Source organism: Strigops habroptila, chromosome 9, assembly GCF_004027225.2.
Source record: "Strigops habroptila isolate Jane chromosome 9, bStrHab1.2.pri, whole genome shotgun sequence".
NCBI lineage: Eukaryota > Metazoa > Chordata > Aves > Psittaciformes > Psittacidae > Strigops > Strigops habroptila.
The window spans coordinates 23,919,406-23,980,353 of NC_044285.2; the positions used below are offsets into that span (position 1 = coordinate 23,919,406).

The following is a 60,948-nucleotide window of genomic DNA, read 5'->3' on the forward strand; positions in this document are numbered from 1 at the left end:
GTTAGCTTTAAATGTTTCTTCTTTTGAGCTGCAGCTGCTTCAGAGTTTAAAGGATTAGAAGCCTGAAATGCTGGAAATCCCACAGGAAAACCTCTTAAAATCTCCAGCCCTGACCTGGCTGAGCATCTGACCCCTTGGGCTCGTATTATTTTCTGTTGGATTTTCCTGCAGTGGGCATTTCCTAGCTAAATCTAAAAGCCTGCTATCAGAGGCTTGGCATTTATAGCTGAGCTGAAGTCAAGTCACTGAGAAGCATGATGACAGCTCGAATCATGCTTCATAAGCTTAACTCGAGGTCTGCGCAGGCATTTGGGTTCATCAGAGCACGGTCAGGAATAAGCCCTGACAGGGTGTCTATTAGGCTGTGCAATAGCGATTTCATTGGTATTTCTGTGTGTGTATCACCCAACTGTCAGTCAAGGAAACTGTGCAAGGGGCTCTGCAATATCATGCAGAAACAGTTTCTGCCCTAAGCCCATAACAGTCATCATGTGAAGCATCCTGACCGAGGAGATGTACCCAGCACCAGGGATCAGCAGCGAGGTCAGCTCACCTGCGAGCTGCACCGGATGCACTGCGCAGCAGAGCGTGCCTGTGAGGAGGAGCTCTGCGAGTAGTTAGTTCCAAGAACCTTCTCTCAACCAGTGCAATGGGAAGTGCAAAAACCCCACAGGCGTTTCAGTGGTGTTTTAACAAGCTGGAGGCTTTCTGTGGGCTAACAGGGAATTGGACTGAATGTTTGCATAGGAATTGAGAGGTGGTAGAAGAGGTGAAGAGTAGTCATGAAGATTCTGGAAGCTGGTGGAGGAAAAAGCTGTGAAAATGCTGAAAATAAAGAAAAGAAACTTATGCTTGATAGGCAGGAGGATAAGGAGTCAGCAGGGAAGGCTCTGAGAGGAGTAAGCAGACAGAATAGGGTTATATTTATCAAGGTGATAACCATAACAATATGTTGAAAGTCTGGCAGTGCTGCTCCTAAGAACGCTTGAAACATTGAAAATAAAGACAAGAAAATTACTAGATAATTTCAGGCAGGAACAGAACCTTCACAGTTACATAAAGGAAAGAAGATGGGATGAGGTAGATGCCTTTATAAATCACTTTCCTTTTTGCATTTCTATAGGAGAAGGTGGTGTAGTAAATGGAGGTTTGGAACCCAAAAGCTGCAAGTTCCAGATCTGAGTCAGTGCCAGAGAAGGACAGACAGACACACAGAGACATGCCAGGCAGCAAAGAGACAATGCTTTCAAACCCCTGGGTCACTTCAGTCCCAGCACTGTACTTACCTGCAGGCACTGCATGGGGATTCAATTCAGCAGTGATTTAGATGTCCATTGCAAGACTCCTTCTTCTATTCCTTGGTACAAGTCTTCCAAGTGCTTTCTGCTTCCTGCTTGTTTCTTTCTTGAAATTGCTTTGATGTCTCTGGGGATCGTCTCTCTTGACACTTCCTTACATTGTGCAGACACAAGTTGTGATGTGCTTGGCAGTGCTGCAATTGCTCTGACACTTGAGAGGAGCCTCATATGCCATCAGTCACTTACCTCTGCTTTGAATCTGCTGGCAGACCCTGTGCCGCTCGTACATGCACTGTGGAATTAGCTTTAATATCACTGGCTTGTGGTTTGGGGCCACATGTCACAATCCTTCAGTTTAATCCCTTTTTCTTTGTGATTCCACTGGCATTCACCAGAGAAAGTGCTAGAGAAAGAGCAGCTTATGCTAGTGATGGAGGACTGAGTGCATGAAGGTTGGACAGAGCCTTGGGTGACATGGTCTAGTGTGAGGTGTCCCTGCCCGTGACAGGGGGTTGGAACTGGGTGATCTTAAGGTCCTTTCCAACCCAAACCATTCTGTGATTCTATGATGGTATCCTACAAAAAGAAGAGGCCCCCACTGTTAAAGGGGAGGGCTCCCATGCAGAGATGAGGGGAGCAAACCTGTCTGCGGGGTTCCATGTGAACCCAGCATTGTCACACTGCTTCCCTGCACCAGCTCTCTTCTTTCCCGGAAGCTTCTTTCCTGCTGAGGCTCCTCAGGTCAAGGTGAATTTGGCTTTACAGTTTCATTGGCAAATGGAGAAATCCAGCACCGAGACATTTCAAAAAGCCACCAGAGAGCTTCAGGTCTCTTTTCCATGTTAAATAAACTGATTTGTCACCTGAGAGAAACATTTCACTTTGGCTCAAAGTAGTTGCACTCGGAAAGTGCTGATGCAAAGCCTTTGTCTTCCTGAGCTTCATCCTCCCTCCTTCCCTGCATGTGCACACGCAGCCTAGTGTCATTCTGCATTAGTGAATAGCTGCCATTGTCCCTCAGCAGCTCTTAAGAAAGAGAGAGGAAAAACCTAATCCTAGACAGAGTTTTTGTGTTTCTGCCCATTCTATATTTTATTCTATTGCTGGCAGCATAAAATGGATGATTTCTACTAATAGGAATATATATATCTGTATTTTTTCTGTGTCCTGAATAAAGTGTGCAGGAAATGAAGGTATATGGTAAAGAAAAGAGCAGGCTGTGGATAATGCTCCACGCTCAGGTCGGCTGAGCACTTGGACTCTCCTTTGTGCTGAAGCTGCCAGTCTTTCTCCCTTGTGGCATCATTTGGAAGTAGATGATCTTTAAGGTCCTTCCAACCCCAACCATTCTGTTTGTCTGGGTTTCTGATGTGTGAGCAAGCCCTGTGAAGCTCAGTGTTGTTTGTTGCTTCAGTTTCAAACTGCAGCCGCAATCCACAGACTGTAATGAAAGCAGAACTCAGCAGGGCACAAACCCTGTGATACAACAGGGATCACATCCGTTTGTGATGCCATTCTCTCCACTTGGCCATAGGGGTCTCCAGTGTCCCACAACACCCATGTGAACACACAGCGGGGAGTTCTGCATGGCACAGGTAGGTCCGGGAGGGAAGCAGTGGATGGAGAACAGAACTCATCACCTGGAATTGAGGCAGGGGGAAATACTTGAACAAGACGAGGAGTAAAGCAAGCTGCTGCCCTCACAGAGCCCAGGCTTCTCTAGAAATTCACTCAGTACTTCTACTGTTTGACATTTCTGCTCCATGACCATTAAAATAAGAGCCTTTCTGGATGATTTCTGAGCACAAGAGGAAGGGAAGTGGCCACATTTCTCTGTCCTCCTGTGCCCAGAAACTGCTGGAGAAACAGGGTGTCCTCCCTGCCCCATCCATGCCAAGAGTTTCAGATCATTTGAAGAAGCATTGGTATTTCTGGATACTTAATCAAAGCCAAACCTCAAGGTGAACCTCTGCCCCTCCTTCAGCTCGACCATCACTTCTTATAAGTGATGTTTTAATTTTCATCTAATACCAAGAGAAGTCTTTGATTCTCCCCAGCTGGCATTAGAGATAAGGGACTAAATCCCCCAGACATTAAAACATCCAACAGTTCTGTCATGTGTTACTTTAGTCTCCTGCTCAAAGTCTTTCTCTTCTTCCCGACTGATCTCAGATATAATGCAAAATCATCAGTGAGCAAAAAGAAGGGCAGCAATTTAAAGTGTGGCTTTGAAGTTCTGCCTGGATTCTGGGCTGCTGCCCTTCGTTTTCCAGCCATCTGAGATGTATGTCCTCAGGCTGTTGGACCGGATCTGCAACGGCTCCTGTATTACATCAGGGAATACTCTTAGGATGCGCTAGGAATTGGTTGTGTGTTACAGAACTGCACTTCCACTAAGATTGCTGATGCTTTTGCCCCAAAATGAACTAACACACACCAGGAGATGTTCATTCACATCATAGTTTTGATGGCACACGAGGCGTCAGTCACAGTCCTGGCTATAGCCACCATGTCAGCAAAGGTTTGTCATTTTGTCAGGCAAGTGCCACACTTCAAGTGTGAGGCTCACTAAGCCAGAGCTCACCTTATCTGTCCCTTTGACTTGAGCTGGTGACATACTTGGCTGGTATCTCTGCAGTGCCTTCTACTGTTAACTTCCAGTTGCCCCCCAGCTCTGAAAACTACTTGACATCAAACCTCACAGGATGCTCCTACAGTGCTTTTACAGGGCCATGCCCTGTCCCTGCTCCCAACTCCCAGTTGCCCACAACATGCTCCACAAACAACAATGTCATCAGTGGAGTTTCACCCCGAACAGAGAAAGAAGGGAAACAGAGGGACCTGCACAGAGCTCTCTTCTTGCTGTTAGGGATGATGACAACTGAAGCACTGCCAGGGGGGAAGGAACGCAGTGAGCAGTCCTTCCTGATGGAAATGAAGGGCCCTGTAGGGACAGGACAAGGGGAATGGCTTTAACCTGCCAGAGGGGAGACTGAGATGAGCTCTGAGGCAGAAGCTCTTCCCTGTGAGGGTGCTGAGGCGCTGGCACAGGGTGCCCAGAGAAGCTGTGGCTGCCCCATCCCTGGCAGTGTTCAAGGCCAGGTTGGACACAGGGGCTTGCAACCTGCTCTAGTGGAAGGTGTCCCTGCCCGTGGCAGGGGTTGGGACTGGAGGAGCTTTAAGGTCCCTTCAACCCAAACCAGGCTGGGATTCTATGAAACCTTCCCCAGGAGCCAGCAGCCGAAGCTGGAGGTTGGTGTCGCTTTCTTGAAGATCAAACCTCGCAGAAGACCTCTCTTTAGCACTATCTGTTTTCACCCTGAATGAGTTTGCATTGACTTGCCAAGATACACCTCTTCCTTGAAGAATACAGCTCTGATCTTGTGTCCAAGCAATAAAATCCTCCTGGATTCATTTCCGCCAGAGGGTGCCAGTGACTGAGAAACCACCGGCCCTGGCAGCGAGAGATGCCAGTGCTGCCCGGGTGTCCTAATGACACAGTGCAACACACAGAGCTGAGAAACCAGGCTTTTACTTTTAATTCCCTTCTTGGAAGGGGAGATGTTGCCTGTTGGAGCAGAGCTGGCCCCGAGCCCCAGCACAGGCACAGAGGTGGTGCAGAGGAACAGCCAGGTCCAGCCCTGTCTCCTGTTCCACCCGTGCTGTGAGGTGGTGAGAAGGACAGTGGTTCAGGATGCACTGCTTGCTTACAGCTCTTGGTAAAGCATCTCTTGTTATTCTTAACCAACATTAAGAGTCTTCTAAGGCCTTTTCAAGATGCCCCATTCCAACCAAGGGAAGAATTAAAAGGGTCAGTTCCTCACCTGAAATGAAACTTTTCACTTGATTAATCATCAGCTGAAGGTTTGGCCTAAAATCTTTGATTTCTTTGACACAGAAGGTATGTATTCGCCTGCCCATCAGCAGCAACAGCAAATGTGACTACCTTTATCTCCTGTCTGCCATCTAGAAGGACCAAAGGTAGGCAGCACCAAGCTGGAGCCTGTTTTGAATTGCATGAGATCAGCATACATGAGCTTCGGTTGCAAAACCAGCAGTGCAGTTCCCTGTTTTCAGATCAAACCATAGATCACACTCCCAGAGTCCCACTGACAGTAACAGGGCTGCAGGTTTGAGATGAAGGGCACTATTTGCTCTGTGTATCTTCATTAACTATTAATACCTGGGCCAAGAAGTAGCCATGGGGTGAGTGCAGCCCTTGACTTGTTACTCAGGCAGGTGTGATCTGGGCTCACTGACTCGTAATGAAGATAGAATCCTGGATGAGGTTTGATTTGGCTGTTTATTTACAGTCTCTCTCCACAGCAGAGTTCCACTTTGGGATTGTAACAAATGCAGGAGATCTGCTGGAACATTAGGCAGAAATAACCCCCTGCATAGACAGGCTGGTGGGGCAGGAACAGACAGGGCAGAGACAAGCAGAAGTGTAAGACTGCAGGAGCAGCCCTCATCTGCTGGAGGGAGGCATATGCTAGGTAGGAATTAACTTTGTCATCTCAGCTGGGTGACATTTTCCCAAATGCAGAAGTGTCACCGAATGGAACAACCCATTGGGGTTGGCACTTTCCCCAGAAGAGGATCTCACCAGTGAGGGCTGATGACATGTTAGGTCAGGACTGCCATAAGGGCTGTTGCGAGTCAGGGTTCAGTCTGCAGAGCTGGGGGGGAGCCCCTGACACAGGGCACGTTCTGACACAGCACCAAAACCCACATCACCAAAAACCCACATCACCAAACCCCACTGATGGCATCTCTGACACACACAGCACATGTGTAAATCCTCCACTTGGAGAGTTTCTCTTTTGATTCAGGCAGTTAAATTGAATTTGAGTATCAGAATCATTTAGGTTGGAAAAGACCTTTAAGCTCATTGAGTCCAACATGCACCCAGCACTGCCAAGCCCACCACTAAACCTTGTCCCTCACTGCGACATCTACACATCATTTAAATACCCAAGAGCAAAAAACCCCAAAGCTTGAGGCTTTTAGTTTTACTAATTGAAACATACAGCTGATAAATTATCTCACAACAGAAGCTCAGGGTGGACCTCAGTAATTTGCTTTATTCTCTCCGTGTGACCCTGAAGGCAGAGGAGCAAGAAGCAGAAAGACATCCCTTCGTTTTCAAGCTGATAGAGCAGCTCCTGCTCTACCTCCAGCTGTGTGTGTGTGGCTGGCACTTCCCTGGGGGCTGGCACCCTTGCACGTACCTGACATAAGATGGAGATGGGGCTGTCCCAGGATCAGGAAGCTGATCCTCTGGGCACATCCCTCCTTTGCATTAGCAGAGGAGAGCAAATCGTAATAAAATCCTACTAACTTCAAACAGAAGCGATGTGGTAGAACATCCTTCTGGCACACGATTGTTTCCTATGGCATGTTGCCTAGTGCTCTGCTGGTAATCCCAAGGATGATAAATGAAGTTCGATACACACAGTGACTCAGAAAAATTGCTGGTTGTCAGAACATCATCAGCCAAGACAACAGCTCTGTTTATTGAATTGCAGCCTGCAATACAATCTTAGTTATTGGTAAACCCAGTGCTGTCCAACCTGATAGTCTCCGTGGAAGCATAGCTTATGGCCTTAGAGAAAGGATGGCAGCTCTCTTCTCCCTGATCATGCATATTAAACTGTCACTGTCACACACTGATGTATTGCTGTAACATTATTTTAAGTGATGTTCTTCCTCTGTCTTTAAATTGCTCTGGTTTGAGGTCTGTAGCCAAAAGCAATCAGCAGATAACATCCACAAATGTGCACATTAGAAAACAAAGCTGTAACAGCAGAGCAAGAAATTATTCACACTAATGGAAATAATAGAATTGCTGAAGAGAACATCAGCTTTAGGATTCCGAGGCTCAGCAGCAAGGCTAACCTTATGTAAACTCCCCTTCTTGCACCTCTCCAGAGGTTCTAATGTAGGTAATTATTATAGTTACCTCAACTGAAGTCAGTCTTCCCTTGAGCACAAGGTGGGACGAGATGACCTCCAGAGGTGCCTTCCAACCTTTTATTTCCATTCTTTTTTCCTATTACTCTGTTTTAAAAGCAGAATAACTGGTACAGATACTGAGTGCCTTACACACACAGTGAATTAACAGGAAACACAGAACAGAATGCAGAAGACAGGATGCTGACACTGTGATGATTTGGAAAATGGATGGAAAGAACATAGGACAGTCACCCTGAGCCTGCAGAGAGCCTGGAAGTTGAGGAGCTTGGAGTTCCCACCTCTGTGAGGTGCCACAGACAGTGAATTGCCATCAGTGCCACCAGCTTTGTGCGTGGGATTAGGATTCATCCAGGCCCAGTGTGCCCGGGTGCTCATTTCTGTGCTCCCAGTGCTCCCAGTGGCATCTCTTCTCCTGGAAGCTGCATCCATGGCATCCAGCACCCAAGATGTACTGAGCATTGGAGAATTTATGAGGGAGGTAGTTGTGTTTTGTGAATACAGTGTAGAAAGGTGAGAAAGGTTCCAATGAGTGTGGGGAGCACAAGAATAAAACCAGCCACTCCATCCACACAGGGCTGGGGCTATTGGAACAGGACTGGCCAGACCACAGGAAACTGATGGGGTGGGAACTGGGATAGATGGATGTGAGTGTTCCTCCAGTGCTGGACCACCCTACGTGGGCTGGTACTGGTGTGTGCAAGTCCTCAGGTGGATCTAGGCAAAGGACAGCAGAGAGTGGAAGGAGAATGGAGCCACTGTCATGCCCAGCCCTGGGAAACTGCTGTTGCTCAGATCGTTAGTTCCCTTCCTATCCCTTTATCCTTCTCCAATATTTTTCCAGCTTATTTCTAGAATCCATTTTGACCCTGTCAGCAGTGAACAGAGATGGCACTAAAGTTCTGGGATGATATTCCTTGGAAATGTAACCTGACAAAGCAACTTGGAACCAGTGCACACTGGAACAAGCCACATTACTCATGGACAACTGACTTTGGAAGGATCAGGGAGCCCCACTGGAAGAAGGTATGTCCTTAGAGACAGCACGAAAAGCATATACCTGCAGTTTGCCCTTCCTGGAAGTCTGTGCATAAGACCACCAAAGTCTATATTGGATTTTGAATGTATAAACACAAAGTCATCTTGCTGTCAGTGCTATCACTCAGGGAGTTGAAGGCCTCCACACGCTGCTGGTGACAAATAACCTGCAATTGTTCATCTTTGTTCCCTCGGGTGCTTTCCCTGACAATGGGATGACTCAAGTCAGCAACGGTGACTCCATGAGCACGATTTCACAATAAAATAATCAGTCACTTTGTAAAAAAGGGCAAATTTATGCAGCCACTTGGAAGGAAAAAGCAAAGTGCAGCCTAAAATTCCTTTTATTTACAGTGGGGAATGAAGCATGAGTAAGGTGATTACAACTGTAATTAAACAAGAGTCAAATCCACAGATCTGCACCACATACAAACGGAAGGCTCTGGCAGAGACAGCAGAGAAGAATCCTTTTTCCACTGCAATCCCTAGGGACATCCCTCCTTGACTTGATCTCTAAGAAGCTATGTCCAAAAGCCCCTCTGATTACCTTTGAATAAAAGCTGGGCCTCAGGAAAAGGTCTGACTGATTTTCTCACTATGTGAGACATACACATCCATAGTGCAAGCACAGACACTGAAATCTTGAGCTTCATTACAAATGGGGAAAAACAATTTTCTAAGTGTGGCAGGAGAAAACCCCAGAGGAGGTTCTGTCTGCAGCCAAGTAACGCTTGAGTTTGGCTCCAGTCCTCAATTATATCCCTTTCTGTCATTTGCCAAACACCATCTCCATTCTCCAGATGCTGCTAACATCGTAACACCACACTGCAGGCAAGTACCATCCCTGCTCTCCTTCCCTGTATTATACACTTCTTGGCATGTTTTCAATAGCTTTCCTAAACCCACATCCAAATTCACTCTGCTAGGTTTCAATCTCTTGCTGAGAGGCAGATAATCCACCCTTTGTCACGATGGATTGAGTCCTGTCTCCCAAAAAAGAACAACTTCATTTCATCAGAGAAAAATAGTTAGGAATGAATTTGCCCCTGCTAACAAGCTTGGCTGGGTCAGAGCTTTGTGTGCTGGGACAAAGAGTTTAAGCCCCTGAAACGTGTTAGTATTGTAGAGAATATTCTATTCAGTCCCTCTGCCATTCATATTTTAAAGCACTAGATCACTTGTATTTTGTTAGATGGTGTCTTACCTGTCAGATCCGTACAAAGCACTGCTCTGCTCTGCATCTAATTCAATATGATCTCTTTCTGTTTCTATAATATAAGAAGTCTCAGTGCTTGTACCTGTTTCCAGATGTACCAAGAGGGCAGCCCAGTTCAGCCCCCAGCTAACCCAGTGCAGTGCCCAGGGGCAGACAGCATTCCTGGCTCTCAGTCCTGGATTCAGCCGTTTGTGCAGCGCTTTAATCCAACGGGGAGCTCAGTGTGCAATGGAAGCTGCTAAAAAAAGTCCAGGAAACAACTTTCCCATTTGCCAGGGCGAGGGAGAACAGCTCCATGTCCTCAGGGAAGCCCAGGATCTGTGGTGTTTGAAGGCTGAGGTTTGAAGTCTTATACAGCACAGAACAGTATGCGCAGAGATTGTTTGAATCTAAACACACCTGCTTTGGCCTTGCTCAGGCTTATCTCAGGGTCCCATTCCATGAATGTTCATGCAAGTGAGTTCTCAGTAACCTGGCTCTTTTCAGAAGTCAGATTTACCTCTGTTTTCCCAAGTTCAGGCAGCAAGGACAGTTTATAGGAGCATGCCTTGTGATGCTTAGGGAGACAGTTCCTATTTAGAGGGGGAGAAACAATTCCACGTCATGCTAAGACCATTAAAACCCAAGAAGTGCAGCTCAGATTGCAAGGCAATGAGCAAGAAGGCTGTGATGCTTCTCAGATTCATGCTTCTTCTCTGGGAAGATAGTTCAGAATCTGTTTGTGACAGTCAGGATTCTAAAATACAGGCAAAACCCGTGCTGCCCAAGGCTATTTCTTGAGCAGCTATTTCCTGAGTGTCATTATAGTGAGAAAAACAACCTCTGAAGGCCAAATTCATGCTCGGTGTCATTCGGGTGACCTCGGCATCAGCACACCTTGGCCATGCACATACATCATGTTGTCTGCTTCCAAAAGGACAGAACACCCAGCACCTGGGCAGGACTGGAACCGTTACTGGATCGTACCTAACCCATCATCACAAGGTATTTTTGGCACCTTTGTAACACTTGTAAAGGAGGCTCCTTTCCAACAGCCCCCCCGGCACTCCTGTTGTAGGAGCGAGGCAGTGTGAGTGTCGAGTAATCCTTCACTGAGGAACAATCACGTTTTCCTCAGACAAACTGTGCTTTTTCACTCACATTACACAGGATTTCAGTGTTCTGTTGATGGGGATTTATGGTGGATACAGTGACAAGTGGTGTTCCTCAGGGGTCAGCATTGGGACCGGTGCTCTTCAGCATCTTTGTCGGTGACACTAACAGTGGGATCAAGCACCCTCAGCAAGTTTGATGGCATGTGATGCTGTCAACACGCTGGAGGGAAGGGATGGGATCCAGAGGGACCTGGACACACTGGTGAGGTGGGACTGCATGAACCTCATGGAGTTCAACAAGGCTAAAGACAAGGTCCTGCACATGGCTGATACAGGCTGGGGAAGCTGGATTGCGACCAGCCCTGAGGAGAAAGACTTGGGGTGTTGCTCCATGAGAAGCTCCCCACAACAGCAACGTCGATGCAAGGAACTCCTGAGGAAATGAAAGGAGCCCCAGGTCCGCCATGACTCGCCCTGATACCAATCCTCAGACCGCTCCCGCCCTCACCCAGCGGCGGCTCTCGCGAGGTTTGCGGCGGGGCGGGCCGGGCGCTGCCCCCTGCGAATGGCGGCGCGGGGGCCGGGCCGCGCGGGCGCGGTGAGGTGAGGCGGGGCGGCGGGCGGCGGGCCGCGCCGCCATGGAGCACATCACCACGCCGAAGGTAAGCGGCCCCGCCGCCCCGGGAGCTCGGTCGCCGGCCTCCGCCCGCCGTGCCTGCGGGCTGCCGGGTGCGGGGTGTCCGAGGTGGAGCCCCTCGGGGGGCGAGCGGGCCTCGGCCGCGGCTCTTTTTAAAGGCTGTTTTGGTTGTAAAGTCGTGTTTTCAATCAGCGCGGGGTCTCTGCTTTCCTTCGAGGCATAGTTATCTGTGAACATCACTTGCGCTGCTCGAGCGGGTTACGGAGAAGTCTGTAAGGCTTAAAGCTGCTTGGTATAGAGGTATTTCTTACTGTATCGCCTTGTTGGAAAGGAAACATTTAGTAAGGATACTGACCAAAAGGTGTTCTGGGTGCGATTCGTGTAAACTTCGGTTATATCAAAGTGTGGAGACTCCCTCAGTCTAAAGAAGTGAATCAAAATGTGCTTTTCCAGTTGTATAAAGTGAAACGGGAGCTCTGGGAATGCTGTGCTCATGACAGCTGGAAGGATTGTATTTATCTCCGCCAGTTGCCTGTCCACAGCTGGTTTTGTAATCATTATTCTTTTTTAAAGATGCTGGTGGTGTTTAGTCACTATGATGCTCGTTTGGGCATGCTTCCTACCCACGTTGCCTAAAGGGCTTTGCTGGACCTGCTTGTCTCTGGTGGCTTGTAAAGGGCAATATTAGATACAATTATTATGTGTGCTGGAAAACGGGATGTACCAGGAAGACACTCAGCCCAGACCTCTGCTCTTCCAGTTTATCTGTTTGTTTTCCATGCTTTATCTCTACTAGTGACCCTCCAAGGAAGCTTATATATTCAAAACCCAGAACTAATGCATTGTGTGCCGCTAAACTGTTTTCATGCATCTAGTTGGCGTTTTTTGTTTGGTTTCCATTATTTTTGCTTAATGATGATTAATGATGAATAAGAAATTCCATCTACGTTCCTTAAGAAGCAAGTAGGCCTGGAGAAAATCAATCAAAGAATGTGCAGTGCTTTAAACTTTACATTCTATTATGTTTGCGCTGATGTTCTTATAAACTGTTTCTGTTAATTAACTTAGTGTGGTTTATGAAATGCACCTACATGCCTAAGAAGTGTGTTAGGAGAAGTAGCTACTAATACTTGTTTATAGTGACTGAGCAGTAGGAAGTCAGACTGGAGAGGGCTGTTTCTTTTGGAGGAGTACTTTGATTATACTGAACATGGACAGTCTTTTCTTTCAGAGCTCTTTGACTTACTATTTCTGTAGCCTTGCACAGTAATAAACTGTGATTGTCTTGGCTACAGATCCAGCAATCCTGTTGCTCACACCGGTGTTAAACCCTGGCTCTTTTCTTAAGCTTTTTGGCTTTAACTGCTGAAGAAATAATTTGAGTTTATAGTGTAAAGCTGAGTTAGTGTTGTAGGTGAGACGTTAATTCCTGTATTTTTCTGTCTTACTTCCCAAGTTGTATATTAGGACTTAAATGATTGTGGTTCAACAGGTGCTTAGATATTTCCTCACTCAGTTAAATTCATTTTCTCATACTCTTTCTATGTTGCAGGTTGAAAATGTGAAGTTACTAGATCGCTACACAAATAGGAAGGCAGCAAATGGGACGTTATACCTGACAGCCACCCACCTTATCTATGTAGATGCCTCTACTGAAGTCAGGAAAGAAACATGGGTATGTTGTGGTATCTGGACTCTGTTAAGACAAATGTATAAAAATCACTTTATATCTCATATCCCAAACAAACAGCTTTGTGAATTCCAGTGTTGTAGTGGTCTTTTGTAGCATTTTGACACCAAATGCTTAACAGAAACAGCTGGTGTTGAAGCTAGAACAGTAATGTGAGTTGATGTAGGTCGCTCACTGAATTAGTGCTAGTTCCAGGAACATAAAAAACTTGTCTAGTTTCCTGTCTCAAACTCAAGCCACCGAACTTGAATGTACAGCTTTTAGAAGTGCAAAATCAGAACTGAAATTACCATTTTTTAATTAATTCTAAATTAAAATGGGAATGACAAAATATGTTGCATGTGAGGGTGGAGGGAAGGCAAAGTGAACCAGGTAAACCGAGCTGCACATCACTCTCAGTTTATATACATCTCTACTCTTTCAGTCTTGCTCTTAGTTACCAGCCTTTGGGTGCAGAGTCTGGGTGTTAAGTTTGTTTGGTAAATATCACAAATAAACTAGTTAGATGCAGCAAGCTTAAATAGCTGATAGTATTACAAAAACTTCCTGTCTGCATGTACTGCTCCTGACCTTATCAGCGCCTTCTGAAAAACACTGTTCATTTCCTGTGTTTCAGATCCTGCACCACCACATTGCAACTGTAGAAAAGCTGCCTCTGACCACAGCTGGATACCCACTCCTCATTCACTGCAAGAACTTCCTTGTGGCTCACTTTGTTATTGGGCAGGAACGTGACTGTCACGAAGTGTATACCTCATTGCTTAAACTCTCACAACCAGGTATTTAGGCCTTGCTAATCATTGAAGTTTAAGCTGGAAGCCATAGAGAGAGCTTTACCTGCCAGACCTTTGGGTTTGTGCTGTCAGTACAGAAAGGGAAGGATGTGAAGGCAGAATCTGTTCCCACCACCCGAGATGATTGGTGTAGGTTGGCTCAGTAAGTAGAGTGCTGCTCTGTGGACCAGGGTGTTTGCTTCCGCATGGAATGCACGTCTCTTGTGGCAGTGGGAACGAGGCAGTGCCCATTGTCACTCATTTCTGTGACTTGGCTGTTGGCTGTGTGCAGTTCTGCCCTTTCCAGTTGATCTGGATGCTGACAGAATTCTGGAATCCCACAAATAAAGCTATAAACGTTGGCATTGTTCATTTGTTTCCCAGCAGCCTCTTTAGGCTACTCTTCAGTGTTTGTCTTCCTTCAGTTGTGAGACCCTCTGCTTCACCCTGGCTGCCCTTACTTGGAATCACTCTTAAAGAGTGTAAGCAAAACATCTTTAAAAGCCTGTGGTCTCTTCTGGCTTCAGCTTTTTAGTCCATTATGGATGAATCTTCAGACTCCTTGCTCATCTTGCAGGACAGCATTCCACCGAGTTTCCTACCTGGCTTCTGTCTATGGTAGCTTCTGGTTTTGGGGTACTCCTTCTATGAACCAGTATTTGGAGCTTGGCATTATTACAAGGATGCCATTTGTAGTTGCATTTTGTAATGATGTCACTATGCTAAGGGAAGGAAATTGATAGCACAAGTCTGCTTCATGCTGGCCATCACATCAACAGAAATGCTGTAGTAGGAATGTTTTTTGCTGAGTTTGGGTTTTTTAATGATATTTAGGCTTGTGTCTATTCCCAGCATCTTCCTTGTGCTCTGAGCTTTGGAGTTTCGCTAGGTCTGAAGCCTGGCAAGTTCAAAAGCTGTCAGTATTCTTTCAGTTTTGAAAATCAGAGACTTAATGCAGCATCTCGAGGTGTAGGAGCTGTCGCTGCTGAGGCTTCCAGCAGTTTCTTTTGTCTTGTGGCTGTCTGTGTAGAGTGCTGTGGGTTTTTCTTTCGTTCTTTTTCTAGATTTTAAGTTCTCTTTTGTTGCTTTGGAACTCCTGTATGTATGCTTCCTTCATGGCTTTTGTCAGAGCATATAGTGATTTGATTTGCACACGTATGATTGACAGCTATGGGTTACCTGTCTGGTAACCTGGCTACTTCATCAGACTCTGACAGGTTTCACTCTGGAGCACTTGCTACCTTGGGAATCAACTGGATGAGTTATTGGTTGGATTTGCATTTTATGAAGAGAGGGAAGAAAATTGGGATGGTGGAGATGGAGAGAGGAAGAAATTAGCGTTTGTCAGACACATCCTGAAGCTTTTGTTGGGTGACAGGAATATTCAAGCCATCTGTCAAGTTTTCCATGCGGCTCCGAACTCGCTGTTGAGCGATGAACTTGCAGGTGTGCAAGAGCTGGTGTATGAACTCTTCACAGAAAATACATCTTTTAATAGATGTTTTCATTTATGGATTAATCCTTAAGATATAAATCTCATCTAATATGCCTATTGCAGTGAATTCAGGAGGAAATAATTTGATCAGGAAAAATTACTACTTTGAGGTTTCAATTAATTCTAACAAAATATTTCAGTCATCTGCCTGCATGTGGGAACTGAGTATTGGAAATGCCTGAGGATTTCAATATGAATTGTTGGTATTACCCTGAATGAAAACCTGCAAATTTGAGGTTTAGATACTTAAAATTGCTCTACTCTTCTCTGTGGTGCTCAGTCGTTTTATTTTAAGGAGTGAGAGTCAGTCTGAGTTTGCTTGGAGTAGAGAATTACGCAAAGTAAAGAAAGAAAACTTCTAACTAGTTAACCTTTTTCTTTCTTCTTCCCAGCAAAACCTGAAGAACTTTATGCTTTCTCCTATAATCCTAAAGTGTCTAAAGAGAGCCGGGAGATTGGATGGAAGCTGATTGATTTAAAAGTAGATTACCAGCGTATGGGAATTCCAAACGACTACTGGGAACTAACGGATGTTAATAAAGACTATGAGGTAATTTTTGCCTGAAGTAGTCATTTAATGTGATATCTCTCCTTTGTTATTAAGGACATGCAGCAGTCCTGCTGCTTGCATAAGTGATCCCCCAGGGGAGGAATGAGCTCAGTTGGCTCTGATTGAAGCAGCATTCTTAATGTGAACTTGAGCATAACGATTGTACGGAAGAACAGAACAGAGCAGCAGAGTCACCTTGGCTTGCTTTGATCCCCCTGGCAAAGTACCAGATACTTGTTTTTCTAGAGAAATGTCAAACCATCTGTTACAAAACAAACTTGCAGTACCCTTTGCTGCTTTTGGCATTTCCAAGCCCCCTCCCACCAGGCTGGTGGCAGATGTGTAGAAGGAGAAATAAATGGCAGTGGTTTGGCTTGGTGGGGAATGAGGCAGAGTGGAAAGGGACTAGGTAGGGAAGGAAAGAACAGTAGCAGAAATCGGACAGTTTTTTTCTTGCTTGGTTGGATCTTCTGCTAACTCAGGGTGCTCAGACATTTCAGTCCTAAGTAGCTGCTGCTGCTGTTGGTTTCTTTTTTCTCCCCTATAAGGCCAGACTGGATCTAAACCACGTAAAATGAAAGCATTTTTCAGTGAGCTTACTCAAACTCCTACTTCATTTTATTTCCCTTTTTTTCTTCTGATGTTGTGTACAGTCAGAGCTTTCTGTCTAAAAGACAAAACAAAGAGCTCTGAGGAAGATACCAGTATATTAAGTCCTGAATCACTTCCCCCTGCTCTCTCTTCCCTTCCCCCACAGGCTTTCTTTGCTTTTGCGGTTTGGGTTGAAGAAATACAAGCCTGTGCTGTTAGAAGTGACTGGTGATTTTAAATGACTCTTGTCTTTGGATGCCTGAATTGAGACACAATGTGAGAAGTGCTTTTTCCATTAGCTGATTAGGGCATCTGAATGTGAGCATCTGAGGTATTAATCACTTTGAAGCTATACTTGCTAGTATGTAACTCTTGAGTGCCAGAGCTTTCGAATTTCCTCAGGGTTTCCAACTTAAAGATGTCAAGCCTAAAGTAAAGCCAGACTTGGAGGACAGCTTATCTGTGAAGTACCTGCTGCAAAGACTGTACTTGTTTGAGGAAAAAGGACAAAGCTGGTGTCTGAGGATGCTGGAAGCTCATTTCAAGTTGAATAAGAGGGAGCTTTTTAAACATAGTTGTTCTTAATATAGCTTTTTGTGACAAAAAAAGCTTAGCTTTCGTAAGATTTATGGACATAAAGAACTTCCTTTTAATACATATCGTGCACTGTGCAGTCCATTTTTTAAAGTTCAAATGCAGCATTGATTGTTTCCTTCACCACATTGCTTTGTTTTGCACCTATTCCTGTGTTGCTTTTCTAAATGCTTCTAATGGCTTGAAACTTTAGATGCAGACAGCGGTAGATACGCTACAGCAAACAATCTGTTCCTGTTGTTCATAAATGCTACATCAGAAGCTACAGATGAATTTTTCATGCATTTTGGATTGCTAAGCAGTAATACCTGGATTTTTCCTTTCTTCTCACTTAGGTTTGCAACACATATCCTCCAGAAATAGTGGTGCCTCGAGCTGCTAGTAAGGCAGTGGTGATCGGGAGCTCACGGTTCAGAAGCAGAGGGCGGATTCCGGTGCTTTCTTACTTATACAAAGAAAACAATGTTAGTTGTTCACTGTCTGCTGTCTTTGTGGGGAGTGAGGGTTCCCCTTCTTGTCCATCCCCTTTTAGTGAAAGGAAAAACTGAGGTAATTATTAGAGCATATTAACTTCACGTTTGAGAACTGTGCTTCTCTTAATGCCTTTGATACTGGCTTGTTCTGAGTCACAGAATAAGCTGGTTAAAGGCAAACACTTGGGACACATCCAAAGCTGTGCAAAAACCATAAACTTCCTAAGCTTCCTGTCTGGATTTTTTTTAATCAGCTTTCAGCAATGCCTTCTTATGTAGGTTTTTTAATCTACTGTTTAGCTATATTGTGTAATGTTTTAACAAGATACATGTTTACTCAGTGTTGAAGAGCAGGTACCACCCTGAAATAAATCCCCACCAGCTCAGAATAAGTGAAGGTTTCCACTGAAGATCAGAATGTAAATTTTTAACTTTGCTGTCTCAGCATGTTTTAGATGCAGATGTTAGGAAAATGCTGTCACAGTCAAATGATTGTTTTCCTGAGGAAGTGTGCTTTGACCTGGGCAACTGTCTGGAGTTGTGCTGGCAACTGTTGGAATTTCCCTAAAACGTACTCAGTGCAGTTCTGAGCATGGCACGGTAGCAACTGATAAGCAAAGTTGTGGAAATAAATGGTTTGGATAATAGAAACCAGGTAGAAAACATGAGAAGTGCTAACATTTGGGGTACTGATCATAAGGTGGAGCATAGTGGCTTTGAGAGCACAGCAGTGAGGTTGCAGCAGAGCTCACTACTTTCTTAAGATTCCCAAACATCAAGCTTGGAGAAATGCTCCAGTAATATTTCTGTATGTCCATGGAAGTAGGAGACTTTTAGTGAAACAGGGAATGGGACACTTAAACCCAACAAACTGTATTCTTTGGGGCAGTCCAGTAGAGACCATGTGGAAGCAGGCAAAGGTGAGGTGTTGTGTGTTGCAGGCTGCCATCTGCCGCTGTAGCCAGCCCCTGTCCGGGTTCAGCGCACGCTGTCTGGAGGATGAACAGATGCTGCAGGCCATCAGAGAAGCCAACCCTGGGAGCCCCTTCATGTATGTTGTAGACACAAGGCCAAAGGTATCTTCATGGGGTTTGTGGCTACTTCTAAAGCTTGTGCTTGAAGTAGTAATGCTGTTTCCAGTTCATTCTTTCACAACTCTTTTACACTGCATTAGGTTAAATTGTGGCAGTCCTGAATCAGGAATTCAGTATCAGGCTCCTGGTTCAGTCCCTTAATGTAATGGATGCTTGTGCATAATAAACCAGCAATGTTAAGTGCTGTTAAGAATGTTGGAGTATTCTGGGCTGAGGTTTGTGTGAAGCAACTGGCAGCTTTGAACAGCTGAGACAGTGAAGCATTTTCCTGCAGAGAGCTGGTCCTTAACACATTGAGTTGGAGAGAAGCCTTTAGGATTCAGTTCCGCCAGACAGAAGTGCTTTTGTCAGCAGACCTGCGAAGGAGTGGGGCTGCCCGGAGTTTGATGACAATGGAGAAAAGCAATTCCTTCTTTTTTTTGCCTTTGTGGAAACACTTGTGTTCTCATGATGTGCAGTTCGGAGTTCAATGCAGTTCAGCTTTTCTGACCCACAGCCACTATCTGGGGCTAGAACTTCATTGCCGAGGTGTCTATGTAAGAGGATATTGAAGAAAGATTAAATGTGTAGTGACTGTCTTGAGGAACTGAATTCAGAAACCAACTCAAATGATTCCTGTAAGCATGTTGGTTGGGAGGCAAATTAGAACAGGAGGATTTTCATAGTACACAGTTATTTAAATACGAAGATTTAAAAGTGTTCTGATTATTTTAAAATTGAGCTTTCTGAGAACCTGCTTCACTGTTCAGACGCTGCAGTTATTTTAGAGAAACTACAGATTTAGTTAAACTATGGCAAGGGCAAGAAGGGAAGAAATCTTTTTGGGGAAAATGGGGAATGTTTCACCTGATGTTCCAAGAGGTATTTTGGCTTTTTGTAGTGTGACATTTCCTAGAGAGAACCTATTCGGTAATTATATGGATGTTCATAGCAATCACTGCATGTTCTTTTGGTTCAGACAGCTTCCAGTATCATAGATGTTCCACTGACATCTATCATTGATGGCAATTTTGTTCTAAACTATTTGAAAAAGGGAGAAATTATTATAGGTCACATTTCTCATTCTAACATGATGTGTCTTGGGTGATGGAACTGAACCACGACGGTTGTTCGGTTATTCTGGAGATGTTTACACCATATCTGACTCTTCCTTCCCTCTGGATTCAAATCACTCCTTCCCAAATTAATATTTGGGGGGTTGAAGTGCTCTTTTGGGTTCTTTTTGGTCCCCAATAAAGATTTCCTGTTAGCTCTTGAACTGGCTTGGGTGGCTGTTGGGGCAGCTGGCTTCTTTTCTGCTTCTTTTCTGCAGTTCCAGTTGGTTGCTGTATTCTTTCTGCTCAACTTGAATATTTCTATGTTTCCCTCAGGTGGCTTTATTTCATCTGTGCATGTATGTCTGTGAAAAGCTTTGGAATTCTCTTACTATTTCTATACCACCATGTATGTATGTTACTCGTACAAATGGCTTTCCTAGTTTTACTTTCATATGCTTCTGTCTGAATCTTTTACGTAGCTTCACACTTAAGGCAGGCACAATGTCTCTCTCTGCCTGTGTTGATGACAGCAGTATTGTGAATCTGGGCATGGTTTTCATGCTGCCCACGCTAAGAAATCCTGTCCAGGGTCTTACTGAGTCTCTCCATATGAATAATGGACTGGAGACAGTGGCATAGTATTAGTGAAACAGCTGGAAATGGTGTCTGGGAGGTGGGAAGTGCAGCTGAGGAATGACTTTGTGCAGTGTATCTTCTGGGAGACTTAAAAAGAAGGACTTGCAAAACAGACTCATTTATTTCTGCATATTGTTTGCTATAATTTTCTCTTTCTTTCCTTTCCTGTTCCCTTGCCTGTGCCAGTTAAATGCCATGGCCAACCGAGCTGCAGGGAAGGGCTATGAGAATGAAGATAACTATGATAACATTCGCTTTAAGTTTATCGGCATAGAGAACATCCATGTGATGAGGAGCAGCTTGCAGAAACTGCTGGAAGGTGGGTGCAGGCCATGCAAGTGGCCACTCTTCATTACCCCAGGTCCAGCAAATGTCAATTTCTTATGTGTGCCAAATTAAAAGGCTGCAGAAATACTGCATTGTACAGTTACTGTGTGAGCTATCGAAAGAAAACTGACCTAAGACATTGAGGAAATGTTTTCCTGGGGTTTGCTGTGTTTATTTTGGAGTCGTTCAGTGTTAAACAGTATTTCTGATTTGAAATTAATTTTGGCATGATGTTCCAAAGACTCTAATCTCAAACATAGTGCTTATTTTTTATTTATTTCTGATTACTTTAACTGAACAATACACTTTAATGTCTTAAAGACATGTTTTAGTACATTAAAATAGATACTAAAATGCCGAGTTGTTCAGGATATTAAGCTGCCCTGTGAGACTGTAAACGTAGGGAAAAACGTGAAGCAGCACAGAAGAAATGCTGATCTGAGCTGTTGCAGATCAAGAGGTGAATCAGGCCTCTATTGTCACTAATGTAGTTTTGGAGAGGTTCCATCAAAGGTGATGGCACAGCTCGGATCACACCAGTGTGCTCTGCTCCCTGCATTCCAGCACTGCTGCTGTCCTTGTGCAGAGGAGATGCTGCAAATCATTCTGCTTGTCCCTGTGCTTAGTTTTAATACAAGTGCTGTCATTCAGAGTACAAGTGTAATATTTTAGTAAGCAGCATAATGGTCATCTCGCCTCACAGTAGTAGAATAATTGATGCTACCAATTGCCAGGTGGCACTGCAGGACCCGTGGTGACCTTGGAAAAAAATGAGGCTATTCACACAACCAAGAGATTGTCCTGATGACAAGTACAAGTCCTCAATTGCCTGTTCTGGCAGATTTATTTGTGGTGGAAGAAGAGCAGAATAAATACTTGTTTACTCCCATATTCTTCTCAGACAGTGATAAAAAGCTTACTCACTGGTGCTTACAGGCTATCGAGCTGCATTACTAGAAGTATTTTCTGTTCTGGGTTTCAATATAGCATCTGATTTGCCTTCAAGGTTTAATGTGTTATTTCTCTCCTTAAATTAAAACTCTTTCTTCAGGTCTTTGGTCACTGCATGTTAGTGGTGGTTTGATGTATGTGTGAAGGTGACTTAGAGTGAAGGAACAGCACTAAACTCTTTTGTTGGAAAAACCTCAGCTGAAAAAATAATGAGTTGCCATTTAAAAAGAGGAGGAGGAGGATGATATTTTCAGATCCTCAAGTTCTCTCATAGCTAAAAATTGCTGGTTTGTGTATTTAAGCGTGGAGCCAGTGGTTTCTGTGTCCTTCAGACAGGATGTTGCTGCTGACAGTGTGGAAATGTGAGCTTTTGGGATCTCCCAAGCTCTGGTGCTGTGAAGAGATAATGAGGAGGTGGGGAAAAAGAAAAAGATGTTGTTAATGGCATGTCTGCTAATTCCTTTGTTTGTGTTCTCAGTGTGTGAGATGAAGTCCCCCTCCATGAGTGATTTCCTCACTGGCCTGGAGAACTCCGGTTGGTTACGGCACATTAAGGCTGTGATGGATGCAGGTGTCTTTCTTGCCAAGGTAAAACTGTACTCCAACCCGAGGTGAATTAAGTATGTATTTGTCTGTTAGGGACTGCTCCCAGGCTGGAAGATGTCTCTGGAGAGAAGGTGGGAACACATTGCTGGTCAGGTTGGCCTGAGTTCTCAAAACCAAGCCTGCAGTTGGAGAATGTCAGCAGGTCACCCAGCTGGCTCTCTTCTGGCTACTTCCTCTGGCTAAACTAAGTGCCACAGGGGCTGGGACATTGTCCTGTGCACTGTGTTGCCACTGCTTGTTCCACTTATCTGGGCTTTATTAGAACTCCTTTGAAACAAATAAAGTCACAATGTCAATAAGTGAGCTTTCTAAACGTCTCTAACATGGAATTACCAGTGCAAACAACTCATAACCTTGTGCTCATTAGTTACTGAACTGCTCTGGAGCGCTTTAAATGAGAGATTGTTTAGAGCAGTTCATTTTCTCCTGGTTCTATGCAATGTGGGCACTGCTAATTTTGCTTGTTCAACAGAGTCCTCATTTCTGCAGAGCTCGTGGCTTTGCAGGTCAGGCAGAAGGAGAAAAGTCCCCAAGGCACGTGGCTCCTCAGCGATAGTAGAGGGTGTGCAGGCAGCACGTGGCGAGAATAGAGACCTTCTGTACATGTTGTCTTTTCTCTCCAAGTTTTCCTCTGTAGCCAGTAAGAAGCTATTTAGTGTTTCCTTCTGCCATCAGCACAAGGTGATCCATAGGGGAGGAAGTTGGGATAAGCTCTTATAATTTTTCTTGAAGTCTCTTGTCCCTGTGTATCCAGTTATTATTCTTTACTTGTCCATCAAATTTTTTCCTCAGAGGAAGGAACTGACAATTCTTGGCCTTGCAGAAGACCAAGCATTTAAAGATCAGAGGGTTTTTGTTTCTTGACAGCCTCTGTTGACTACAAGGGGCACACCATGGCATTTTATTGTGGTTGGGGTTTCCTGTGCATTGATGGTGATGTGACCAGAACCGGTGCACTTCCATGGCCTGGATGGGAAATGACAAATATTCCTCTTGGGTTTCAGGCCAGTCAGGTAAAATGCAGCTGAAGGGACAGCATTTAATTTCAGTAACACACTGAGAAAGCTGCTCAACTCTTGTGTGTGGTGTCTCTTGACAGGCTGTGAAGGATGAGAAAGCCAGTGTGCTGGTGCACTGCTCGGACGGGTGGGACCGCACGGCGCAGGTCTGCTCCCTGGCCAGCCTCCTCTTGGATCCCTTTTACAGGACTTTTAAAGGCTTCATGGTAAGAACACAAACATTGGAATTTCAAAACCAAGAAGTGCTTCTTGGGTTTGTAAACAAGCCCTAATTGAATGTCTTGGGCCATTTCCTGGAACAAACAGTAGGTGACCTATATAAAAGCAGCTTTGATTCTATAAACAAGCTTTAATTGCCCTGAACAGCATGGGCACAAAACACACTTGATTTCCAGTTCCCAAATCTTTGTTTCCTTGAAAGTCCATGTCAGAGCCACTAATGAGATTTCAGCAAGGGATAAGTGAGCAAAGGATGCAACTCTGGCAGCAGTCCACGAAAAAAGCAGTGAAGCAGCTTGTCATTTAAGGCTGTCTGAGTGAATGGTCTCTTATCTGCTGGGATTTAAAGTTGGCTGAGCTCATGCTTTCTGCACAGGGCAGCACATAACCTGTATGTCAGATAAAACTCTGCATTGTTGAAGACCTTTTTTAAATCCAGTACACATAAATTTGATCATTTGCTTCTACTGCAGGCTTCTTATTTGAAGCTGGCACACTGTATACAGAGCAATATGTGACATTACACTTCCATTCTTCTTTCATTAAACACCTGAAAGGCTGCTGCTCTCTCTCAAAAGAGTTCCTTAAAGGAAACCCTGAAATCAGAACAGTGCAAGTTCTGCCTCCTCCCTGTGTGTTGCACTATTGGGATTGTTTCCTTGCATTCCATGCTGATTTCATTACTAGTTATTATTTTGGCTCTGGATTATCCTGCTGTCTTTTAACAGTTAAAATGACATCAGAGTGTGAAACATCTGCCTGGGCTTTGGCTGCACTCTGGACAATTCTGTATGAACTAAGAAACGTGCTTTTGATTAGGAGCAGGAGCAGTAACTAAAACAAACAAATGCTTGTCTGTCCTCTGAGCAAGTGGTTTATATGCACAAATCCCAGGAGAGTGCTTATTCCTCAGTAAATACAGCAAAAGTGTAAGGTATGGGAAAAATTGAAAAGCACTATAACTTCAAAGACCTCTGTTGGGAATTTCTGCCTTTTTGTTCTTTAAGTCTCTGGATAATGGTATCAGGAATTGATCTTTAAATATGACCCTGCAAGGCAAGTAATGATGGATTCAGCATCAGGCATTTGGTTTCTTGAGAGACATGTGTTTAAAGAAAATGGTGCTTCCTTGTTGTTTTCTTACATATAGCAGAGGCATTTTGTTTAAAATAGAAATAACCATATTCTGATTTCATCCTGAGCTCCCCAGTACACAGCTGTACTTCTCAGATTCCTATTTGTGTGTTGAACATCTGTTGCATTCCAGTTGCTGATTGATTTTGCTGAATATCACAATACTCTTCTCCGAATCAAATAGTACACAGTGTAATATTAAGCTGTTAATTCTTTTAGCTCAGTGTATTTGTATATTATGATTATAACAACGTAGAAACTCCCTCAAAATAGTACTGGACTTGCTTGAAACAACTTGTGATTCTACAGTGATATTGTGCTGGTAACTGTGGATAACTCTAATCTATAAATCACTATTACTGTTTCTATTGACTCCTCATACCAGGAGGTCAGCAGGTAGCTGACTTTAGCATCAAAGGCTTCCTTTTGCTTTTTCTAAGCAAAGTAATGCTCTTTTTCTCATCTCTGTTTTGAAACTGAAGGTTCTGATAGAGAAGGAATGGATTGCAATGGGCCACAAGTTCTCACACAGGTAAGAGCAGCACGTTATGGGTGCAGTGACTGGGTGAAGGCTTGCAGGGAAACTAATGCAGTGTTTTCAGGTTCATGAAAAGTGTAAATGAATATAGAGGGCAGAGGAGAGAAGATGTGGAAAATACTGGAGTTGGTAACATAAAGGCAGTATCTGCTGGGGTTGTTGTTTCATCAGTGCTTTTTTTATTATATTACTTTATAGAATCAAAGAGTTTTGAACAAATTGTTTGAGTTCTGAGTGGTTTCCTACCTGGAAAGTCACATTCACGTTAGATGAGAAGTGCTGATGTTCTGGCAAGACATGTTGATTCTTCTGCAGTCACCTCCTGAAAGAAAATGCTCAGCTAATGCTTTTCAGGACTTCCAAGTTCAAAGCGTAAACCTGAGCCCAATATAGTGCTAAAACCCCATTTGCCTGCATTCTCTAGGGAGATTACAAAGGCTGTCATTCCTGTAATTGCCTGCATCTAGTAGGGATATTACCTTCAATTACTTCATGTTATATTTATCACATCATATGCTGACATCATGGCATAGGCTCGAGGATTCCTGGTTCACAGATACTTCTTGTGATGCTTGCAGCTCTGTTACATGGGCTCTTCCATGGCTAATTTGACTTTAGAGAAAGGGACATGGCACAATTCTCATCACTCCTAACTGATATCCTTGAAGAACAAGTAATGAGGGCAGCACTCCCCAATGTGCACTTGCTGTAGGATAAACCACATGGGGTTTTTTGTGTCTCTGCAGATAGTTTCTTATTCTAGTAGGGAAGAAAACTTCGTAGTGGTTTAATGGTGAGGGGATTGGTTTTGTTGGGTGACACAGGATTTACCCCTGGTTTATTTACATCTCTCTAGATGTGGCCATTTGGATGGTGACCCCAAAGAAGTCTCCCCTGTCTTCACCCAGTTCATTGAATGCGTGTGGCAGCTCATGCAGCAGTTCCCATGCACCTTTGAGTTCAATGAACGTTTCCTTCTTGAAATCCATGACCATGTCTACTCCTGCCAGTTTGGCAACTTCCTTGGGACCTGCCATAAGGAGCGTGAGGATCTGAAGTGAGTTGGCAAGTTAGCAGTTTAGAGAGCAAACAGTCTAGAAGTCACTTTGAAAGTCAGGAAAAGGGCAGGTTTGTGTGTTTGTGCTTTTAATGTGATTGTAGATTGGTTAAGGGTAACCTTGTCTGGAAGGACACTTCTGTTCTGCAGTATGAAAACAATTTATAGATGAATTATATCCCTGAAGACGGAGGTTTTAATTTGGACCAAGGTAATAACTTGCAGATACCCCTTTTGGACTGGATAGAGTCCATTTTAAGTGATTATGTATTCCTCAAGTGATGTATCTTGTGCTTATGAAATTAATCAGATTCTATGCAAAAATAATTCTTAACTCCTTTAATCAGATTCTGCTCAGCTCAGCCAGAGTTATTAATCCCTTTAACTTGATTCCTTCCTTTATTGATGAGCTGTTATTTGTAATTGACAGAATCTTTGAGAAGACCCATTCTCTGTGGCCTTTCCTCTTACAGAAGAAGCAAGAATTGAGAAATCCCTTGTACAAAGGCTTTACAGCTTACAAAGAGCTTCAACCAAACACACTACCTTTCAGTTTCCAGTAAGTGCCTTATGTAAGGAGGGAGGAAGGGCATTTCTTCCATTGCAATGTAGATTGGCAATTCAGGTTTGATAAATTCATTGATGAGCATTTGTTCTACCTTTCCCCTCCATTCCCCATCCATAAACTGGGAGCAGTGGTGCACAGGTAACTGCTAAACAAGTGCAGGTAGTGTAACTTACAATAATACTTTTTCTTTGGTGTTAAGAGGGTGAGGAAAGGCAAGGAAAAGAACTTCAGATGTGTGGATAGACCCCACACGCCCCCTGGCTGCTTGCTCTGCCAAATTTACATGATAGGGGTTGTCAGTTGTTAAATCAAGTTCTTCTTTGCTCACTTTTAACATATATATATTAAGGAAGTCCTTTAAACAGGAGTCTCAGTGCCCATCACACCCAGGCTTATGCAGTCAGGTAAGGGATTTCTTATTGGCATGTCTCTTTGCTTGCCCAGGGTGTTAGAGCTGCAGTGGTTAGTGCTGCTTTGTTTCTGCCTCACTCCTGGTGCCCGCTGAGGGAGGGAGGGATGTGAATGTGTTTTTAAGTGCTGTGTGTGGTTACTGGCAGGCAAAGGGCTGTAATAACAGCAGAGCAAATTGAGGAGTTGAGGGTGAGCTCCCAAGCCTCCAGTGAGTCTGCTAAGGGGAAAAGTGTGTTTTCATCTTACTGCTAATAACCTGCTGCCAGCACATGTGGATCATAACCTTGTGACACTGAAATCCTCAGAAGTATTTTTGAGCTCTATGAACATTTGCCCACTGATACTGAATGTTCTAATCCAAGGCTGTGGCAGGTTTTCAGAATGTTACTAATCTTAATTTGTTGAAATTTGTTTCTTAAACAGCATCTAGTTTGTTTGTTGGCCAGTAGTGTACAAATAACCGCCTGATTCCCTTTCCTTGCCCTGTCCCTGAGGTTTTGGTGTGGGATGTATAATCGCTTCGACAAAGGAATGCATCCAAAACAGTGTGTATTGGATTATCTGCTAAGCTGCATGAGCCAGAAGGTGAAACTGGAGGACAATGCATCTGAACTGGAAAATGTGAGTACTGAATCTTAGTAATATCTAAAACCACAGTGGTTTTGGCAAATATACCTGGGGATGAACGTTGCCACTGGACAATGGCTTCAACAAGCTGGGCAGAGCTGGGCAAAATGAGGGATTAAATAGCATTGCTGCAGTAAATAGGTTTGATTTACCCAAAATTCTCATCTGCTAGGTGGAAGCTGTGGTTGGTCAGGTTCTCTTGCAGGTTCTTGATGTTCTAATTCTCTAAATGAAGCAGTTTTAAAAAGAACATCTGGGTTTCAACTCCACTCACATGAAACTTCAAGGAGAGAAGAAAAGAATGGGCCTGTTTTCCCCCGCGTAAATAACATGAATATACAGAAATAGTCTTGTTTTCAGCTCTCATTTTTCTTTCCTGCCTTCTTAGTCACAAGACACAGGTATTACAACAGTGGAGTTCCTTCAGTTGGCTTTCATGCAATAGCCAAAACATAACTGGATGGTGTGGGCTGAACTAGCCTCTGAAAGTGGCTACCTCAGATTCGAAGTGCTTTGCTGAAGCCAGATGGGGAGCCTTGCACGTTTGCTGCTTGTGTTCTGTGGTGCTAGAGGGCAGAGATCTTGTGTCCAGAATAACCAGTTTCTCTCCTTCGACCCAGAACAATAAGCAGCCACACGCTTCACGTTGTGCTCAGCTCTGATGAGGTTCCCCAGGGAGCTCTATTTGTCTGTATGAAGATGCAGATCTCTCTCTTGGCAGTGCAAGACAGGAAAGAGAAACAAAAATAGTGTGGTCAGTTTTTGAAGTGCTGCAGTTTTGCTGAGGGGAAGGAGGAAAAGGGGCATTTGCTGTTTTGGTGCTTGTCCTCTGGAGCCACCACTGCACGTACTGAGCCCTGCTCCTTGGGAAGGGGCTGGACATCGCCTGCTGATGGGAAGTAGAGAATAAATCTTTTGTTTTCCTTTGCTTCCATGCACGGCCACTGCTTGTCCTTCATCAAACTGCCTTTATCTTGACTCATCAGGTTTTTTCTATCCTATTTTCTCCCCACATCATCTTGCTGAGGAGGGGAGTGATAAGAGCAGCTTGGTGGGTGCGTGGCATCCAGCCAGCGTCAACCCTCTACAGCTGCCTGCAAGAAGTATGGCTTTTCTTTATGCTCAAGGCTCTGTCCACAATCTCCTCTCTATGTGTATTAAAAAAACCCCAAATAAACCACAAACCAACCAAAAAAAAACCCCCTAAAAATACATTAGTGAGAGAGTCATCTAAAAATATACCAATGAGAAGAACTATCTGTCCTTTGGTAGGTTAATGTGAGTGCTGAAAACTTTAGTTTTTATTAATTAAACAGTGATGTTTGATACAAACACGTAAGGATTTATGCTTGTGTACTTCAATGCTGGATTACCAAGCTGAAGAAGAAGCACTGACACAGGACTCTTGTGTTGGCAGTTGGTTTTTGTATATCTCTGGCATCTGGGAATAACAACTTCCATGAATTTCTTTTTAATGTCTTTTTATCTGTATAGAAACTTCCTTTCCTCGATGGTCCTTTGCCCAGTGAAGGCTCCTCCTCATCTAAAGTAAGACATGCTGCTTCAAAAACACCGATGCTCAACACTCCTGAGGGTTATGAGGGGGAACCACCTCCTGTGCTGAGCAACGGTGCCTCGGTGGGGGATGTCGATGTTCCATCAGGTGTGGAGCAAAAGCACAAAGAGAACCTGCGTCATCACCGGGACCTCCAGGATCTGAATGACACCCCTGGCGTGGTGGACTCTGAAGTGAAGGGTGGAAAACCTCAGCACCACTGATGAGCTCTGAGAACTGATCTGGATGAACCAGGCGCTTGTGGTGGTGAGGCCTGAGGGGGCTGTGCCCCCAGGAGGTGCAGACCCCCTACCCATGGACACCTGAGTGTGAGTGGTGTGTTGGCAGGGAGCTGTGCTTGCTGTGGGGCACACAGGCTGCCTTTGGCTTGGTTCACATCATTTTGCAGCTGAAACGAAGACGATGTGTACAGAGCTGCCCAGGAGGCTGCCTTGAGTTCATGCAAACCTTACTGCTCAGTGGAAACACAACGTGTTTCAGGTTCATGCCTGCTGCCAGCACTTGGTGTTTCAAGCTGAAAGATATTTTGGTCAATTTACATGGGGCTTAGGAGTTGTGTAGTGTTTACAACTGGAGTAGGAAAGATACAATCCAGTTACTCTCAGTGATGGTGCAAGGTCATCTTAAAATGATAAAAAATGTCGGTTCCTCTTAAAATGATACCCCCCCCACCTTTCTTAGCTGTGAATGAATCTCTGCATGGACCCTCACCCCGTGGCAGAAGTGGTTCAGTTTTTGTTTCCTATGCATATTTAAACAAAACCAAACCCCCCCGTGCCTTTTTATGGAGACCTTTTAATGTCTACCCATGCAACGTTCTATTTTTATTACTGTAGTGCAGAGTGTAGTGTTTGGTCTTCTTTGTAGTCAGTATTTTTAAACCAGTTTTTTTACCTGCTCTGGCTTCTCCAGGATCTTTGCTGATCGGTAGCTTCTCTCTAAGCTGACCTTTCAAAGAATAAGGGCCACATTTACTGGCTGTGAGAGGGCAGCAAGCCACAAAGCCTGTAACACGTGGCTTTGTGACAGAGGGAGGATGGAAAGTGAGAAAAGATAAGGAAAAATTTGTATGGATTTTATTCTCTATTGTTTTATGATCTTGGTTAAATTGAAGCAAGAGAGGAACTTAGTTCTGGAGTCGATGTGCTCTCCTCACGTCCATCGACAAGGCAGTAGTTACAGATTAGGGGGGTGTTCTGCTGCTGAAATGAGGTCTGAAATGGTTATTTCACATCATATGCTGAGTGATCATAGTACAAGTTGTCTTGGATGTTAAAGTTACATGAACCTCAGAGATGTTTTGTCTGTACTGTCTCATGGCAGTGAACTTTGTACTTCCGTGGAGCTGGTGACAAAACCCAACTTGGGACGTGACCCATTAGTGGAACACAGTGGATGTGTCCGTGGCTCCAGCTTGGGCTCACTCTGGCTGTTAGCACTGCTTCGTTTCCTCAAGCTGCAGCAATCTCGGCTGGAGACACCAGTTCAAAGTTGGGGGTTTAAAACAGAGACTTACATCCCATTTATCCAGAGGTCTTGTGGAGACACAGACGCTTGTCCCCTATGAAAATGGATGGCCCAGGAAAGCTGTTCCCCAGTACTTGTTCTGGACAAGCTTCTACAGATGTGCTTAACTGGACAGAGTCCCTTTGTGCAGCTTCACTCAAGATGCTTTACTGCTTTCTTCTGGATCTTGATGTTTCAATTAGATGCTACCATTAAGTCTTAAAACCAGGGGTTTTATGAAATTTGGAAAGAAACTGGGAATATTCTCTAAGTTAACCCTCCCAATCTGCAGTGAGAAGCAGAAACATTCCACTATAGCAGCAGAAAATCCAATAGCCATTGGTCATGTGCTGATTTGTGGTGAAATGACCAGGTTAGCCTCAGTGTTCAAGATAAAGTAGGAAGGAAAAAACAAAACTCCCCTGAGTGTCTCACTTTGGGTAAGAAAATTGATGTTTTAAGTATATCAGAAGACCCCAGGAAAAAGGGCAATACCTGAAAACTGAGTTTTCATTGCCGAGAATGGCAAAGAGAAACTGGTTTTTAATGTGCAGGTTTGTCAGTTTTAAAGCAAGGACCGTAGTTGTTTTCAAGGTAGAACTACAGTGTCTGAGCCGTTTAAAAACAAAGCACAAGCAGGTCTGGTTCAGGGTTTTAATAGTGATGTTTGAAATTTGTTGTGTGGCTGCATATCAAGAATAGTGCATCATGCAACAGGGATGTATCTGTTTTGAAGGATGCACATTTCCCAATGCATCTTTTCTTTATGATGAGCATCTGCTCTTGAGTCTCTTTGCTCCTAAAAAGACATCTGTGAAGCTCCTAACACCAAGTTACTCCACCAAGCTTTTAAGTTTGCCATATCCATGTACTCCTTAAGTGAGGAGATTGCGTCCCAAGTGTTAATCCAGTTGTTCCTGTTACCCAGGGCTGGGAATCTGCCATGGATTTCCACTGGAGGGTGCTGGAGTGATAATTTCCCTTCGCCTCTTTGCAGTGTAAAAGCTCCATTTGGAGCGCTTTGGTTTGGAGCCCCTTTCAGATGGACTGACAGATCAGCCCTGTCTTTCCTTTCTGGGTGGTAGAAGAGTGTGGATGGTGTTCATGGCTTCTCAAATAGAGAGCTCTGACATGGTAAATGGGACCAAGACAGGCACTTTTTAGGACCAGTTATTCTGGATGTCATCAGTCCTTGTAACGTGTTCTCTGCTGAAAATTAGGGATTCGGAACTGCAGTGAGTTTTGACTGACTGCTGAAGGATTTAGACGCACCACTGATTAATCACTGTAGAAAAGCATTTTGCAGAGGGTTTCTGTACATGTTTACTTGTTGCCTTGAGTTCTGAATTACCATAGATTACCTTGGAGAAAATATAATCATCTTTGCTTATTCCTAAAACGTGATGCTGACATCCTCACAAATCCTTCTTGACGACAATATTACTACAGGTGCATAGAACCATAAAAGATTACTCCATACACTGAAAGTATTAGTAAGCTCTTAGTAATCTTGCTGCTTTTGACTTCAGTAACAAAACAATGGATGACTTTATACTTTCAAATGCAAGACCTGGCCAAAATAAAAGGGTAATGGTCTGTCTTTTTAAACCTTTTGGATTTAATGTGTTAAAAATCATTCCTGCTGGGGCTGTAAATGGATGGAGCTGGAAAAGATTCCAGTGTTTCCTGGCTTTCCATGAGCTTATTTCTTTGCAAACCAATTACCTAGAAGCTTTTTAGTTTTGACAGGAACTCGTGGGTGTTTCAAGACCAAAAATGAGAAGCTGTTCCAAGTGCTGCAGCACATCCTCAGGTCTCTGCTCAGCTGGATTCCTTCCCAGAGCCTTGCCAGAACCCCATGTTTGCTCCTCATGGAGTGTCCTGCTGACAGTGGCAACTGACTTCATTGTATGTTCCCTAAAAGTATTAAAGGCAATGTAAACGCTGTTACATAGGAATCTTCTTGGCAAGCACTGTGTAGGTGAAAAGTTCCTGTAGCTTGTTTGTTCTAGTGGAGCATCCATGTGTTGTGAAGCCACGAAGCTTTTTACAGAGAACTGTTGAGTGAACAATGCAACTTGCTGCTTTCCATTTGGATTCTGAGAATTGGGAAGGAGGAGGGATCCTGTTTGCTTTGTTTGTGTAAAACTCTTCCTTTTCTGGAGCACCTCTTGCATTACCAAGGTTACTCCATGGCATCCTGGTGTCATGCTCTACCTAGTGTCTCTCTTGCTACTAATAGGTAAAGCACTGCAATGGGCAAGTGCCTACAATACTCTGTGTTAAAGCTACTACTTGGAAGTAGAAGAGGGGCTCATGTAGCTTTATTTCTCATGTGAAATGTCTTAATGTGAACTTCACGATGCTGGATTCTTAAATTGCATTTTGTTCTGCAGTTGTTGCCTGCCGTAGGGAAAATCCAATCCGTGCTGTTTGGTTTACAGGAGGAAAAAAAGGGAATGATTGGTTTGCCTGTGGAGTTGTAGTTAGTTGGTCCTTCATAGGAGAGAGAAAGCAGTTTGTTAAAGCCTGGAGGTGTAATACACTTGTGGCTGTGTGTCCTGTTCCTGCTCCTAGTGAATGCCTTTCATTTAGGTACTTAGAAGAAGAATCCACCTGTGATGTGGGTGCTGGTTCCCTGCTAGGATGGGGAAGGCTTCCTCCTTGGTACCTGGTGAGCTTCAGTGAGCTCCTCAGGTCCTGGCGAGGGCTCTGCTGGGAGCTGAAGGTGCACAGAGCTTCATGGCATCTCCACCTCGGGTAGGCCTTGCTGGATTACAGCTGGAGATCTCCTGAAGTGCCCCATACCTGGTGGTGTGTCAGCTTTGGTGGTGGTGAGCACTGAGAGGGAGCACCCTGGCATCTAACAGAGCTGTAGCACCTGCAGGAGAGGCATTTAAAAGAGCTCTTCTGCCAGATGCTGCTTCAGTTCACTTCTGGCAAAACCCTGGCTTTAGTGCCTGATGTCGTGCTCCCAAAGGGATCGCTTCTTGGTGCTGCTCAGTGATGGATATTCATGAGTGACAACTCAAAATGGGGCTGCTGCTTTGCTCTCCTTCCCTTTCCTACTCTTTGCGCTGAGCGCTGGGTCGTGCTTCCTATGGACCTAACATGTTATTCCTTGTTTACATACCACCTATAGGCACTTCCCATGCCTCAGGGCGGAGCAGGGATGAAGAATCTGTTCTGAATGTAGTAGTTTTGTTTGAATTCATACACAGCACTTGACTAACTGGATGAGGAATGTCTCCAACCAGGTGATGTTGAAATCCATGTCTTCATAAGCATCTTCAGCACTAGGAGCAGCCAGGTTGGTGCCAGTTGTGTCAGTGTAGTTGGTTTGGGCAGGGATCTTAATGTCCTTTTGGCACCTCTGAACTGCAGAGGCAATGCAGGAGGAGGGTAGGTGACAATGGTTGATGTGTATCTCATACTATTTCTCTGTGTATATGCATCTGTATTTAATGTAGCAGCATACTACTGGGATAACTTGTAGCACTGGATCTAGTCACATGTAACTGAGCACACACATACTTCTCCCATCGTCCATGAACTGATCTTTGTAAGAATGTCCCCAAAACTGTGTGTGGTGCTCAGCTGGAAACAATGTTTGTGCTGTTTGTCAGTCTCTGGTTCTGCTGGTGTCCCTGTGGAGGGGCAGTTGTATGAGGCTGTGGGTGCTCAATCCCACGTTGTTGAATGTGCTGCGATGGCTGTGTACGTGTAAGTCCTTTTAGTTCATGCACTGCTTAAAAAAGCCCCAATTGTACCATGTTTAGGGGAGCACTGTGTCCTTTTTCCTCTAAATGTATTTGTTCTGTGAAGTTTCACTTGTATTACAGTTTATTTTTATTCCCTATGGAAATAAACACCCTGCCTTTTTGAAGTAAATGGCTCCTCTCTTTGTTGGTTAATTAAACTCAAAGCAGAACTTCACACTTGGAAGTGTGAAGGCAATTAAAGACTTGAGTAGTGAGCTTATCTTAAAGTGGGTCTGAGCAATCCCAGGCACAACTACAGGCTGGGGGAGGCTGGATTGAGAGCAGCCCTGAGGAGGGCTTGGGGGGTGTTGGTTGATAAGAAGCTCCCCATGACCCAGCAGTGTGTGCTTGAGCCCAGAGAGCTGGGCTTGTTGAGTCTGGAGAAGGCTCTGGGGACACCATAGAACAGCTCCCGGTGCCTAAATGGGCTACAAGAAACCTGGAGAGTGGCTTTGGACAAGGGGAATGGCTTTAACCTGCCAGAGGGGAGACTGAGATGAGCTCTGAGGCAGAAGCTCTTCCCTGTGAGGGTGCTGAGGCGCTGGCACAGGGTGCCCAGAGAAGCTGTGGCTGCCCCATCCCTGGCAGTGTTCAAGGCCAGGTTGGACACAGGGGCTTGGAGCAACCTGCTCTAGTGGAAGGTGCCCCTGCCCGTGGCAGGGGTTTGGAGCTGGAGGAGCTTTAAGGTCCCTTCAACCCAAACCAGCCTCGGGTCCCGCTTCCCTTTCTCTCACAGACCAGAAGCCAGGTGACCTCCCTGGTTTTGGAGGGGCTGAGTACAGTGTCTTTAAAAAAACCCCAAACAACCAGAAGTAATAACACTGATGAAGCTGTATTAAATCTTAGTATCTTCTGTACACTTTGTTATTCTGATTTTTTTAATTAGATTCCTTAAATCAGATTTTTCTTTATATAATAAAACCCAATACCTTTTCAGTGTTTTCCTCCTCCTGGAAAGCTCTCTATCCATCACTCATGGATAAATCTCTTTACAGGTGGCTCCAGGCTGACTCAAAAAGCTTTCTGAGAATCAAGGAGACCTTTCTTCTGGCCTGCTGTAAGGAATCAAGTCTGACCCGTGTGGGTGCTGCGTGGTACCTGGTGAAGAGATTTCTTCCTGACAGCTTTGAGTGAAGAATTTGCAGTCCCTCTGCTGATGGTATCATCTAAAAATGCTCTTTCATCCAGTTCTTTTTAATCAGCACTTCAGTTGTGAGTCAAGGTGGGTTTGAGTGCAAACTCAGGTGGGAGAATCCTCAAGGAAGAGGGTGATTATAGGTACAAAATATGCCCCGTGTGGATAACCAAGATGGGAATTGGTGCTGTGATAACTCAGAGCTGTGCAGCACCACTCCAGCCCTACAATTAAATCCAGCTCTGCACAGCAGAGGAATGAGGTGATGTAGGTTGATTTGATGTTTATAAAGCTTTATGAGATGCTTCTGGATGCCTCTTGGATTGGTAAATCCATGTAAATGGTTTAAGTCTGTGCCTGGCGAAGCAATGGAGGCTGTTTTAATAACCAGCTGTAAAATAAGCACTTGGAGGCAAAAAATACACCCAACACTTGGGGATTCTGAGTCCCCAGGTGCTTCAGAGTCATCTTCCTTCTTGCTAATTTTAAACGTTCTTAATGTTGCAGTGAAATCCTTCATGTATCTAAATGAGCCTTGCTTGCACTTAATTGGATTATTAGCATTAACACTGCCTGCAATTGATAAAGCTGTAATTTACATCTGGGGAAAGCACTGTCTGACAGCATCTTCATGAGGAGGATTTGAAACTTCCCTGTGGAAGCAAACTCCGGCTCCGAGGGGGCAGGTTCCATCTCGAGTCGTTGTAGGAGGATTATTCAAGGCTTGTGGGGTGTTTTTTAAGGGCTGCTCTAATGGAAGGTGTCCCTGCCCGTGGCAGGGGTTGGAACTGGATGAGCTTTAAGGTCCCTTCCAGCCCAAACCAGGCTGTGACTGTGATTAATGCACCCATGAAGCTGTGAAGAGCCTCAGGAGGGGCCCTGGAGCTGCTGTGGGTGCGTTTGCTGCAGGAAGGGATGGTCTGTGCGTGTTCGTGCCCTCTCGTGGTTGATCCCTGAATCACGTTGCTGCCGGAGCTCCAGGCTGGGTGGTGAGGAGGTGGCCAGCAGCAGGCAGGAGAAGTGCTGGGAATGTGCAGATGTTTCCATCGGCATGGAGGAAATTCCCAAGTTCAAAGGCTTTGCTGTGGTTTGGCTGTGACTTACAGCTCAAAGGCAGGAGGCAGAGGCATCCCCATGCAGTAACTGTGTGTTTCCGACCGTGGGGGCTGTCAGTAAATCCTTAATCCCTGCAAAATGATTTATTTGGTCCTGGTTAGCACTAAACTTTTAAATTGGAATGCTTAGGGGTGCTAAACCTGAAAGCTCATTACCTCGCTCAGCTGTGTTAATAGCTATAATCTTTTTAATGGAAGCAACTTGGTTGGATCGGATTTGCCTTCCCAAAAAACCTTCTTGATTGGCATTAAATACACTTCTGCTCTTTAATTCTTCCCCAATTAATGAAGAGCTGATAAAGGAGCTGCTTTGCCTGGAGCATAGGTCAGGTCAGCCAGTGGCTCCAGAGCTTGGAGCTCAGGCAGGAGCTGAAGCCTTCTCCTTCCTTCCCTGATGTTGGAAGTGTTGAGAAGCTTCTCCAAAACGGGTCATACTCATCTGGTTGGGGTTTATCTGAATCTGCTGATTTAAATATTCATGCAGGACAGCACTTAACACAGTTCTGTGGCTGTTCAGGGAGCACAGCGAGGTGTCACTTCAAGTTTTTCCAGCTGAGGGTGGATTTATCAGTGCATGCTTCATCGTTTTTGCTTCATTAGTATTTGGTTTAATCTCTGCTCCCTACTAAAGAGCTGGTTCTGAGGCTTCTTTTCTTGTTTAACAACTAAACAGCAGCAGCAACAAAGGAATACGCAGTTTATCATTACATTTTCCACTCAAGGATTTTCCTTTCATCTCTCAGTTCCCTACAGTTCATGTTTTCTAATGTGTATTAATTTGTTGTCTGTATCCCCTTGTTTTTCCCTTTATAATACACAGGATTTTTAATTGCTGCTTCTATTTCTGCATCTCGTTGCAGGGGTTTCCAGCCAGACCTGGCAGTTCTACCTGCAGCATCCCTGTTGTGGGTGCAGCTTCTTGACTCTCGATAAACCCTGAACTCCTGCTTTTGCTCTGACATTTATCCACATTTTTCCTACTCCACAATTCCATCTCGATTTGGAAAATTGACCTTTTTGAGGTACCCTATTTTTGAGTGAATTTGGAGAGAGCGAAACTATGAGGAAGCAGAAGTTTCAATCCTGTCAGTGCTGGCTGTTGTCCTGCTCTCCATGTTTCCCACAGTGTGGCCACAAACTGTGAGTGTGGTGGTGGCTCTGGGGACATCACAAATGGTTTGCAGAGCCCTGATTTTACTTCTTGCAGCAGTGGAGATAATTCTGCTGGGTGATTTGGTTCCCCTGTTGTTATCTCGCCCTGCTGATAGCGCTGCCTCCAACTGTCACACCACTCCTGCTCCACCACCGGGAAGCTTGGAAGAGGTTTACAGGGAACTGGATAAAGTAGGATTGCACTTACCAGCTGACAGCTTTTGATAAGGCAGCCCCAACGCTGCTCCCTGTAGTTTTGTTTGCCCCTGTAAAGCCTTCCTGCCTTCCTGTGTGCTGCTGAACTTGGTGAGCCAAAGCAGGGGTTGGTTCTGGCAGGTGGAGCTGGGAGGGAAGCCTGAGGAGCAGCTTGGGTGAGAAACCTGGACCTTTTGTCCTCCTTGTGTTTAATAAACAACTCTGGTTGTTTCAAATGGTTGTTTGTATTGCTCTGGAAGAGGAATGGGCAGTTGGGAGAGGGCTTAAGAGGGAATCCATGTGGGTGATTGGCAGTGACCGTGATAACATAGAGGCTGATGGTGCAGCAGGGACCGCGCTGCCCGGGCAGGGGGCTCAAACCACCGGTACCCTGCAGTTCCTGCAAGGGAACGGTGGAACAAACACTTTGTGTGTGCTCGGGCCGAGCAGCCCCAGCACCTGTCCCAGCCCCCCCGCCTCGCTGCCCTTCTCTATATTTACCCAGGGGGAGCTTTCCAAGAATGGAAGTGGTAAGATAAAACCCCCGAGGGGCTAAAATTAGCCCCCGCGCCCCGGCCCGTCTGCCCGCGGTGGCATTTCAGCTGTGAGCTCCACAGCCTGCGCCGCTGCGGCTGCACAGAGACAGCGTCCATCCCACCACAGCAGGATCCTCTCTTTTCTCTCCTTTCCCTTGTTGAAACCGAGGGAGGACCTGGCCATGGCACCACCGCTGCCCCGCCAGCCCTGGCTCTGAGCATCACCAGGTAAGGCACCAGCGTAACGCTGCCCAGGCAGCATCGGGCAGCCGGAGGTAACTGGGAACCAGTTGTAAATGGTGTGTTCTCTGTCATCTTCAGCTCTGGTCATAACCTCTTTTTGGGGTGTCTGAAGATGCACAGACAGCTTCCATCCCGTCAGCTCTGGTTTGGGCTCTTCTGGTTGAGGAGCAGCTGTGAGCTCCCCATGTGAGCACTTACACTGTCAAAGCAACATCCCTTTGGAGATGTGTGTTTGTGTGTTCTGTGGGTTTATTACTTTTCCAGTCCATTTCCCTTGGGAATATAACGGGGCTGCCTTTTTGAATTGAATCCGCAATAAAACCCCGACTCCATTAGCCACGCTGGTGGGGGGGTTCCAAAGCTCCAGAGCTTGTTATATTGTAGAACAATAGAATGGTTTGTGTTGGAAGGGACCTTAAAGCTCATCCAGTTCCAACGCCCTGCCAGGGATGGGGCAGCCACAGCTTCTCTGGGCACCCTGTGCCAGCGCCTCGGCACCCTCACAGGGAAGAGCTTCTGCCTCAGAGCTCATCTCAATCTCCCCTCTGGCAGGTTAAAGCCATTCCCCTTGGCCTGTCCCTCCATCCCTTGTCCAAAGCCCCTCTCCAGGTTTCCTGGAGCCCCTTTAGGCACTGGAGCTGCTCTAAGGTCTCCCCTTCAGGAGCCTTCTCTTCTCCAGCCTCCCCCAGCCCAGCTCTCTCAGCCTGGCTCCAGAGCAGAGCTGCTCCAGCCCTCGCAGCAGCTCCGTGGCCTTCTCTGGACTCGCTCCAGCAGCATGTCTAATGAATAACAGTAATGTCATAACTTCTATATAACCTGTCTGGGTTAGTGTGACCGGTGGAAGCGCAGCAGAGCTCTGCTGTCAGTTGCTGCCCTTACGCTTAACCTACTTAACCAAGCTGCAGCGTGGCCTCGTGCTGGGGCTCCTGCGAGCCTGCGCGTCTTGCCTCGCAGGCAGATGTGGGACGAGCCTCCTGTGGCTGCTCCGTTTGCAGAAAGAGGCTAATTGCTCAGTGCAGATCCTTGCCTCACCCGGGGCAGGATTGGAGCTGCCCGGGGACACCCGGCTCTGCCGCTGCTCCCCAGGGAAACCCGAGATGTGACCCAAGGGGTGAGGAATTCCAGCGCCCTTCCCAGCGGCGGCACTTCCAGCTGCTCAGGTGCCGGCCCGGCCATCACATTCCTCTTCCCACTGCCGCTTGGCCACGTTGAGGCTGGATCCTGCACTGAGTGTCTTGCGTTGAACCCAAATGCATTGGGTTCAGTGTCTCCTCACCTTCCGCTACCCCACTGTAGAAATCATAGAATCCCAGCCTGGTTTGTGTTGAAGGGACCTTAAAGCTCATCCAGTTCCAACCCCCTGCCACGGGCAGGGACACCTTCCACTAGAGCAGGTTGCTCCAAGCCCCTGTGTCCAACCTGGCCTTGAACACTGTCAGGCCCTTCTTGTAGCCCCGCTCAAGCAGGCAAGAGGGAGCAGAGGGTTTGCTGGACCCAAACATCAGTGTTGTTTCAGGAAGGGTGATGCTGAAAATCCTTAAACTGGCCACCATCATACTCACTTCATCTCCTGTTTTGAAACCCAACCCCTTCGAAGGTGGCAGGGTGTAAAGTTCTTGCAGTGCTGACAGTACAACATTAAATGATTACAGAGATAAAAAAGCCTGGGAGCTCCACATGCAGCATCTGAACTGCAACACCAGATTCAGGTATCTCAGCATGTTCTCAATCGCAGCTTTTTAAGGGAGGCAGCCCATATATGTGCTACAGCAATGACCTTCATATTAGCCCTTCAGCGTGGATTTCCTCACCCGTGGAGGCCATAAGCATGTCAGCAGCATCACAACCCGATGCTATTTGTCTTTTTGAATCATAGAATCATTCAGGTTGGAAAAGACCTTTAAGCTCATCAAGTCCAACCGTTCTCCAGCACTGCCAAGGCCACCACTAACCCATGTCACTGAGGGCCTCTGTGTGTGTCACACCATGGGGTGTGTCACAGGGACTTTTGGGGAAGAAATTGAGAATCCTCCTGAATTTGTCCATAAAAACACAATAACAAAAGGATGGTGCCAGTGCCAGGGGCTGGTCCTAACCCAGTGGTGGTGCTTTTGTTGTTGTCCCATAGATCTTTGGCTTTTCCTTTTATGATGAAAGCGGCACACAGGAGACAGACCAACGAAAATGAGCCTCATGGACATCACGAAAATGTTCTCCATGCTCCAGCCCAAAGCAGACGACGACGATGACAACAACAGAGATAGCGAGGAGCTGAACCGAGCAGTAGCTGAGGACAACCACCAAACCCTGGAGAACCTCTTATCCCAGGACAGGTACAAGAGGGTCATCAACCGCCAGAGCGGCTGGGGCATCCCCAGCACGCCGCTGCGCCTGGCCGCCACGCGAGGCTGTGCCCGGAGCATCAGGCTGCTCTTGGCACACGGGGCAGAGGTGGACAGCCTGGACGTGAAGGCTCAGACCCCGCTCTTCATAGCGGTCAGCAACGGCCACCGGGAGTGCGTGAAGGTCCTGCTGGAGGCGGGGGCCAGCCCCTGCGGCAGCATCTACAACAACTGCTCCCCGCTGCTCATCGCCGCGCGGGACGGGAACGTGGACATCCTGCAGCAGCTCCTGGACCACGGCGCGGAAACCAACGTTCAGGCCAGGCTGCCCCAGTGGGTGGCCAACTCGGTGGCCTGCTCCGGTCCCCTCTACCTGGCTGCTGCATACGGGCATCTGGAGTGCTTCAAGAGGCTGCTGCTTTACGGGGCCGATCCCAACTATAACTGCACCGAGGAGAGCGTGATTGCACACATCAAGGAGCCCAAGACTCTGCTGGAAACCTGCCTGAGGCACGGCTGCAGGAGCGAGTTCATCAAACTGCTCATTGACTTTGGAGCCAACGTGTACTTGCCCAATGTCACGGTGTATGAGGCAGCAGCCCACAGCGAGGGCCTGGAGCTGCTGCTGCAGGCGAGAGGTAACCTGTGAGCGTGGCCCCGGGGCTGGAAGTGAGGATTCATTCTCCTTGTTTGGGTGCAAGTTCCTTCACATTCCCCTTCCCTTTACTTCCTACAACTCCCTTTGCAGCATCACTTGCCTGAGTGGGTCTCTTAAACTCTTGAGTGTTATCTCTGTTTTACTCTGAACTCTTATTCCTTCCTCTCCCCCAGTGATTGCTGTGCTTAGGCCAAAAAACTAAGTCTCCAATTCTGAACAGAGCAAGAGAAGGACACCACAAGTTTATGGAGAACAGGTCTACCACCAGTGGCTGTGGCTTTGATACACATGCTACCTGAGGCCCTGGCAACCTGTGCCAGGGCCTCACCACCCTCATCTGTTGGGTTAGGGGCTGCTTTTCACCATTCCCCTCCTTTCTGCTGGTCAGCGTTGGCTCTCCTGTACTGCCTCTGTCCAGAACAACTGCACTTAGTTCCACATGAGGGTGGAAGATTCCTCTCTGCATGCCCAGCTCCCATGAAACAAGCTTGGGGCTCAATACAAGGTGTAGCCAGCCCTAGCAAAGATGTTGGGTTTTATTCATTTATTAAGTTATTATTATTATTGTTATTATAATTGTCATTGTTGTTATTGTCCTTTGCTTAGGATCGTGCCTGTGTTGGAGGGGAGCAGGGTCATGTGTCCTGAAGGTGACCATTTATCTCCTTTTTCCTCCTCTCCTTGCACAGCTCATCCCAAATCCTTGCTGGCTCAGTCCCGGCTGGCCATGAGGCGCCTCCTGAAGCCGGCTGCCCACCTGCACTCCCTCGGGAAGCTGGAGATCCCAACGGTGCTGGCAAACTACCTCCAACACCAGCCATGACCCACGTGAGGGACGCCTGGCCTGTGCGTGTGCCGAGCACCTGCATTAAAAGCTGCTCTGACACCTGCCCAGTGTGAAACCACCTGAATTTGTCATCACAGGGTCATTTCTGCTTATGAGGTGTCCCCAAAAAGCGGTGCCCAGGTGAAAAGATGGGAAGGGCAGGAGAAAACAGAGACCTGAGCTCCTGGTCTGCACCAGGGTGATGCTAGAGCAGGGTCTGGTTTAGCTGGGCTTGACCCTAAACCCTCTTTACTGAAGGATTTTATACCTTTAGTTGGTGCTGGTTGGAGAAGGGGATGGGAAAAGGTGTGGAGAGCAGAGAGAGAGGAGCAAAGGCTGCTTTTACCTCCTCTTCTCCTGGGGAAGAGCGGGATGGAGGGAGGCACGACCAGGCCTCTACATCCCTTCCCCAGGCCCATGTCAGTGCAAAGCCCAGGCAGGGGATGAGATAAGAGCCAGAGGCCAGAGTTGTCCCCAGAGCCCCAGCTCTGTCTTTAACCATCATCTTACTCACCTCAACGAGTTCACGTTATGACCAAAGAGTTTTTTGTGATTGGGCAGGGAGTGTTTTTTAATTAAAAATGTTCTTATTAAACTCTTGTGCCCTGTTTCGTGAGACATCTTTTAGTCGAAGAGCCCAGCACCCTTTGGAAGGGAATTTCAGCCTGGAGCGGGGCATCCAGGCAGGGGTGCTGCCCACCACTTGCTCCCACTCACCATCACTCCTGCTCTCATGACCAGCAATGGGGACAACATGAAGGGTTGCCCTCACTGGCTGGAGGAGCTTTTCTGGCTCTTCCCACAGCCAGGAGCTGATGGATAAACCACACCGCTCTGGACTGCTTTGGGATGCAGCAGAATACATCCCCCATGGCTTAGCCCACGCTGCCCTAACTGCATCCCAAATAGAAGCACCATAAGGGCAGAGGCACAGGGCCTTTGGGATCTTTGAGGACTGTTGGTTTGCAAAATACAGGCACGTTTCTGCCTCATTTATGGACAAATCTGTTGTGGATTTCCATGCACGAGAGGAGCTGAGGGTGTCTCCTCTGCTTGGGGGGTGTCCATGCTGTCACACCCGCGTGGGGACTGCGTGTGGCTGTAGGAACACATGGAGCTTTGGGGGGAGGAAGGGTCTTCACTGCCTGCCTGCTCAGCTGGGGGTGTGCAATGGGTGCTCTGCTCTGGGTGTGCAGTGGCTGTTGTGACCTCTGGGTGTGCAATGGGTGCTGTGCTCTGGGTGTGCAGTGGGTGCTGTGCCCTGGGTGTGCAGTGGGTGCTGTGAGCTCTGGGTGTGCAATGGCTGCTGTGCTCTGAGTGTGTATCAATGGGTGCTGTGAGCTCGGGCACTGCCGGGTGGGGCATTAGGACCCGGTCCCGCTCACGCCTTCCCGCCCTGCGCCACACCCCCGCCGACGTCACAGAGGTCCCGCCCTCGCCGTGACGCAGGCCCCGCCCCTCGGGCCGCGCCGGGCGGCCGCGCGGACCCGGCGGCGCCTCGGCCTGGGCTGCCTCGGGGCCCGCCGCCCGCCCCGGCCCCGCCCCGGCCCCGCCGGGCCCCGCCGCGCCGCTGGTGAGTGCTGGGGGGGGGGCGCGGTTCCCGCGGGCGGGCCCGGGGCCGCCGCTGCCGCCCGGCGCGGGGGGGGGGCGGCGCTTCCCCGCGGCTCCGGGCCGGGGCCTCCCGCGCCGTGCCCCGGGTGCGCTCGGGAGCGCGGAGCCGGGTCCCGCCGCGCCCTCCGCAGGGCCCGGCGCCGGGGAGCGGAGCGGGGCTGGGGAGAATCCGGCCCCGGGAGCGCTCCAGGCCGGGCTGGACGGGGCTTGGAGCAACCTGGGCTGGTTCGCGTTGAAGGGACCTTAAAGCTCCTCCAGCCCCAGCCCCTGCCAGGGGCAGGGACACCTTCCACTAGAGCAGGTTGCTCCAAGCCCCTGTGTCCAGCCTGGCCTTTTGGTGTATTTACCGTCTCCAACCTCACGTTTGCAAATGAAATGTTATTATTTTAGTTCTCCTGTTACCAGCATCGATCCCGGATCAGATTTAAAACCTCCCTCTCTCTGCTCCTGAGATAATCTGATCAGGGCGGTTCGTTGTGGATGTTTTTAATGCAATCCCCTCTCGCTGGAGAGATGGTTTGAAAAACAATTTAAATCCTCTTAAAAAAAAAAACCCTAACAAGTGCATTAGAACAGCTTTCCTCCCGGGCACATGCTCAGTGCAGGGGCTGTATACTGGCTCAGCTCCCCATTGAAATGCTCCCTGTACCTTGGTGCTAGGTCTGGGAATGCTGGGCTGGGGTTTGGCGGGTGCCAGACCCCGCTCCCTGCCTGTGTTTGCCCCCTCAGCGGTGGCTGGTACCTGAGCCCGGTGGCAAAAAGGCCGGGAAGCCGAAGAGGTTGGAGGGAGGTGGCTCAGGGGTGAGACCTGCTTGTCCCTGGGCAGCGGGAATGCTGCTGAGTGGAGACACGTGGCTTTCCTGCACTCCTAAGCTGGTGCATTCAAGCAGTGTGATGGTTTTATGCCCACTTTAAGGAATGGAAGGAGCCAAGTGGCCATTGGAGGCTTTTGCAGCTCCAGTTCCAGCTGGTGACCAAGCTTTGCACCACCCGCTGCCCTCTCCTCACCTCTCTCCCCTCTCTCGTTGCTTTAGCTCAGCTGTGATGCCTCAACCTCCGCACCCAGAAGAGGACTCCGCTCCCAAAGTCACCCTTTCCAGCTAGATGCACCCAACCCAGGCAGCTGCCATGGAAACGGGCTGCCCGGAGGAGCCTGCCCGGACCGGGACGCAGTCGATGGCCTGTGGCAGTGAGCAGCAGCGGGAGGAGAGCAGGGACCAGCTCCCGGAGCAGGGCAATGCCTCCATCGCAGCCGCGGAGCCGCAGCCGGCGCCCGGGAAGCTGAAGAAGACGGCGTTCAAGCTGTTTGGAGGGAAGAGGAGCATCTGCACGCTGCCCAGCTTCTTCGGGGGCAGGAGCAAAGGCCAGGGCAAGGCAAACTCTAAGAAGGGCCTCAGTAAATGTAAGACCCACGATGGGCTCAGCAGTGCTGCTTACGACAAGGGTGGTGGGGCGCAGCTGGAAAGCCCTGCGGAGGGGAGCAGGGATCCACATCCCGGCCCTTTGCCGAGCTCCCAAAGCGCTCACGTGGCCGTAGACACCAGCGCCAGGTTTGATTTTGGCCAACAGGACGGCTCGCCGCCAGGGAGCATTGAGGGCTGTGAGAAAAAGCCCAATGGAGATAAATCCTCTTTTCTCAGACCCAAAAAAGGCCTGAAAGGGTTTTTTAGCAGCATCCGGCGTCACCGGAAGAGCAAAGTGGCCGAGTGTGAGAAAGCCGAGCTGCTCGAGGGGAGCGGGGACGCCGAGGAGGCCGGCAGAGCTCCTGGAGGGGCAGTGGAGAGCCAAGGGGCTGCGGAGGGAAGGGGACTGGGTCCGGTCCCTCCTGGCACAGCCTGCCCGGGGGGCCCGGAGGATGAGCACTTCATGGGCACGGCTGGTGAGTGTGGGGAGGCTGAGCCCGGCTGCCTGACTGCTGCTGAGGGCAGCTCCGAGGGTGACACGGTGACAGCGCCAGGCAAGAGGGATGCTCTGGATACAAAATCGGAGGCTGACGCTGTTGTCTGCGCAGAGTTTGACCATGGTAACATGCTGCTGGCCTTTCATCCGGACTTCATGGACAACGACCCACCCTGCCTCAACTCCGGGGACCTGCTGAGCCTCATCCTGGGAGATGCCACGTCCCTGAAGAGCTTCGATTCCCTGACGGGGTGCGGAGACGACATCGCCGAGCCCGACATCGCCGAGAGCACCATCTCTGTGGAGCGCAGCAGAGACGCTGCGAAGCGGAGCTCCTGCCTGGTCACCTACCAGGGCGGTGGGGAGGAGATGGCCATACCCGAGGAGGCAGAGGAGTACCTCCACCAGCTATGGAGCAGCAACGTGGCAGGGGACAGGAGCTACGGAGCCCAGGTGTCGAGCAGCAGCCTGGAGACCCACGCCTCGCACGAGGCTGAAGCCCACCCCTACATAGGGGATGCGATGGATGGTGTTGACCTCCTGACACCACAGAGCGACCAGCAAGAGTCTGCCCCTAACAGTGACGAGGGTTACTACGACTCCACCACGCCGGGGCCGGAGGATGAAGCCGGGGATGGGCTGGGTGAGCTCAAGAAGGATCGTCTTCCCCGGGACAGTTACAGCGGTGATGCACTTTATGAGTTCGACGCGCTGATGAGTCCCTCTCACGGGGAGGAATCCCTGTTCGAGAGCAAAATCTCACGTCCCGGGATCTTCAGCTACTTCTTGGACTTCCGCCTCCCCGCTGAGAAGAGCCTGATCCAGATGATCGATCAGAAAAGAGGGGTGATGGAGATGGAAGAAGAGGGGCTGGCGGCCATTCAGAAAGAGCTGCTGTTCTGGGAGCTGCAGGGGGAACCGGTCTTGAAACGACTTGATGTTTCCAGCAAGGAGAAGTGTCCTCTTGAGAAGCAGTGTGTTGAATGTAAAACCAGAGCAGCCAGCTCGAGTGGCAAGAATCAGAGTGGCCTTGGTGGTGAGCAAGTGGCCTCGCATGCCCCAAACAGGGCAGGGAACAGTGGGGGTTCGGTGACTAGAGCTGAAAATCCAGAGTGGAGGGATTTTCCAGGGACTCTGTGTCCAGAAAACTGTTACAACAGCCAAAAAGCTGGAAGTTGCCTTATTCAGCTCATGAAGAACAACCCGGGGTTCGAGTCGGACCCAGACTGTGGGTTGTTTGGGGGCTCCATCCACGGCGGCGTAGCCCCAGCCAAAGCAGGGATGTTCCCTGGCTACAGGCTCCTGGAGCACGAGGATGGTGGTGGAGAGGAGACCTCCAGCAGCAAGCCCCAGGCGGGCAGCGAGCCCGAGCACGCCGTGAGCTTCTCACAAGCGCTGGTGGAGTTCGCCAGCAGCGGGACCCTCTTCTCCAGCCTGTCCGAAAGCCTGGGGAGCTCGGCCTCGGGCTCCTCCTTCACCCAGAACCTCCCTGCCCTCCCCACCATGGTCACCTTCGACGTGGTCGACGTGGAGCAGGAAGGAGAAGGAGAGTGCGAGCAGCACCCTGACATGACTGCGGGCGAGGACATTGCCGAGGCCTTTGAGGACGGCTACGGGCAGAAGGAGTCGTTGGCTGAATGTGACGAGAGAATGTCCCCGGGGTTCGCCCCGGGCTCCTTCCAGAGCTGCGACTGGGGCGTCACCAGCCTGCCCCGGCACCTGCGCCTGCATGGGCTGAGCCCTTCCATGGCGCCGCTCTCCATGGACCGCAGGAGCCGGTCGCTGGACACGGAGAGCCTGGAGCTGGAGCTCGCCGAGCCCCAGGCCGCCAGGAGCGGCCCCCAGCCCGGCCGGCTCTGGGCGAAGCGGGACGGGGGCAGAAAGGACTTGAGCGGAGCGAGGAGGAGCCGGAGCAAGGAGGAGGGCGAGCTGGTGGCTCCCGATGGCGGGTTGAGCTGGCCGGGCTTGCAGCACCTCCAGCACCACCCCGACGCGGGGATGGAGCTCTGGGGCTTCGCTCCGGCCGCCGCCATGGAGGGTGCCTGGGAGCCCCCGGAGCAGCCGGGCTCTGTATCCCCTTTCCTGCCTCTTTCCCAGAGCATCTCTGGGGAGACCCCGGAGCCGGAGCTGAGCAGGCACCCACTCAGGCCCTGCAACTTACCTCTGCAGCCCGATGCGAGGTGGTCCCGGGAGGCGGCCGGTTCCTACAGGTACCGCGGAGAAGCCGCCACCAAAACCCTGCCCCAGTTGTTACCCTCGGGCGGAACAGAGCCCGAGCTGCCCCCGAGCTTCGGGTTCGCTTGTTCCCCGGAGAAACGCGGCAAGTGCAAACCCGTGGGCATCGCCCAGGGCGTTCCGCAGCATCCCAACGGCTCCACGCAGAGCCCGGAGCGCTGCGGGGAGCCCCTGAAAGGCAGAGCCCCCCCCGGCGCCCGCAGCGCTGCCCTCAGCCGCACCGACCCCGAGTAGCTGCTCCGGGGAGGGAGCGGCAGCGGTTGCAAAGGGAGGGAGGAAATAAATCCGTGAGTGACTCGAAATGAGACCTGGGCTGATGAGCTCCTCCGCTGCAGCCTGGGCCATGCTCCCGGTGCTGCGGATGCTCTGCCAGGGCTCGGAGTCACCTGCGGGATTCGTGTGTTAACACTGAGGCACCTTCTTGTTGCCCCCGCGCACGCTCACGTTGCTGCTGGAATGAGAGCTGGGAATGGACCCGTGGCAGGTTTGGGGGTTTCCTGCAGGATTGGAGCCTGGGGGAAGCTGTTGAGGGAAATTGGGGGGGTTTTCTTCCTCTTCTTGGTGAAACGTTTTGGTTCAGGCTCACGCTGAATGTTTCCATCTCAGCCTCCGTTTGGGGAGGAGGGATGTTGTTTCCAGAGCGAGGATGGAGGAGACTCAGCCAAAAGGGGAACTTTGCAGTTATGCTTCTATTTATTACTCCTTTTCCCTGGTCCCAAGGAGAGCAGGAGCTGATGTGTGTGTGCTCGTCGCGTCCCCAGGTCTAGTTTTGATTTGCTCAGAGATGCCACGCGTGGAGAGATGTGCTGTCCCTCTTAAGAACAAAGTGTCGCTCCCTCCTTTGTCATGGTCTGTCTTCACAGTGTGGAATTCCAGTTGAAACCTTTCCCATGCTTTGTCCCACGCTCCTGGCCTCTCCCAGGCCATGGGCACAGGGATGAGGTCTTTGGAATAAGCTAAATTTGCCTCGTGCCTGTAGCTGTGAAGTTGCAGATGTTGTTACTTCCTGCAGAAGGAAGGTTTGTGGGTTGGTTTCTTTAATTTCAATTACTTGATGGTGGTTTTCTTTGCATAAACTCGTGCGAGGAAAGTGCTGTGTTGGTTGGAACACAGGATGTGAGCAAGCCTAACCTGGGATGTAACACAGCCTCAGCTGGGCTTCACGGCTTCTTCCTCCTGGCTGGAGGGGACAGAAGAGCTGGAGGTTGCTGCAGGTTTGGGGTTTGGTTTTCCTGTTTGAAGGTGCGTGGAGGAGGGACATGAGCTGAGACGAGCTCCTGCAAACATCTGCTTGAGGCCGCTGGTCCTCGAGGCATCTCCCGTGTCCCCACTCCACGATCTCAAACACTTCTCTAAACCAAACCTCCCTGTCCATGACTCTCAAAGCTGCTTCCTCCTCCTGTCCAGGCTCTGTATCCTCGTTTTAATTCAGTTCCTGATGATGGGTTTTGTTCTCCCCTGAGTTGCCCCGTTTCTGCTTTTCTTTGCAGCAGAATTTGTAGCATTAAAAAGAATAATCACGAACTGGAAATGCCCGAGTTTCCTCCAGAGTTTTCTCTGGTGTTTTCTCCCCTCTCTGGAGCAAAGTGCGGGTCAAGGGGCAGCTCTTCCTGGCCCTGACTCGCTTTTCCTGCCAACTCCTGCTGCTCCCTTGACCCGCAGCCCTGCAGGGATGTGGCTCCGGTTGGGAACCTCAGCAGCTCCCTGGCATCGCCGGATTTACAGGCACAAGGAGCTGGTTGGGGTTTGGTTCCCTCCCTCCCCAAGCAAAATGAGGTGCTGGTATTTCTTATTGAGAAGTGATTCTTGACTGCCTTGTCCTTGTGTGTGTTGAAGGAGCAGGGAAAGGCAAAGCCAGGCTTTGCTTACCTGCTTATGTCTGTGTTTTCACCCCTGAGCAGACTGCTGAGCTTAGAGCAGGCCCATCTCTGTATCCATGGGCTCAAACCTGAGTTTTCCAGCATTTCCCTCCCAGTCCTGCTGCAGGAACCCGCTGTGCCACATTCCTTTCCTCCCATCCCTTTGCACATCCAGAGAGGATTTCATGGGACAAACCCGGCTCCTGATGCCGCTCCTGCTCCGCATCCCCAGCCTGCAGGGGAGAGCACGGTTGGCCACGCAGGCATTCACAGCCTCTGCCTGCCCTGACAGCAGCTCCTTGATGGGGTTTTAATTGCTATTTAATTTCAGCGTGTCACCAAAGGCACCTCGTGGGTTTCTTGTAGCATTTTGTGTCTCCATGGTGCAGCCTTTGCCAAAGTCTTGGTGAGGTGTGGAAGTGTCTCGGTGCTCAAATGAATGTTCCGTTACAAGCGCATGTCTCTAGGAATAATCCTTCTGGTTGTAGGTACGTCGTGGGAAGGCTCAGTGCAAACAGCTTCTAGACTCGAGTGGGTGAAAGCAATACAGCCAAGACTTGATAATCTGACTTTATACCAAAGGTTTCTCCCCTTAATTGGATGGGAACTAAATGAAGCAAAAACCTATTGGTTTTAAATGAGTTTTCCAGAAGCATTTTTGGAGCTCATTTGCTGGATTATTGGCGTATTCTGCTCCATTAACCCAAAGAAATAAAGAGTTTCCAATGTGCTAACCCAGCCTGTAAATTATCACTGCTGTAGAGAGATTGGATTTCACTGCCTAATGTGCTGCTCTTCCTAAAACACCCGTCTGTCCCAGGATAGATAGGAAGAGAGCTTCTGGTCCTGATCTGGATCCAGCCGTTAGTCAAATACTGCCTTACCTGAGGAACTCAGATCTGAGAGTGGTAATGGAGGCTTTTTTAATGAAAAAGGGCTTCAGATTGTCTTGCCAAGGTATTAAGGAAGTCTCCCATTGAGGAACCCATGGAATATGTGGAAGGTTTTGCCTCAAAGGGATGAATTATGGCTGTTAACTTGCAATGAAACCGCTGACAGTGGGTCAGTCTACCAAGTAATTCTGTATTGCATTTTGGGGACTTTAGGGGGTTTTTTTGTTTGTTTGTTTGTTTTTATACACATAAGAAAATGGTCGATTTTATCTATTTTTGTATAGTTTGGCATTTTCTATTCATGGGGAATCTTTACGGACTGTTCCTTTCCTCACGTGCGGTGTCTGGTGAAGCGGTGTGGTTCACCTCTTCCCATGGAGAAAAGGCAATTCCTGCTGCTGCTCCCACTGCCCGTGCAATGCAAGGAAACCACCTCGCTCCTCCTGTCACCTCCTGTCACCTCCTGTCACCTCCTGCTCCACTCCATTCCCAAAGCCCGCTCCGAAACCCCGTTACCAACACCCCTCTCTGCACACACCGCTGCGACATCTTTGCTTTCAGGCAGCTTCGCCACACTCGTCAGCTGCTATTTCTTTTTAAGCTTTGTTTTTAATCTGAATTTGTGGATTCTGGTGATTTCTCCCTCAAATATTGTCTTTAAACTGGAAAACCCACAGATTTCAGTCGGAGCTTCCCCCTCTGTCTGCTTAAATTCTTTTATCCAACTGGGGCTTTACTTAACTCCCCGGGCAGGAGATGCTCTGGGTTGGTGCATGGTGATGCTCTTGAAGCCGAGGGTGAATTTCCTCTCCCGTTGGCGCTCCCTGGCCGGGCTGGGAGCTTGGCTTTTGCCTGTTCCATGTCTGAGGATTGCTCTTGCCATAATCCCAGGATCCACGTGGGATTAACAGGGCTTTCCACCCTCTCCTCCTCTCCTGCCGTGCCAGGCTGGAGCCTGGGGAGCTCCAGCTCCAAGCTGCCTGCATTGCCAGCACCAATAAAGCATCTTCCTGAATAATGCCACCTTGAATTTTGGGATCAGGAATGCAAGGGGAGCTTCTGATAAGATAAGATCCAACACTAGTTCATGTGGCTCTTCTTGCTTGTGTTTTTTGCTTAGTTGAATGAATGTGCTGCTTTGTTTGCTCGACTCTGGAGGAGCTGTGCCCCTGCCGAGTTTGCAACCCTGCACAGGGGGTAGGGGCTGAAATAGCTTCTCTGCAGAAGGCCGCGGTGCTGAATGGAGCAGACAAGAACAGAGTCAAACAGTGACGGGCAGCAAGAAAATTAAATGCTGAAAAGCTAAAAGATTACAGCCCAAAGCAAGTTCTTCCCTTCTCCCCCCGGCCAACGCCAGCAGAGACGGCGAGTGCTGCCGAGACATTCGGCTCTGCACAGATCTGTATGTCTTTAACTGAGCAGCTCCTCACCCCCTGGTGTTTGGCTTTGGCTGAGGTGGGTTCCCAGCACGGGGCCGGGTGGGCAGGTCACTCACAACATTCCTGGGGCGCCCCGGCCCGCGCTGCCTTCCACATTCCCTCTGCCCCTTAAGGCTCCCCCCGCTCCAGCTGGGGCTTCCTGCTCCTCTCTGGGTGCTGAGTCCTCCTGGAGGCTCCACTTGGGTGAAGTGATGGATTAAAGGCTAGAAAAGCCTCTTGGTTCTAAAGAAATATAGTAATTCCCCTTGTCCCAACCGGAGGCAGCTCCTCCCCAGTGACCAACTTGTCTGAATTTGGGGTTATTTCATTTTCTTTCTGGTCTCATTGCTACTAGTCCTTTCAACTTTTTAATGTATTGATTGTGTTTTAAAATGAATGTTCCTTTCACTGAACTCTAATGAATAAACTTCAGATTTTTAGAGAACATTGGATTTCACTTGTGGTTTGTTTCCTTCCTGCTTATTTTATGCTTGATTTAATCTTTCTTCCCCTTCTATCTCTTGATTATTTGCAAGTGAAGTGGCTTTTCAGTGGGAGAAGGCAACAGAAGAGATGCTTCAGAGAGCACAGCACGCCGCTGGTCCACACCACACCCCGGGCAAATGAGCTCTGCAGAACATCCATCATTTACAACACCAGCCCCCAGAGGTGAATTTTTCCTCTTCATTTCTCATCCTCTGTCGCTGCACTTGAGCAGAGGCTGATGTGGGTGATGGGGAGCAGAGATCGTGTGGCTCCGAGTTAATGAAGCATCACTGGTGTGGTCCCTCTTCCCAGGGTTGAGCCAGCACACGGCAGCGAGCCGGGCTCCTTCCTGTTCAGCAATATTCCATAGAACCATAGAATCCCAGACTGGTTTGGGTTGGGAGGGACCTTAAAGCTCATCCAGTCCCAGCCCCCTGCCATGGGCAGGGACACCTTCCACTAGAGCAGGTTGCTCCAAGCCCCTGTGTCCAACCTGGCCTTGAACACTGCCAGGGATGGGGCAGCCACAGCTTCTCTGGGCACCCTGTGCCAGCGCCTCAGCACCCTCACAGGGAAGAGCTTCTGCCTCAGAGCTCATCTCAATCTCCCCTCTGGCAGGCTAAAGCCATTCCCCTTGGCCTGTCCCTACAGGCCCTTGTCCAAAGCAACTCTCCGGGTTTCTTGTCGGCCCCTTTTGGTGGTGATGGGGATGTATTATAACAGAGGAATTTCCATGGCATTCATGGGAGCAGGAAAACCAGTGACAGCTTCGCCTCCCCTCCTGCCCTGTGCTACTTGGTTGGCCTCATCAGTAGGTTCCCTGGTATAGACGGGGTTGAAGGGATGGTTTAATTTGTTTTTCTATTAAGCAATAAGCACTTCTATTATTATAGCATTATTATTTAGTAGCATTAGTTTCCTGGTCTATTAGTTTCTCCAGGCTGTGTCTCTCTATCCTGCTCTGCTGGGGCTTTGTGCGTACCCCTGGGCGATGGCACGTGCTCATGGGCACTGCTGAGAACTGCATCTTGCCCCAGCTAACAGCTGATGAATGGCTCATTCCTGATGGGTTTTAATTAGCAGCCTCTCCAACACCGCTCTGGATGATGAGCTGCTCAGGAGTGTGTAGGGAGCACGTGGCTGATGATGGATGGGGCAGGGTATGGAGGTGAGCCGAGGCGTCTGCTCTGCCCCGTGCTCCAGTGGCTGGTTGAAAGAAGCCCATCCGTCTGCATGACTCCTGCTTCACCCCCTCCTCTTCCTCCTCAGCACCCGGCTGGGGTGATTTCATCACTGGAATTGGGAAGGAAAGCTGAAATAGATTTGCTAAACCTCCCTGAGCCAAGTGATAGCTTTGAGTGAATAGAAATGGTGAGCCAAGAGCGATGGGGATGTGTCACCCCATGTGTGTATGGGGGTACAGGACCTCTCCTGCTGTTAGTACAGACACAATGTGCCACAAACTGGCTTTTCTCTGAACATCTGCAGCCTGAGGTGTGACGGGGCACAGACCAGAGGCAGGGTGAGGGGCAGGCAGCGGTGCAAGACGCTGGTTTGGGGCTCAGCTGCTTTCAGAGCAAGTTAAATGAGGCAGCTGGGGGAGATGGGGCTGTGCCCTGGCCAAACACTTCTATCTGTGATGGCACCTTCTCCATTGGCCGTGGGGTCCTGCTGCAGCACGTGGTTGGGATGGTGAGTATCTCCCTAAGGTTGATGCAGGTACCAGGAGCATCCTTCCCACCCATCCTGCTTCAAGCACCAGTGGAGAGCTACCTTCCATCCTGGCAGTAGCTTGGATGCTGCTTCACACATTCCTCAGGAGCATCCCAAGGTTTCAAAATGCATTGAAAGGCCCAGAAGACGACTCCTGCTTCCCTCCCTCCCCTCCTCAGGCAAAAACTGGATTTGTAAGGAACTGTAATTATCTTAGTGCCTGATGAGCTGCTACATTAATGAGTCTGGAGCAGCCACGGAGCAAACCCCGGCTGCAAGGCGGATGCTCTGGGGAGGCTTTGTCTTTTCTCACTCCATCCACTGGAGATTCCTGGCCATCCATCGTGCTGGCGGGAAGGGGAAACCTCTGCTGCAGGGGTCTGTGAGCAACTAGGGGTGTGTGTTGCCTCTCCTCCTCCTTGTGCTGCCCTAAACCTCCTTAGATGGGAGCATCCTCTCTGAAATTGTGACTGATTTTGCTCCTGGACCCCCAGATGTGGCCGAGCATCAGCTATCAGAGAAACTGCCCCATGCCAGGCCCAGCACAGCCACCATCTGCTGTCTCACCCAGCCATTGATGCCTGTAGCCATTGAAGAGCTCCAGGGCTCCTCACCAACAGACCAGCCACAGGTCACCCCTACTTATGCTTGATGCCTCTAATGGGAGGATGCTGGGAACTAATAGTGTGATAGGTTGGATGGGGCTTGGAGCAACCTGCTCTAGTGGAAGGTGTCCCTGCCCATGGCAGGGGTTGGAACTGGATGAGCTTTTAGGTCTTTTCCAACCCAAACCAATCTGGGATTGTGAGACTGGGTTATCCCAGTGGGCTGCAAGGGCACAGACTGGCAGAGAGATGCTGCAGGAGATGATTCCACCTTGTCCCTGCATTGCTTTCCCCTTCTCCCACCGCATTCCTGCTGCACACATGGCAGGGGAAGTGTTTGGCCATGGCAGCGGAGCGGTGCTGCTGAGGATGGTGTGACGGGCACATGGGATGGCTCATCCCACCGGGAATGCTTCAGACCTTAATTGCCTGCTAGTAAATACAAATCGGCTCGTTCACGGCAAACAAGGCTCTACTGACAGGAACACCCTGGCAGGCAGTTGTCATCATGCAAATGTGTTTCACACTTTGAAGTGTTTCTTCTTTTATTTCCTTTTTATTCCAAAGTCATCTAAAAAGCCTCAACACAACAACATTGCTCCAGCAGGAAGACACGAGCATCTGTGATGCCTGCGGGATTCCTCATGGCTCTTGTTTCCCAGAGACTGGAGCAGAATGGGTCTTTCCAGAGCTGAACGTGGCTCTGATTCAGTCTCAGTTGTCGATATTCATTAAAAACCCCCAAAACAACATGATTCTGAACTTCACCTCGGTAAGGAAGGGGTGGTTCAGGCAGGGCAGCTCCGGGGCTTTGAGCTTAGGGTGCAGCCCAGGAATAAGGTGGGTGCTGGGGGGGGACCTGTGGTACTGAGACCCTGACTGCGACCAGGCAAAGCCCAGCCTGGCCCCTGTTTCCTAAGCCTGGTGTGATAAGTAGTGGCCAGCCCATTGATCAAGGCAGTAGTTAGGGATTTGTGGCCAGGAAGCTCTTCCCACTCTGCCTCTGCTGCACCACGCACTCTGCCAGGCTTTGCTGGATATTACATTTAATCTTTAGCTCTCAAAATCCTCACTTAGAGCAGAATTCTCTGCTCTTGGAGGTGTGAAAGCACTGGTCGAGGTAAATCCCTTTTCAAAGGTGCACAAGGCCAGCGGGGTCAGGCAGATCTGCTTAACGGGATGGTTACCATGGGAGAAACTCTTTCAGGCAGGTAAAGCCCTTTGTGCACCCTCTGTCTGCAGGCATGGAAAACAAGAACTGGAAATAACGTTTCACCTCAGAAACAGGTAAAACCAAAGAGACGCAGGGCTGGGGACCAGGCTCCATGCAGGGAATGACCGAGTAGTGGCTAATTGCTGCTGGATCACATCCCTGAGCATCATTCCCTTCGACCAGGCTTTTCCTCCTGGAACTGCTCCCGTCTGTAACGGTACCAGGAAAGCTGCTGAGCCTGGGTCCGAGGGCTGGGAAAGGTCCTGAGCCTCTGACTGGCTCTTAGCTCCCTCCAGAGAGATCTTTAGGTGCTGGGGCCATCCCCTGCCCTCCCTGAGCCTCCTTTCGAACCAAACTCCCGCTCTGTGCAGGAATCACACCCGTCTGCACGGATTTTCGGACCAGTTTTGATGCTGGGCTGACCTCTAAGGGAGAGCTCAGTTATTGCAGTTATCCGGCTGCAGTGATGCTGAGCTGGGTCTCTCCAAAGCCCTTCCCAGGGCTCGGAGCTCCTTCTGGGAACACAGAGGGGGCAAACATGGAGACAATCCAGAGCTTCACACTCCCATGGGTCTGGCCTCCCTCGGTCCCTGAGCCTTCAGCATCAGCAGCCCCAAGACACAGGTGCCCTGTAGAATACTCCAGCCAGGTTCCATCATGCTGGAAGGACACAAGCCTGGCTTTGCAGCACTGTCAGCTGGATCCACCTCTGCGTGGGTCTGCCCACCCTCCCTGGGCTTCCTTATGGGTTTTTCCTTATTTATCCCTATTTTTTCCCCTAATTTATGCCCTGCTATTTTTCCACCAGGTGTCTGGACAAGAGAACAGGGGGATTTGGGGCATCTAACCATTATTCATCAGTTATTCTTCTATCTATACAAGCTCCTGTTGGCTGATTGTGAACCCAACAACTACTGTTTCTCACGTGCCACCAAGTAGCTGTGTCACAGTTCTCTCCCTGTTTTCCCACAGGACAGTTTTGGAGCCAATTGCCAGAGCCCTGAGGGCACTAATAGTCCTTAATGGCCCTGAGCAGCCTCACCTGGGACCCCCTCATGGGCCCAGGAGCCCATTTAAGCTCAGCCCTGGCCCTTTAGCCCTTCCTGGGCTGTCTTGTCCTGAGCCTGCAGGGCTCCAGCTCAATCCCAGCCCATCTATGGACACAGACCCCAGTGATCCAGACCCCAACACATGGGTTGACTTCCCAGCCTGGCCATGGAGCTGCCTTACCACCAGGAATGTGCCTTGGCCACCATCCTTGTCCTGCTCACCTTGCTCAGGTACCACAGGGCCAGCCCCTGCCCTGCCAGCTGGGTTATCGCTCCTGTCCCTTGGCTGCTGCACTTGGTGCCATCACTGCTGACCTCGAATGTCCCCAAAGGGTGCTCTGGGGCCAGGCAGGAGCTGCCATGCACGGAGAAGGGATGTCTAAAGGGCAGGATGCCAGGGACCCGCCAACAGATAAATAAACCAAGGCTTTATAAAGTCACACGAGGCTGGCTGCGTTTGTTCTCGTGCCAAGCGCTGCCTGAGGAAGGCTCCCTTCTCTTCCCTGCGCTTCGGAAATGCACAGAAAGGTTTCCAGGGCGTTACTTAGCATCTCCAGGGATGGGTGCAGATGGGGAGTGAGGCTGCGCTGCTGCAACGGGACCTGCAGAGAGGGTTTCTGCTGCTGCCGGGGTGGCAGTGGCGAGCTTGGCTCCACTCTGGCCATCCGGGCTGCGTGCTGATCCCCATGTAATGCAGCCCGGGCAGGCTCCAGCTCAGGGTGCTGCGGTGTCATAGAATCACACAGGGGTTTGTGTTGGAAGGGACCTTAAAGCTCATCCAGTTCCAACCCCTGCCACAGGCAGGGACACCTTCCACTAGAGCAGGTTGCTCCAAGCCCCTGTGTCCAACCTGGCCTTGAACACTGCCAGGGATGGGGCAGCCACAGCTTCTCTGGGTTCCAGCTTCTACTTGCTCCTGGTTAATCCCCTTCCAGCAATGCAGGAGGTGGGATTTGCAGCTTCCCTCCACTGCTCACCTCCGTTCCCCGGGTGGTTTCCTCTTTATTCAATTTTCACGTGCTTGGCTCCACCCTGACTTTTTCCCTCGGGAATTCCAGCGCAGCGGGCCTCTGTAACAGCGGCTCCTCCTGTGAGCCTTGGTGGATGCTCTGCCCTGCCTTCTTCCCAGGGCGAATCCCACCTGCGTGTCCGTGCAGAGGGCTCGGCGCTGGGGGTAAGCGCTGCTGTCTCACACGAGGCCCGGCGAGGCAAGGCAGGAACTCACATGTTGGTGCCTGTGTGTGCTTCCGCCACGTCTGAGGACCTTCCTCCTCCGCCCCGGGCCGGTGCTGCTGAAGGGTGACACGCGAAGTCGTGTTGGCTTTGATGGGGAGGTTTGCTCTGTTTGATGTGATCTGTTTGATCTCATCTCCTGCCTCCCTGCTGCGCTCAGCTACGTCTTTCCCTGTGCCTTTTGTGCAACGCAGGGATGTTAAATTCCATGTGCATATTAACGTCGTGTCAAGGATGTGCTGTTATCTTCTAAGGGCTCCTGTTTCTTTTTGGATAAATCACTTGTTTGCAATAATAAAGTGCCTCTTGGTGTGAAACTAAGGGGGGGAAGTGAAATCTGGAACTGAGCCAGGCCCGGGGAGGGAGGAGTGCTGCTTTCTGCTGTTTCTTCCAAAACCACCCATGAACCAGTCTAAAACACAAAACTCCTCAATGTGTGTCTATAGGTTGCTCATTAACATGACACCACCAGGAATGCCGATGTTCCAGAGTGAAGCTGGGTCTTTCTGCTCCTCTCATACACCCCGAATGTCTCTCGTGGCCCTGCAGCATGTTATTTTAGCTTGGTGGCTGTTTGCTTGGTCACCTCCCCAGGGAGGATGGCGCAGCACGGCTTCTCCTTATTTAGGGCTTTTTTCCCTCTTCTTGAATCCTTTTTTAACACTGACCACCCTGGGGATATTTTTGGCTGCCACACAGCATCTTCTGCTCCTTCTTTTAGGAGTTCTGAGGCTGGCAAGAGACCTGGGCCAAGGAGGAAGCGATGAGACCCCCAGAATGAAAGGATCTGGTGGGTTTTTTTAGCTCAGGCTCGCCCAGGGAGAGGTTCAACTCTGTTTTTCCATTAAACAGAACAAGCATCTAGGAGAGCTGCTGGCATCTGGATCTTTGAAGCAGGAGAGCTGCAGTGACCAAGGCACCATGTAATAGAGGTAAAACTGGCCTTGACCTGGCATTTTTGGGGACTGGCTTTAAACCTGGGATAAAGTGATCTCGGCATCTGAACCATGGCCACAGGGTCGCACACTTGGAAGCCCACTCCAGAGGTGGGATGCTCCAAAATGAGCCCATTGCTGGTGCAATCAGGTGTATGGAAGGATTGTTTTGTTTTCTTAAACCCAGCAGACAGCAGTGATTTTATCAGAGCAATGGATTTGGCAGCTGAGCAGGAGGAAACGGAGCTGCCTGAATGCTTCTGCGGTGAGACAGGTAAATTAACACAGCCTGACATACACATCCCCAGCTTTTGGCCCCAGAATGAATGTTCGTTTGAGGTGAGACTGATATCATTGGTGTGACTTGCCTGGTTACATGTGCAGCCTTTCAGAGTCAACACTGTTCTGGACTCCGATGGTCTCTGCTGACTGGGGAGTGGGACAGTGCTCTTGCCTTGAGCCAGCCCCAGGAGCTGAAACACCATTTTACTGACCCTCCTGTGACCATGAATTCAAGTCCTGGTTTTCCAGGACAAGGACTGACAGACCTGGAGTGCTTTTCCTGCAGGATTGTTCACTGGCTGCTCTCCCTGCATAAGTACTTGCCTGCAACCAAGGTAAGCCAGCCTCTGCCGGGATAGCTATGCAGCTCTGCATGCCTTTCTCCAGCTACAAGGCTGCCTCTCCACACCCTGACTCTCTCCAGCCTCTCTTGCCCAAAATCTCTTCCCAGTGGGTGATCAGGAGGGCAATGGTGCCATTAATGACGCCTAATGTCATCTCCCTGCCTGTGCCATCCTGCCAGGAGCACGGCGTCCATGGGAGCTGCCTGCAAGTTTGAGAGGGTCAACTCTCCCATCTCAAGGATAAAAAGCAATTTCTTTCCCCTTTTGCTGGTGCAGAATGCACTCAGACACAGGCTTTTGCATTATTGGTGGTGGGTTTGCTCAGGTGCCTCAACTCAGGGTGAAACCAAACATCGCTCTGAACAGCAAAGGATGGCAGTGGTAGCTTTGAAAGGCTTTTGGGATAAGGCATGGCTGAAAAAGCACCAGAACAAGGTGTTTGAGAAGCTTGATCAGCTTCAGTATTGAAAGCTCCTTTATGA

The 60,948-nt window shown here is 48.7% G+C and overlaps 3 protein-coding genes across 4 annotated transcripts; all 3 read left to right on the plus strand.

The window, feature by feature from the left end:
- Nucleotides 1-11,177: 11,177 nt before the first annotated feature.
- On the plus strand, nucleotides 11,178-34,621 carry MTMR8 (myotubularin related protein 8). 2 transcript variants are annotated; one of them, XM_030496805.1, is made up of 14 exons: nucleotides 11,178-11,281; nucleotides 12,809-12,931; nucleotides 13,563-13,725; nucleotides 15,607-15,764; nucleotides 17,285-17,413; nucleotides 18,364-18,498; nucleotides 20,376-20,508; nucleotides 21,946-22,055; nucleotides 23,173-23,298; nucleotides 24,928-24,977; nucleotides 25,840-26,040; nucleotides 26,471-26,599; nucleotides 27,514-27,640; nucleotides 29,141-34,621. In XM_030496805.1, exons 1-14 carry the CDS (start codon nucleotides 11,258-11,260, stop codon nucleotides 29,423-29,425), a joined length of 1,893 nt encoding a protein of 630 aa, XP_030352665.1. In that variant the 5' UTR covers nucleotides 11,178-11,257; the 3' UTR covers nucleotides 29,426-34,621. The 2 variants fall into 2 exon arrangements, with proteins under 2 accessions (XP_030352665.1, XP_030352666.1); XM_030496806.1 differs by lacking the exon at nucleotides 29,141-34,621 and having other exon boundaries at nucleotides 26,958-27,603.
- A 6,413-nt stretch (nucleotides 34,622-41,034) lies between these two features.
- ASB12 (ankyrin repeat and SOCS box containing 12) lies at nucleotides 41,035-42,688 on the plus strand. Its single transcript, XM_030496807.1, has 2 exons — nucleotides 41,035-41,845; nucleotides 42,555-42,688. Exons 1-2 carry the CDS (start codon nucleotides 41,050-41,052, stop codon nucleotides 42,686-42,688), a joined length of 930 nt encoding a protein of 309 aa, XP_030352667.1. The 5' UTR covers nucleotides 41,035-41,049.
- A 1,450-nt stretch (nucleotides 42,689-44,138) lies between these two features.
- AMER1 (APC membrane recruitment protein 1) lies at nucleotides 44,139-53,051 on the plus strand. The gene is made up of 2 exons (XM_030498205.1): nucleotides 44,139-44,264; nucleotides 45,337-53,051. Exon 2 carries the CDS (start codon nucleotides 45,407-45,409, stop codon nucleotides 48,668-48,670), a length of 3,264 nt encoding a protein of 1,087 aa, XP_030354065.1. The 5' UTR covers nucleotides 44,139-44,264; nucleotides 45,337-45,406; the 3' UTR covers nucleotides 48,671-53,051.
- The last annotated feature ends 7,897 nt before the right edge of the window (nucleotides 53,052-60,948 follow it).

Coding starts and splice junctions, on each gene's coding strand:
- MTMR8 (XM_030496805.1), top strand. CDS start 11,258: ATGGAGCACATCACCACGCCGAAG. Junction 12,932..13,562: donor AAGTCAGGAAAGAAACATGG/GTATGTTGTGGT, acceptor CCTGTGTTTCAG/ATCCTGCACCACCACATTGC. Junction 26,041..26,470: donor AAGGAGCGTGAGGATCTGAA/GTGAGTTGGCAA, acceptor TGTAATTGACAG/AATCTTTGAGAAGACCCATT.
- ASB12 (XM_030496807.1), top strand. CDS start 41,050: ATGAGCCTCATGGACATCACGAAAATGTTCTCCATGCTCCAGCCCAAA. Junction 41,846..42,554: donor GCTGCTGCTGCAGGCGAGAG/GTAACCTGTGAG, acceptor CTCCTTGCACAG/CTCATCCCAAATCCTTGCTG.
- AMER1 (XM_030498205.1), top strand. CDS start 45,407: ATGCACCCAACCCAGGCAGCTGCCATGGAAACGGGCTGCCCGGAGGAG.